General features: G+C 45.0%; 1 protein-coding gene and 1 long non-coding RNA gene across 2 annotated transcripts; both read left to right on the plus strand.

Moving 5' to 3' along the window:
* The first annotated feature begins 1218 nt into the window (after positions 1 to 1218).
* On the plus strand, positions 1219 to 3910 carry LOC131985200 (uncharacterized). Its single transcript, XR_009395620.1, has 3 exons — positions 1219 to 1239; positions 1340 to 1389; positions 3531 to 3910. It is a non-coding gene; the product is annotated as an uncharacterized LOC131985200 (long non-coding RNA).
* A 6687-nt stretch (positions 3911 to 10597) lies between these two features.
* On the plus strand, positions 10598 to 24930 carry si:ch211-80h18.1 (uncharacterized protein LOC555593 homolog). Its single transcript, XM_059349276.1, has 26 exons — positions 10598 to 10608; positions 12952 to 13016; positions 13088 to 13153; positions 13342 to 13377; positions 13582 to 13644; positions 13817 to 13846; positions 15104 to 15133; positions 15231 to 15284; positions 16046 to 16093; positions 16226 to 16270; positions 16366 to 16410; positions 16645 to 16680; positions 19610 to 19666; positions 19774 to 19893; positions 19993 to 20043; positions 20221 to 20247; positions 20343 to 20381; positions 21645 to 21662; positions 21798 to 21860; positions 21946 to 21972; positions 22165 to 22209; positions 23503 to 23562; positions 23637 to 23672; positions 23749 to 23784; positions 24374 to 24418; positions 24553 to 24930. The coding sequence occupies exons 1-26, from the start codon at positions 10598 to 10600 to the stop codon at positions 24585 to 24587; spliced, it is 1188 nt and encodes a 395-aa protein (XP_059205259.1). The 3' UTR covers positions 24588 to 24930.
* The last annotated feature ends 47159 nt before the right edge of the window (positions 24931 to 72089 follow it).

The following is a 72089-nucleotide window of genomic DNA, read 5'->3' on the forward strand; positions in this document are numbered from 1 at the left end:
GGTGATAGTAGTAGTGATCTATGGTGATAGGTGATAGTAGTAGTGATCCATGGTGATAGTAGTAGTGATCTATGGTGATAGGTGATAGTAGTAGTGATCCATGGGGATAGTAGTAGTGATCTATGGTGATAGTAGTAGTGATCTATGGTGATAGGTGATAGTAGTAGTGATCTATGGTGATGGTGATAGTAGTAGTAGTGATCTATGGTTATAGTAATAATTGTCTATGGTGATAGTAGTAGTGATCTATGGTGATAGTAGTAGTGATCTATGGTGATAGGTGGTAGTGATCTATGGTGATAGGTGATAGTAGTAGTGATCTATGGTGATGGTGATAGTAGTAGTGGTCTATGGTGATAGTAATAATTGTCTATGGTGATAGTAGTAGTGATCTATGGTGATAGTAGTAGTGATCTATGGTGATAGGTGATAGTAGTAGTGATCCATGGTGATAGTAGTAGTGATCTATGGTGATAGGTGATAGTAGTAGTGATCCATGGTGATAGTAGTAGTGATCTATGGTGATAGTAGTAGTGATCTATGGTGATAGGTGATAGTAGTAGTGATCTATGGTGATGGTGATAGTAGTAGTGGTCTATGGTTATAGTAATAATTGTCTATGGTGATAGTAGTAGTGATCTATGGTGATAGTAGTAGTGATCTATGGTGATAGGTGATAGTAGTAGTGATCTATGGTGATAGTAGTAGTGATCTATGGTGATAGGTGATAGTAGTACTGATCCATGGTGATAGGTGATTGCAGTATTGGGTGTCTTGCAGGACCACAGCTCGACACCCTGTGATTTATACAAATCTGTGAAAGAAGAGAACAGGGAAGCGCATAAGTATTAATGGAAGATGAATGTTTAACGATGAAGAGAGAGGGTATGAAGAGCTCAGTGCATCATGGGAAGTTCCTAGCAGCATCACTAGGGACTGGTCCAAGCCTCAGAGAGCACTTACTGTAGGTTTTATCAAAGAGGAAAATTTAAGTCTACTTTTAAATTTAACAAAGGTTAGGAAAATGAGTCAAGAAAATCATTTAAACTAACAGAATTAAAAATGACACACGATTAATTTATTTCTGAAATGCATTAGTTTTGAGGTTGACAAGTTCAGAAAGAATTCTCAGAAAAAGCTGAAACAAATAATTGATGTTGATATTCATGAATTGCCATCTTGTTTCTTGTTGCAGCTCCATCTGCTGACCAACAAGATGAACCTCCGCCACCACACAGGGTAACATCACAATATCTCACAGCCAATCTCATTTCAGATCCACTACAATTATCACTTCATGAACCTGACTAACAGATTTCAAACTGTTTTGGTCTTTTAGCCCCGATGTAGACGCTCAGCCTGTGAACTGTGGATGCTCGGCTGACACAGGTACCAGCAACAGTCCACTTCAAACTCACCACCTCCAACACTGCTTCAAAATGTGTGTTTTTAATTAATTTGACACAACCTGACACATCCTGATGCATCCTGACGCATCCTGGCGCAACCTGACGCAGCCTGGCGAGTCTTGACACAACTTGACGCATCCTGATGCATCTTGACGCAACCTGACGCAACCATGGCACAGCTTGACGCAACCTGACGCATTCTGACACAACCTGACGCAACCTGATGCAACCTGACGAGTCTTGACGCAACCTGACACATCCTGATGCATCTTGACGCAACCTGACGAGTCTTGACGCAACCTGACGCATCCTGATGCATCTTGACGCATCCTGATGCATCTTGACGCAACCTGACGCAACCTGACGCATTCCTGACGCAACCATGGCACAACTTGACGCAACCTGATGCATTCTGACACAACCTGACGCAACCTGATGCAACCTGACGAGTCTTGACGCAACCTGACACATCCTGATGCATCTTGACGCAACCTGACGCAACCTGACGAGTCTTGACGCAACCTGATGCATCCTGATGCATCTTGACGCAACCTGAAGCATTCCTGACGCAACCATGACACAACTTGACGCATCCTGGTGCATCCTGGCGCATCCTGTCGCACCGTGATGCAACATGATGCATCCTCACGCATCCTGACGCAATTTGACGCATCCTGACACAACCTGACGCATCCTAGCGCATCCTGATGCAACCTGACACAACCTGACGCATCCTGACGCATCTTGACGCATCCTGACGCATCCTGACGCATCCTGACGCATCCTGACACAACCTCACACATCTTGACGTAGCCTGACGCATCTTGATGCAACCTGACGCATCCTGACACAACATGACGCATACTGACGCAACCTGACGCATCCTGGCGAATCTTGACGCAACCTGATGCATCTTGACACAACCTGACGCATCCTGACGCAACCTGACGCATCCTGATGCATACTGACGCAACCTAACGAGTCTTGATACAACCTGACGCATACTGATGCATACTGATGCATCTTGACGCATTCCTGACGCAACCATGACACAACTTGATGCATCCTGACACAACCTGATACATACTGACGCAACCTGATGCAACCTGATGAGTCTTGACACAACCTGACGCATCCTGACGCAACCTGGCGCATCCTGATGCATCCTGACGCAACCTGGCGCATCCTGATGCATCTTGAAGCAACCTGATGCATTCCTGACGCAACCATGACACAAGCTGACGCATCCTGATGCATCCTGATGCATACTGACGCAACCTGACGCAACCTAACGAGTCTTGATACAACCTGACACATACTGATGCATACTGATGCATACTGATGCATCTTGACGCATTCCTGACGCAACCATGACACAACTTGACGCATCCTGACACAACCTGATGCATACTGACGCAACCTGATGCAACCTGATGCAACCTGATGAGTCTTGACACAACCTGACGCATCCTGACGCAACCTGATGCATCTTGACGCAACCAGATGCATTCCTGACGCAACCATGACACAACTTGACGCATCCTGACGCAACCTGACGCATCCTGATGCATCCTGATGCATACTGACGCAACCTGATGCAACCTGACGCAACCTGACGAGTCTTGATACAACCTGACGCATACTGACGCATACTGATGCATCTTGATGCATCTTGACGCATCCCGACGCAACCTGACGCATCCTGAGGCATCCTGACGCAACCTGACGCATCCTGACGCATCCTGACGCATCCTGAGGCATCCTGACGCAACCTGACGCATCCTGACGCAACCTGACGCAACCTGACGCATCCTGAGGCATCCTGACGCAACCTGAGGCATCCTGAGGCATCCTGAGGCATCCTGACGCAACCTGAGGCATCCTGAGGCATCCTGAGGCATCCTGACGCAACCTGACGCAACCTGAGGCATCCTGAGGCATCCTGAGGCATCCTGACGCAACCTGACGCAACCTGACGCATCCTGACGCAATTTGACGCATCCTGACACAACCTGACGCAATTGTGACACAACTTGACGCATCCTGATACATCCTGGTCAGTAAATAATGATCAATAAATATGACCAGACATAACAGCAGAGTGTTTTTTTCTCCCATCAGAGCCAAGCCCACAGTGGAATACGGTTGCTGCAACAACAACAAGAACAACAAGTTGACTGCAACTGAACTTCAACCTTCAGCTTCCTGTTTACTCCTCAGCTCGTTCCTCATTGGTTGTTTCCTCTGGCTTTGGTTTAACCCGTCCCACTCTCTGCCTGTCTGTCTGCTCTGTGTGTCTGTGTTCATTCATTCACTGTAAATAAAGTTACATTACAGAAGATTGTCCACAGAGGATGTGCTAATAAAGTTAACTGTCAAAACCTTGATCCAAAATCATGAACTGATTATTGATCGGAAATCAGGAACTGATAATTCATCTAAAATCATGAACTGATTATTGATCTGAAATCATACTGTACTTAAGTACAATTTTGAGGTACTTGTACTTTTCTTCAGTATTTCCACAGATGTAACTTTATACTTCTACATCAGGGCATTTTAGAGGTAAATATCGAACTTTACTCCTCTACATTTAATTACCAGCGTTATTTACTTTCAGGTCGAGATTTAATATGGAAACATGATCAATTAAAAGTGATTACATATGTTAATAAATAAAACCACATAAAAGTTTTTATTCTTGACAACAGTAATATGCTGCTTATATAAATGTATAAAAACTAATAACCCAATAATATATTCAGAATGTATAAAACAATCTGAGTGGGTCCATTCTGCATAAGGAGTACTTTTACTTTTGATACTTTAAGTACATTTTGATGCTGATACTTTTGTACTTTTACTTCAGTAAACTTTGAATGCAGGACTTTTACTGTAGTGGAGTCATTTCACAGTGTGTGTTAGTACTTTTACTGCAGTTAATAAAGGATCTGAATACTTTCTCAGATTCCTTTGCTGATCTGGATATTGATCTAATCCGTGAATCAAAACCGTGACATTGATCCGAACCTTTGACCCCAGATCATATTTTAATATCAAATGAAATATAATAATTTATTATCTGTAATCATTCACAGATTATTAACTGATTATAATCACAATCTGATAATAGATCTGTAATCACACCATCCTTATTGATCTGTAATCACTGCAACATGTTGATCATCTCAGCAACATGTTGGTCATCTCAGCAACATGTTGACCATCTCGGCAGCAGGCTCCAGGTTGCTGGGGGAGGAGTCAGGTTTCCTGCCGACTCCTCAGGTGGAACAGATTCTGTTTCTCTGAGACGATGATTGAAAACTGACCTCAGGTCATCAGAGGTTAACACACACACACACACACACACACACACACACCACACACACCAACGAAGAAGAAACAGAGAAGGAGGGGGACTTCCTGCCAGATAAAGGATTGGTTGATGGGGGTTGTGAGCCGATAGCAGGGGACGAATCAATGGAGCACATCTCACACACACACACACACACACACACACACACACACACTGTGTAAACAGAGAAGCAGCTCATAGGTGGATATCTGTGAGAACAGATTTACCTTTAGTACACGTGTACGTGTGCAGTAAGAATCTGTTTCTACTTTTCTTCAGTATTTCCACTTTCTTCCACTTTATTCTTCCACTTTACTACACTGTAAAAAATGTCTGTAGATTTTACAGTAAAAACTGCTAAACCATGACAGTAAAAGACGTAAAATGATAAATGAGTTAATTCAGTTTCAGTAACAATGAAACACCGTAAATGTTTTTATCAGCCAAAACAGGATTTTTTACAGTTTTTTTTGTTACTCCACTGTAAAATACTCTGGCACCATGTTTATAGCAAAAATATACTGTAATATATATATATACAAGCCATCACTGTCATTTTTGCATTTATTTTTTGTAAAAACATTTTTTCTCACTGTTAAATGTACTAAACACCATAACTCTAGCAGAAATATACTGTAATATTTAATGGTACAATCTTTAATTTATGCAGCATTTATAAAGTAACATGAAACATGAACATGAAATCAACAGTGTTGATATCATTTTATTGTAATATTAGAAAAAGTTGCACCGTATTTATTACAGTAAAGTTCTGGCAACCACAGCTGCACTTTTGAGTTGCAGAAAAGAGCTATTAGGGTAATAAATAATAAATGAAGTTGGATACCGTGATTACAAATCAGCTTTTTATAAGATCACACACATTCAAATTTTTGGACATTGTATTTTCAAAAACATTACAAATTGTGTTTCGAGTGGTAAACATGTCAATTCCTGTTCGTATTAAAAAATGTTTAAATTAAGGCAGGGGATTTATAACTTCAGGGGGTTGCTAATGTTTGGACTAATCTCAATTACAGATGTGTGTCAGTTTTGGGTGTAAAATTATGGAATGGACTAAATGATGAAATAAAGATGTGAAATTCTAGTTAGTTTTCAAGAAGACTTTAAAGTATTAAATTATCAAGGGTTACAATGAAATTTGATTGAATTTTATTTTTCAGTTTAAGCTGTTAAGATGTTTTTTTTAATGATGTGAATTATTCAGCCTTTTCCTTTTTCGGTTGCTGTCTGATGGATTCTTTTGTAAAAACATGATTTTATTATTTTGTTTTGTTAACCGAAATAAAGCATTCATTCATTCATTCATTCATTTAGTTATTAGTTAATTCCTTTTAAATTGATGATACAAAATGTTTAAATGACTCAACAGTTAGTATTTGAAGTCTCCACCTTTAATAACAGCATGATCACATGAATGGATCAGTGATTTTAATTCAGTCTCATTATTCTGTTGAACATGATGAGGACTTTTACTGTTGAAACTTCTCAGATCAGCCTATCCTCCAAATAATATTGATAATAATTATCATCATTATCATCATTATTATTATTCATTTAAAGGGCCTTGTAGCATAAATCGTATTAACCCTCTGGAGTGTCTAAAAGCTCCAAATAATGCAGACTTGTTGCCTCCATCCAGACTAGAAAACAAAGCAGCGTGGAGCCCTACTGTACATTTACCTCTAAAGTTCTGGCTGTAAACTCCATGAGGCCAGTTTCAGTTTGATGATGATATACCAAGTAAAACTGGAGACAAGCTCAAATAGATTTAGTATCAAATGATAGAACTGGATGGAACCCTCTTATATGTTAGATTTGACACCTTTGGTCACATTTGAAACATTTAAAAAAATGAAAAAAAGACACAAAATGACCAAAAAACAAACAAACACAAAATGACCAGAAAGACACAAAATGACCAAAAAAGACACAAAATGACAAAAAAGACACAAAATGACTTACAAAGACACAAAATTACTTACAAAGACACAAAATGATAAAAAATGTTGGGCTAAACACACCAGAGCCAAATCAAACAGAGTCCCACTAGAATAAAAACCAGAGTTGATGACAGGATCACACACAATCACAAGATCACATTTATGTTGGTTTTTCTTTGTTTCTTTTTGGTTCTAAATGTTGATCCAGTAAGTCAGAATAATAAATCAATTATTATTATCAGGTCATATAGGTGAAAAAATATACCAACATGGAATTTAAACATGTTTTAGTGGTGAATACAGGCAGGATGGAAGGAGTCAGACTCCATGGAGTTAACAGTTCAGAATGACGTAATAAATGTTTTAGAACTGAGTGTAGGAGGCAACAGTTTGAACCTTTTTCTCTTTGTTCTGTTTCATGAATGTTGGTCTGGAGTTATGGGATGTCTGTGGAGGTTCTGTGTCTCTGGTGTCTCGTCTGTCCCACAGCTCTTGGTTACAATTAGACATCAGGATCAAAGGTCCAGGTGAGCTGCAGTCATTCAGAACCAAGCTGGACCAGACTATACCTTAAAGTGCCCTTAATTCCTTCTCTGGACCTGATCCCAGAGTCCAACTCAGCTCCAGCTCGCTTCTGGTTTCAGGACGTCCGGCTGCAGACTCATGTTCTGCCCTGATTCCCACAGACAGCAGGAAACTCTCTTCAAAATAAAAGCACAGAAGGTCAGCGGGTTTGACTCCGTTTTCATTTTATAGTCCGAAGTAACGACCAACAAATGTCAACTCTGGTTCAAAAAGGATATGAATAAAAATGGTTAAGTATAAAAAAAATACACCTATGTGTGATGCATTCTGATGCAACCTGATGCACTCCAACGCATCCTGATGCAACCTGATGCACTCCAACGCATCCTGATGCAACCTGATGCACTCCAACGCATCCTGATGCAACCTGATGCACTCCAACGCATCCTGATGCAACCTGATGCAACCTGATGCACCCTGACGCACTCCAACGCATCCTGATGCAACCTGACGCACTCCAACGCATCCTGATGCAACCTGACGCACTCCAACGCATCCTGATGCAACCTGATGCAACCTGATGCACCCTGATGCACTCCAACGCATCCTGATGCAACCTGATGCAACCTGATGCACCCTGATGCAACCTGACACATTCTAACGTATCCTGGGGCATCCTGACACATCCTGACGCATTCTGACGCAACCTGACACACCAGACGCATTGTGATGCATTCTAACGCATCCTGACGCATTCTAACGCATCCTGACGCATTCTGATGCAACCTGACGCAACCTGACGCAACCTGACGCATTCTAACGCAACCTGACACACCCGACGCATTGTGACGCATTCTAACGTATCCTGGCGCATCCTGACACAACCTGACGCATTCTAACCCAACCTGACACATTCTAACGCATCCTGACGTATTCTGACGCAACCTGATGCACCCTGACACAACCTGTCGCATTCTAACGTATCCTGGCGCATCCTGACGCACACTGACGCAACCTGATGCACCCTGACACGCAACCTGACACATTCTAGCGTATCCTGCCGCATCCTGATGCATCCTGACGCATCCTGACGCATTCTAACCCAACCTGACACATTCTAACGCATCCTGGCGCATCCTGGCGCATCCTGAAGCAACCTGATGCAACCTGACGCAAACTGACGCAACCTGACGCATTCTAACGCATCCTGATGCATCCTGATGCACCCTGACACACAACCTGACACATTCTAGTGCATCCTGACGCAACCTGACGCATCCTGACACAACCTGACACATTCTAGCGCATCCTGGCGCATCCTGATGCATCCTGACGCAACCTGACGCAACCTGACGCATCTTGACACAACCTGACGCATTCTAGCGCATCCTGACGCAACCTGATGCATCCTGGCGCAACCGGACGCATTCGAGCGCATCCTGGCATATCCTGGCGCATCCTGATGCATCCTGATGCAACCTGACTCAACCTGACGCATCCTGGCGCATCCTGGCGCATCCTGACGCATCCTGACACAACCTGACGCATCCTGACCCAACCTGACGCATCCTGACGCAACCTGACGCATTCTAATGCATCCTGACGCATCCTGACACAATGTGACGCATTCTAACGCAACCTGACGCATTCTAGCGTACCCTGGCGCGACCTGATGCAACCTGACGCAATCTGACGCATTCTAACACCTCCTGGCGCATCCTGACGCAACCTGACGCATTCTAACGTACCCTGGCGCGACCTGATGCAACCTGACGCAATCTGACGCATTCTAACACATCCTGGCGCATCCTGACGCAACCTGACGCATTTTGACGCATCCTGACGCATTTTGACGCATCCTGACGCATTCTAGCGCAACCTGACGCATCCTGACACGACCTGATGCACCCTGACGCATCCTGACACATTTTGACGCATTCTAGCGCAACCTGACGCAACCTGACGCAACCTGACGCAACCTGAAGCATCCTGACGCAACCTGACGCAACCTGAAGCATCCTGACGCAACCTGACTCAACCTGACGCAACCTGACAACATCCTGATGACATCCCATCTCCTCCTCATCTCCTCCTCGTCTCCTCCTCGCCTCCTCCTTGTGTCCTCCTCGCCTCCTCCTCATCTCCTCCTCACCTCCTCCTTGTCTCCTTCTCATCTCCTCCTTGCCTCCTCCTTGTCTCCTCCTCGCCTCCTCCTCATCTCCTCCTCATCTCCTCCTCACCTCCTCCTTGTCTCCTTCTCATCTCCTCCTTGCCTCCTCCTTGTCTCCTCCACATCTCCTCCTTGTCTCCTCCTCGCCTCCTCCTCGCCTCCTCCTCATCTCCTCCTCACCTCCTCCTCATCTCCTCCTCACCTCCTCCTTGTCTCCTCCTTGTCTCCTCCTCATCTCCTCCTTGCCTCCTCCTCATCTCCTCCTCACCTCCTCCTTGTCTCCTTCTCATCTCCTCCTTGCCTCCTCCTTGTCTCCTCCACATCTCCTCCTTGTCTCCTCCTCGCCTCCTCCTCGCCTCCTCCTCATCTCCTCCTCGCCTCCTCATCTCCTCCTCACCTCCTCCTTGTCTCCTCCTCATCTCCTCCTCGCCTCCTCCTCATCTCCTCCTCACCTCCTCCTTGTCTCCTTCTCATCTCCTCCTTGCCACCTCCTTGTCTCCTCCACATCTCCTCCTTGCCTCCTCCTTGTCTCCTCCACATCTCCTCCTCGTCTCCTCCTCGCCTCCTCCTCTCCTCCTCCTCTCCTCCTCCTCTCCTCCTCACCTCCTCATCTCCTCCTCATCTCCTCCTCGTCTCCTCCTCATCTCCTCCTCGCCTCCTCCTCTCCTCCTCCTCTCCTCCTCCTCTCCTCCTCACCTCCTCATCTCCTCCTCATCTCCTCCTCGTCTCCTCCTCGCCTCCTCCTCTCCTCCTCCTCGCCTCCTCCTTGTCTTGTCTGTAAAAAGACTCATGGGGAAACCATGAACAGTGTTTTTAGAGATGAGAGGTTTTAAAGATGTTTTCCATATATGGTATGGGTTAGCCCCGCCCCTCAGCGTCTATAAATGAGAGAGATGAAGGAGGAGTCTCTTCACTTCAACACAAACCTTCATCCTGCTGCAGCATGCTGCCACCGTGAGTACTGCAATATTTATACTTATACTACTAGTACTACCATACTAATACAACTAGTACTGCAGCATGCTGCCACCGTGAGTACTGCTAAACTTATACTTATACTACTAGTACTACTATACTAATACGACTAGTACTGCAGCATGCTGCCACCGTGAGTACTGCTATACTTATACTTATACTACTAGTACTACTATACTAATACTACTAGTACTGCAGCATGCTGCCACCGTGAGTACTGCTATACTTATACTTATACTACTAGTACTACTATACTAATACTACTAGTACTGCAGCATGCTGCCACCGTGAGTACTGCTATACTTATACTAATAGTACTAGTACTGCTGCTGGTACTACTGTATTGTAGTACTACTGTGTATTCTATTAATGTTTATGTCCGCAGTAATATTAGTACTGTAATACTCTGTGATACTGCAGTAATATTAGTACTGTAATTCTCTGTAGTACTGCAGTAATATTAGTACTGTAGTACTATTTAATACTGCAGTAATATTAGTTATGTAATACTCTTTAATACTGCAGTAATATTAGGACTGTAATTCTCTGTAGTACTGCAGTAATATTAGTACCGTGGTAATCTGTAATACTGCAGTAGTATTAGTACTGTAATACTCAGTAGTACTGCAGTAATATTAGTACTGTAATACTCTGTAATACTGCAGTAATACTAGTACTGTAACACTCAGTAGTATTGCAGTAATATTAGTATTGTAATACTCTGTAGTACTGCAGTAGAATTAGTATTGTGATACTCAGTAGTATTGCAGTAATTATAGTACTATAAAACTCTGTAATACTGCAGAAACATTAGTACTGTAATACTCTGTAATACTGCAGTCATAATAGTACTGTAATACTCTGTAATACTGCAGTAATATTAGTACTGTAATACTCTGTAATACTGCAGAAACATTAATACTGTAATACTCTGTAATACTGCCATCATAATAGTACTGTAATACTCTGTAATACTGCAGAAATATTAGTACTGTAATACTCAGCAGTACTGCAGAAACATTAGTACTGTAATACTCTGTAATACTGCAGTCATAATAGTACTGTAATACTCTGTAATACTGCAGAAATATTAGTACTGTAATACTCAGCAGTACTGCAGTAATATTAGTACTGTAGTATTCTGTAATATTGCAGTAGTATTAGTACTGTAATACTCTGTAGTACTGCATTTAAATGTATACTGTAAAACTCATATATATATATAATTATAATTATATACATTTATGCATATATAAATATATACTGTATTTGTTCTGTAGTACTATGTAGTATCCGACAGGAAGTGGGCGTGGCTTATCGTGGCGTCACGTTAAATAGTTTTCCTGGAAACATCAGTAATTATAAATGTAATCATTATAAATAAATATAATCATAATAAATAAATATAATCATTAACTATAAATACAATCATTAATTATAATATAATCAGTAATTATAAATATAATCAGTAATTATAATATAATCAGTAATTATAAATACAATCATTAATTATAAATATAATCATTAATTATAAATACAATCATTAATTATAAATATAATCATTAATTATAATATAATCAGTAATTATAAATATAATCAGTAATTATAATATAATCAGTAATTATAAATATAATCATTAATTATAATATAATCAGTAATTATAAATATAATCAGTAATTATAATATAATCAGTAATTATAAATATAATCATTAATTATAATATAATCAGTAATTATAAATATAATCAGTAATTATAATATAATCATTAATTATAAATATAATCAGTAATTATAATATAATCAGTAATTATAATATAATCATTAATTATAAATATAATCATTAATTATAATATAGTCATTAATTATAATATAATCAGTAATTATAAATACAATCATTAATTATAAATATAATCAGTAATTATAATATAATTAGTAATTATAATATAATCAGTAATTATAAATATAATCAGTAATTATAATATAATCATTAATTATAAATACAATCATTAATTATAAATATAATCATTAATTATAATATAATCGTCATATTTAATGATTTTGATCGTTTCATGTCTTATGTCACGTTTTATTAGTTTTATTAATGGGGATTAACTGGAGCCAAAATTATTATTATTGATCAGTATGGAACATTATTGATCAGTATGGGTTATGATTGATCAGTATGGGTTATTATTGATCAGTATGGGTTTTTATTGATCAGTATGGGTTATGATTGATCAGTATGGATTATTATTCATCAGTATCGATCGTTATTGATCAGTATGGGTTATTATTGATCAGTTTGGACCATTATAGATCAGTATGGGTTATGATTGATCAGTATGGGTTTTTATTGATCATTATGGGTTATTATTGATCATTATTGATCAGTATTGGTTATTATTGATCAGTATGGGTTATTATTGATCATTATTGATCAGTATTGGTTATTATTGATCAGTATGGGTTATTATTGATCATTATTGATCAGTATGGGATATTATTGATCATTATGGGTCAGTGCTGTGTTAACCCGTGTGCTCTGTGCTGACAGGAAGCTGCTGTTCGTGTCCATGCTGGTCTTCCTGCTGACCGCGGTCTCTACGGCTCCTGTGGAGGGTAAAAGCTCAGACTTTGACTTTGCTGTGTTTCCTCTGAGTGGATCTGATGACTCTGTGTTGGTGTTGCAGAGAAGGAGCAGGAGGAGCTGGAGGCTGCCGAGGAGGGCGAGGGGGAGCTGTCTGAGGAGGAGGAGGGTAGGCTCATTAAAGTCAACCTTCTTACACTTAAAAAGTCTTTATAAAGAATAAAAGTGATTAACTGAAATGAGCTCGGACTCATGAATAAATGGCCGAAAGGACACAGGAAGCTTTGAATAACCTCATTAAAAACATCATTAAAATATCTTTAATTAGAGAAATAAATGTTGTTTTTTTCTTTCCAGATGATGATGACTCCAAGAGTCACGATAGGATTGAGGGTGAGACCTCCAACAAAAAGCTGCATGATAACCAAAAGATAAATAAAGATGTGGCTGTTTTAAACATGAAAACCTTCATTCATAAATCCTCTCAATGAGTCTTTGTTCCAGGACTCTGATCCTGTTTTTAATAAACTCTGCTCGTCTCATAGAAACACACGTTTGATTCATGCTGAACACCTGATACTCTCTCTCCTCTTACAGGGGCTGTTGGCGTGCAGCAGACCACCGCGGTGGCGGCGGTGCCGGTGGCAGCCGGAGGTTCAGGTGAGTCCACCTGATCAGGTTTTACCTCCTGAACAGTTTGTTTGTTCCTGTTTGGTCTCAGGTTTAATCCAGATTAACTGGCTGGTATTCAGGCTTCACGCCACACAGTTTCATACCTCTGAACAGACACATGATGATTATTAATAATCATTCAGGTGTGTTTTCTCTGCAGGTGTGTCGTCCATCATTCAGGATGTGAGTGGTGAGTCCACCTTAATCTTTCATGACAATAAAGTCATGTTCACACGTTTTCTTTTGATGTTTATTTCGGACATTTTTAAAATTCCAATTGTTTTCTGTGTTTGGGATCAATTCTGTTGAAATGATCAAACATAATCAATAAGTATTTGAATTTATTATCAGGTTCCAGCGTTCAGTCGGCAGGTGGAGGAACATCTGACGGAACAGCAGGAAGTTCTCCGGGTTCGTTCTGATCACTCACTGATCAATCACCATATACTTTTGTCTATAATTATTAAATAATCAATTATAAATATTTTTTCTTCACGTCTGTGTCAGGACACGCAGGTGATTCTTCTTCAGCAGGTAACTTTTACTTCTTGGTTCAGGAATTATTAATGTTCACAGATGGACGAAATAATAAACAATCACTTCTTCTTCTGTTGTTTTTCAGCAGCTGGAGGCCAGACAAGCTCAGCAGCTTCACAACCAGCAGGTAATAATCAATAATCAATATGTTCCAATAACTCCACAACCAGCAGATAATAATCAATAATCAATATTTTCCCATAACTCCACAACTAGCAGATAATAATCAATAATCAATATGTTACAATAACTCCATAACCAGAAGGTAATAATCAATAATCAATATGTTACAATAACTCCACAACCAGCAGCTAATTGTCAATAATCAATATGTTACAATAACTCCACAACCAGCAGCTAATCACCAAAAATCAATATGCTCCAATAACTCCATAACCAGCAGCTAATCACCAATAATCAATATGTTCCAATAACTCCATAACCAGAAGGAAATAATCAATAATCAATATGTTACAATAACTCCACAACCAGCAGCTAATCACCAAAAATCAATATGCTCCAATAATTCCATAACCAGCAGCTAATCACCAATAATCAATATGCCCCAATAATTCCATAACCAGCAGCTAATCACCAATAATCAATATGTTCCAATAAATCCACAACCAGCAAGTAATCACCAATCAATCGATCAATATGTTCCAACTAATCAATTACTAACATTTTGATGTTCTTCAGGTTCTTCAGCTGCAGAACTTTCTGTTGATCAGACTCAACCTGCAGGTAATCAATAAACCAGTCAGTCAATCAATACACCAGTCAGTCAATTAACCAGTCAGTCAATCAATAAATCAGTCAGTCAGTCAGTCAGTCAGTCAGTCAGTTAGTCAGTCAGTAAATCAATAAATCAATAAATCAGTCAATCAGTAACGTGTGTGTGTGTGTGCAGGTTCTGATGGGGTCGACTCGGAGTCCAACGGTAAATAAATCACAGCTGATCAATAACTGATTAATAACTGATGAATACAGTCACATTAAAATCAATAGATGTGATTATTGATTAGTGTGTGTTTCAGTTAACGGACAGAAGCTGCTGAACGGAGGAGGAGGAGGAGCTGGCAGTCAGACAGGTACCTGTCTGACTCTACCTGTCTGTCTCTACCGGTACCTGTCTGTCTCCTCCTGTACCTGTCTGTCTCCTCCTGTACCTGTCTGTCTCTCTACCTGTCTGTCTCTACCGGTACCTGTCTGTCTCTACTGGTACCTGTCTGTCTCCTCCTGTACCTGTCTGTCTGTCTACCTGTCTGTCTCTGTACCTGTCTGTCTCTCTACCTGTCTGTCTCTACCGGTACCTGTCTGTCTCCTCCTGTACCTGTCTGTCTCTCTACCTGTCTGTCTCTGTACCTGTCTGTCTCTACCGGTACCTGTCTGTCTCTACTGGTACCTGTCTGTCTCCTCCTGTACCTGTCTGTCTGTCTACCTGTCTGTCTCTGTACCTGTCTGTCTCTACCGGTACCTGTCTGTCTCCACCTGTACCTGTCTGTCTCTGTACCTGTCTGTCTCCACCTGTACCTGTCTGTTGCCGCCTGTACCTGTCTGTCTCTCTACCTGTCTGTCTCCTCCTGTACCTGTCTGTCTCCACCTGGACCTGTCTATCTCCAACTGTACCTGTCTGTCTCCACCTTTACTTGTCTGTCTCTCTACCTGTCTGTCTCTCTACCTGTCTGTTTCTCTACCTGTCTTTCTCCTCCTGTACCTATCTGTTGCCTCCTGTACCTGTCTGTCTCTCTACCTGTCTGTCTCTTCCTGTACCTGTCTTACTCCACCTGTACCAGTCTTACTCAACCTGTACCTGTCTGTCCTTACCTGTACCTGTCTGTCTCCCTCCCAGGTGTTTCTAGTTTGTTTGGGGGCGGAGCTTCTCCCTTGGATTATACAGGTGAGTGTCCAGGTGAGATCTGTGTAACATCATGTTTGTTTGTTATATTTAAAGGTTGAAGTGTTCGTTCCTGAGCAGGTGATCAGGAGGGTTGGGCGACAGGTGAGTCACCTATATCTCTCTCTCCTGCAGGAACCATCGACCCGGCCAGCCATGACTTCCTGCTCAGCCTGATGGGTGAGTCTTTGTTCTACCTGAGGCAGGTGAGGCAGGAAGAAGCTCACCTGTTACCTGAGCTGCAGTTTAATGTTTGTTGTGTTTGTTGTTTTCAGGTGGAGGTGATCCATTCAGACCAGGTGTTCACATCAACATCCCAGGTGAGATCATCACAGGTGTGATCAGTACAGGTGAGATCACTACAGGTGTGCTCAATACAGGTGTGATCAGTACAGGTGAGATCACTACAGATGTGATCAGTACAGGTGTGATCAGTACAGGTGAGATCAGTACAGGTGTGATCAGTACAGGTGAGATCAGTACAGGTGTGATCAGTACAGGTGAGATCAGTACAGGTGTGATCAGGTGATGAAGTTATTTTACTTCTTTTTCAGGTGATGTGACTCCGCCCACTCAGCTGGACTTCACAGGTGTGAATCTTTTCTTCTGTTATTGATCAAATGTTTTTGATCATCGTGTGTGTAATTAATCAGCTGTTATTGATCTGGTGTGTTACTGATCAGCTTTTATTGATCAGATGTTATTGATCAGATGTTTTCGATCAGATGTTACTGATTGTGTGTGTAATTGATCAGCTGTTATTGATCAGCTGTGTAATTGATCAGCTGTTATTGATCAGTTGTTATTAATCTGATGTGTTATTGATCAGCTTTTATTGATCAGCTGTTATTGATATGGTGTGTTATTGATCAGCTGTTATTGATCAGCTGTTATTGATCAGTTGTTATTAATTTGGTGTATTATTGATCAGCTTTTATTGATCAGATGTGTTATTGATCAGCTTTTATTGATCAGCTGTTATTGATCTGGTGTGTTACTGATCAGCTGTTATTGATCAGCTGTTATTAATCTGGTGTGTTACTGATCAGCTGTTATTGATCTGGTGTGTTATTGATCAGCTGTTATTAATCTGGTGTTACTGATCAGCTGTTATTGATCTGGTGTGTTATTGATCAGCTGTTATTGATCTGGTGTGTTACTGATCAGCTGTTATTGATCATCTTTTATCGATGAGCTGTTATTAATCTGGAGTGTTACTGATCAAATCAAATAGTCTTTATTGTCATTATATAGTTCACTATACAACGAAATTGAAAGTGCCACTGCATAAGGTGCATAGTTATGACAATCATAACCCAAAACAACATGAGTAAAAACATTTAAAAAAATACTGAGCTAAACAAGGACAAAAACAAGAACAAGGACATGTGATGTAATAAATAAGTATAAAAATAAATAAATGGCTACTTAAAATGCTATAATTTATAGATGAGGTAAATTGAGTGTTTTGCACATATCAATTGTATTGCACATGTCCGATTATTGCACCTTTTAATTAATTTATCCTGTGTGGATGTTGAGAGTCCTGACAGCCCAGGGAAAGAAGCTTGCACTTTACAACATCAGAAAAATCAGACCCTACCTAACTCAACATGCCACTCAACTCCTGACACAAGCTGTCGTCATCTCAAAACTTGACTACTGTAAACCTCCTGACAGCCTGCCAGCCTGCACAGTAAAACCACTTCAGATGATCCAGAACGCGGCGGCGCGCCTGGTCTACAACCAGCCAAACAGGTCACATGTCACATGTCACTCACCGAGGTCCCCGGGTGCTCCAGGTGGCTCAGAGCACAGTGGAGGGCTGTTGAGATGGCGTCGTCTGTGCTCCTGTTGGTCCTGAATACAAACTGGTGTGGGTCAAAGGCAGGGGGGAGGCAGTCCTTCATGTGTTGTGACACCAGTCTCTCAAAACATTTTGCAACTTCTGATGTCAGTGCAATTGGTCTGTAGTCATTGAGGTTTTTGACGGTTGAGTTTTTGGGGACAGGGATAATGGAGGCTGACTTGAGACAGGCTGGGATGGTGGCCTGTGACAGAGAGATTAAAGATCTTAGTGAAGACAGGCGAGAGTTGGCTAGCACAGGCTTTGAGTACTTCACCAGTAACTCCATCGGGACCAGCAGCTTTCCTCATCTTCACTGATCTGAACACTCTACTCACTTGGTGTTCCTGGACAGTGAGTGTGTGTGGGCTGTCAGTCTGTGGGGGCAGTGTGGCTGGGTGGGGGCTCATGGCCTCAAAGCGGGCAAAGAAATGGTTTAACTCCTCTGCCAGCGAGGCGTCACTGCCGATGGTAACTGAGGAGCTGCCTTTATAGTTAGTTATCTGTTTTAGTCCTTGCCACACCTGCCGGGGGTTGTTGTTGGACAGGTGTTCCTCTACCTTCTTCTTGTAGGCCACCTTGGCACTTTTAATCCCTCTCCTCAGGTCCGCTCTTGCAGCGCTGTACAAGTCCTAGTCACCCGTCCTGAAGGCGGAGTTACGAGCCCTCAGGAGTGACTGTACTTGGTCTGTCATCCAGGGCTTCCGGTTTGGAAAGACACGGATGTGCTTTTCCACTGTTACATTGTCCATTGAGAACTTGATGTAGGACAGTACAGAGTCAGTGAAGACCTGAAGATTCTGATGCTCAAACATACTCCAGTCAGTGGTGGCGAAGCAGTCCTCCAGCTGAGAGAGAGCACCCTCCGGCCAGGTTTTTACAGTTATTGTAACTGGCTTGGTTTTCCTCCTGAGGGGAGTATATGCAGGGATGAGCAGCAGGGAGAGATGGTCAGACAGGCCCAGATGTGGGAGGGGGACAGCTCAGCAGGCATGCTTAAGATTTGAATAAACCCGGTCCAGTGTGTTAGTCCCTCTGGTGGAACACTGTACATACTGTACAAATCTGGGAAGGACAGTCTTAAGGCATGCTTGGTTAAAGTCCCCAGCGATGATCTGGACTCCCTCAGGATGAGCCAGTTGCAGTCTGTTGACAGTGTCATGTAGGTGAGTGAGAGCGATGCTAACGTTAGCATCCGGTGGAATGTAAACAGCAGTGATGATCACTACTGTTAGCTCTCTAGGCAGGTAGAAGGGCCTACAGACAACTGTCATAGCTCCAATGTTGGGGGAGCAGTGTGTGTCTGTGATCTTGCTGTTATTGCACCAATCACTGTGGACATAAACACACAGTCCTCCTCCTCTGCTCTTACCCGAGTCTCCGTTCCTGTCGAAGCGGTGGGTGGTCTGACCCGCCAACAATCCAGGGAGCCCCCGGAGATCGTGCTATAGCCAGCGGGATGTTGTGAGTTTACTGGAAAACTCTCTAGACAACAGCCTTGTGACGTAGTCTGAGCCTCAGGAGCTCTATACGACTGTATATAGTTGTCGCATTACAACACGTACTGAACACACTGCATACACTACATCAGCTGTTATTGATCTTTTTTTTTTTTTTTTTTTTGTTGGAAAAAAAGCTGGTATTGATCAGTCTGCTTGTTGTTTGTGTTTCAGTGATGGCTTCAGGTGTGACAGCAGCTCCGTCTGGCTCCAGTCTGGACTCACCTTCAGGTATTGATCCTGCCCACAGGTGTCATGTGACCAAAAGGCTTCGTTCTTTCATCGTATTATTTACACATAAAAAATATTTTTGTCTCCTGGTCATCCTGGTGATGAAGATTCTGCTCACCACTCTGACATCAGCATCGACCAATCAGCATCAGACCACGCCCCTCTGAGCTCAGGGCCTGACCAATCACTGTCCAGCACTCATTCTGTCTCAGGCTCCTCCCACTCTGGTAAAGGAAGGACTGAATTCAGAAAGACTTTTACTCTGAAAATCTGCTCTGATATGAGTTAATAAAATAAACTTTGTATTTAATTTTTTTCTTCATCAGATGCAGTTTCATCATATTCATCACACAGTGAAGCTCACAGAGCTCAGACAGGTCACCTGTTCATACCTGTTGAACACGTTATGTCTTGTACCTGTATTTATGAGTATTTATGTATATTTATGAATATGTTGTGTATTTATGGATATTTCATGTGTATTTATGAATGATTTGTGTATTTATGAATAGTTTGTGTATTTATAAATATTTCATGTGTATTTATGTTTACAGATGGAAACGACTCTTCAGACTTTAATGGTAAAAAAGTTTTTTGCTGTTTTATTATAAAGTGATGATGTAATGATGAGTCAGACCTCATCGGAGGCTTTGATTGGCTGACTTGTGCTTTTCAGGTAACGGTCGACAGACTCTTCTGACAGACTCAAACACAGGTAATTATTAATCAATCACAGGTAATTATTAATCAATCTGATGTTACCTGATAACACATCTAAACTTCCTCTTAAAATATGGAGATAAACATTTCAGTCAATAACTGTATTAAACATCCTGAGCTGCCACACCTGTCAGGTAGACCGCCGGTTCAAAACGGAAACACAACACACACAAGTGTAATAAAATGTTGTGTTTAATTTTGGTTTAGTGTAATAAAAATGTTTGGATAATAATACATACATACATATATATATATATATAGATATGTATATATATATGTTTCCAGTTTCTGAAAGGGTTTCATATATAGTTTGGACCATATGTTCTGTTCATGGGCTCCACGGTGACATCATGGTCGGAGGGTCGCTGGTTTGACTCCGGCCTGTGGCTCTTCTATGTGGAGTTTGAGGATCTTCTATGTGGAGTTTGAGGATCTTCTATGTGGAGTTTGAGGATCTTCTATGTGGAATTTGAAGTTCTTCTATGTGGAGTTTGAGGATCTTCTATGTGGAGTTTGAGGATCTTCTATGTGGAGTTCTCATGTTCTCCGTGTCAGCATTGGTTCTCTGTGGTTCTCCGGCTTCAAAAAGAAACAACAAGAAATCATGCCCTTAGTGTTTAACTGGTGACTCTAAATGTACCGTAGGAGTGTATGAGAGCATGGTTGTCTGTCTCTATGTGTCCAGGTGAACCGCCTCTCTCATGTCAGCTGATCGGCTCCAGACCCCCGAGACCAGTTACGGAGAATTAATTAATGTTTGTACTGTTTACTGATAGATAGATAGATAGATAGATAGATAGATAGATAGATAGATAGATAGATAGATAGATAGATAGATAGATTGACACAGTGGAGCCCTCAATCAAAGCATCAAAGCATATTTTGTATGTATGTCCAAACTATATATGAAAGTCTTTCGGAAACTGGAACAATTGTATATGTATATATATATATATATATATATATATATATATATATATATACATATATATATATATGTTGTTGCATATATAATGTTTATTTTTGGTTTAGTGTAATTAACATGTTTCTATCATAATACATATATGTAAACACAACATTTTATATATATATATATATACATATATATATATATATATATGTATATATATATATATATATATATGGTACAGTAAAAACTATGTATATACATGTAAAGAAATATATCAGTCTATTATTCATTGAGTTAATGTTTTTAAATGAAGCTTCAATAATAAAATTTCCTTAATTTCATAATCAGCTGATCACACATCCACAGGTGAGTCATTTCTAATAATAATAATAATAATAATAATAATATAATAATAATAATAATAATAATAACCTAAAACTAGTACAGTCCAACCTCACCTCCACCTGTATCAGACCGAGTCTCTGTTGATGATGTAATCAGGTGTTACGATGATGTCAGCAGGGGGGGTGGAGCCAGTGACCGGATTTCACATTGACCTGACAGGTAAGAGGGCGGGACTTAAGGACGGATCAATAAATCAATAGACTGATTAATGATATTGACCACCGGCTGTTCTGATTGGTTCCAGCTTCAGGTATCGGCCATGATGTCACAGGTAAGACCTGTTGCTATGACAACACATCTCAACCACAAGCAAAGACAATAGAAAGCCCCGCCCCTTTAGGAGACAACACAAGCCCCGCCCCTTTAGAGGAAACACAAGCCCTAGCATTAGCATTAGCATTAGCACTAGCATCATCAAGTGTTTTTTGTTTGTTTGACTTCCTGTCACATGATCATGTTACAGAGTCGTCCCCTGTCGTCCTCCACACAGAGACAGACAGCTACACAGGTAAATGTCTGTCTGTCACCTGTCTGTCTGTCTGTTCACCTGTCTGTCTGTCTGGTCACCTGTCTGTCTGCTCACCCGTCTGTCTGTCTGTCTGTCTGTCTGTCTGTCTGTCTGTCTGCTCACCCGTGTGTCTGTCTGCCTGTTCACCTGTCTGTCTGCTCACCCGTGTGTCTGTCTGCCTGTTCACCTGTCTGTCTGCTCACCCGTCTGTCTGTCTGTCTGTCTGCTCACCCGTGTGTCTGTCTGCCTGTTCACCTGTCTGTCTGCTCATCCGTCTGTCTGTCTGTCTGTCTGTTCACCTGTCTGTCTGCCTGTTCACCTGTCTGTCTGCTCATCCGTCTGTCTGTCTGTCTGTCTGCTCACCCGTGTGTCTGTCTGCCTGTTCACCTGTCTGTCTGCTCATCCGTCTGTCTGTCTGTCTGTTCACCTGTCTGTCTGCCTGTTCACCTGTCTGTCTGCTCACCCGTCTGTCTGTCTGCTCACCCTTTGTGTCTGTCTGTCTGCTCACCTGTCTGTCTGCTCACACGTCTGTCTGTCTGTCTGCTCACCTGTCTGTCTGCTCACATGTCTGTCTGTTTGCTCACCTGTCTGTCTGCTCACATGTCTGTCTGCTCACCTGTGTGTCTGTCACCTGTCTGTCTGTTTGCTCACCTGTTTGCTCACCTGTCTGTCTTCTCACCTGTGTGTCTGTCACCTGTCTGTCTGCTCACCTGTCTGTCTGTCTGTCTGTCTGTCTGCTCACATGTCTGTCTGCTCACCTGTGTGTCTGTCACCTGTCTGTCTGTTTGCTCACCTGTTTGCTCACCTGTCTGTCTTCTCACCTGTGTGTCTGTCACCTGTCTGTCTGCTCACCTGTCTGTCTGTCTGTCTGTCTGTCTGCTCACATGTCTGTCTGCTCACCTGTGTGTCTGTCACCTGTCTGTCTGTTTGCTCACCTGTTTGCTCACCTGTCTGTCTTCTCACCTGTGTGTCTGTCACCTGTCTGTCTGCTCACCTGTCTGTCTGTCTGTCTGTCTGTCTGCTCACATGTCTGTCTGCTCACGTCTGTCTGCTCACCTGTGTGTCTGTCACCTGTCTGTCTGTTTGCTCACCTGTTTGCTCACCTGTCTCTCTGTCTGCTCACCTGTCTGTCTTCTCACCTGTGTGTCTGTCACCTGTCCGTCTGCTCACCTGTCTGTCTGTCTGTCTGTCTGCGCCCCTGTCTGTGAGTCACCTGTCTGTCTGTCTGTCTGTCTGTCTGCTCACCTGTCTGTCTGTCTGTCTGTCTGTCTGTTCACCTGTCTGTCTGCTCAGTTTCAGGTGGTTACTCCCACACAGACGGGGTTACCATGGCGACAGACTCCACAGGGCCAGGTAAGCCCCGCCTCCTGTGTGACTGACAGGTGAGGTCAAAGGTCGCGTTGAAGTTACAGCGTGTGTGTTTGTAGTTTCAGCCGATCCGACGGGAACGCCCCCTGACTCCAGTAAGTCTCATTTATTACCACAAAAGAAGAGTTCACCATTCTTCTTCTACTCTAATAATGTGTGTTCATGTTTCAGGTCATCCTGCGGTGACGGACAACACACACACGGCTGGTAAGTTTACTAATTCAACCAGCTTTAACTAGTCTGGTTAACTAGTCATATAACGGTTAACTAGTCTGGTTAACTAGTCATATAAAGGTTAACTAGTCTGGTATTAACTTGTCATATAACGGTTAACTAGTCTGGTTAACTAGTCATATAATGGTTAACTAGTCTGGTTAAATAGTCATATAACGGTCAACTAGTCTGGTTAACTAGTCATATAACGTTTAACTAGTCTGGTTAACTAGTCATATAACGGTTAACTAGTCTGGTATTAACTAGTCATATAACAGTTAACTAGTCTGGTTAACTAGTCATATAACTGTTAACTAGTCTGGTTAACTAGTCAAATAAAGGTTAACTAGTCTGGTATTAACTAGTCATATAACAGTTAACTAGTCTGGTATTAACTAGTCATATAACGGTTAACTAGTCTGGTTAACTAGTCATATAAAGGTTAACTAGTCTGGTGTTAACTAGTCATATAACAGTTAACTAGTCTGGTGTTAACTAGTCAAACACAGGTTAACCAGTCTTGATGGTTCAGGTGCTGAAGGTTTGTTCTTTCTCTTTTCTTGGTTCTTTTTGTTCTCTGCAGGTTCAGTCACTGAACAGTACAACCCATCTGGTCAGGGTCCTGAAGGTTAGTACCTCTCTGACCTCTGACCTCTGTGTGAACTCTAGTGACATCACTCTGACCTCTGACCTCTCTGATGTCATGGTTCCGGTTTCAGTTTGTTCTGGTTTCAGAAGTTTGACTTCATGTTTGTGTCTCAGGTGCAGAAAATGTGGAACTGGAGGATACCTGCTGACTTCCACATCAAGCCGCGAGTTCGATTCCTGCGATACCGATTCCAGTGTACTGACCAATCAGCATGGCCCCGGAGAGCAGACCCCTCCCACTAGCTGTAGGCCCCGCCCCCTGAGCGCCAGCGGCTTGATGTTTGTTTTTAAATATTTAATACGTTTTGTTTATAGACGTTTATTTTGTTGTAGAGAAATACGAATAAAGTTTCATCTGAGTCGCCTTGACTCGATGACATCATACAGGATGTGACATCATCGTCACCGTCACAACTGGTGGTTTTAAACTTCCACAATAAAAGAGTTTATATGTTTTAAACTTTCACAATAAAAGTGTTTGTCTGTTTGAACATCAAACTGAGAATTTGTCTTTTGTTACCAGTTTATAACGAATCAGTGCAGGTTAACGAGTCAGAGGAGGTTATCAAGACAGGACAAGTTAACGAGTCAGTGCAGGTTAACAAGTCAGGACAGGTTAATGAGTCAGAGGAGGTTATCAAGACAGGACAGGTTAACGAGTCAGAGGAGGTTATCAAGACAGGACAGGTTAACGAGTCAGAGGAGGTTATCAAGACAGGACAGGTTAACGAGTCAGTGCAGGTTAACGAGTTGCGACAGGTTAATGAGTCGGGACAGGTTAACGAGTCAGAGGAGGTTATCAAGACAGGACAGGTTAACGAGTTGCGACAGGTTAATGAGTTGGGACAAGATAACGAGTCCGGACAGGTTAACGAGTCAGGACAGGTTAACGAGTCCGGACAGGTTAACGAGTCAGTGCAGGTTAACAAGTCGGGACAGGTTAACGAGTCGGGACAAGTTAACGAGTCTGGACAGTTTAACAAGTCAGGACAGGTTAATGAGTCTGGACAGGTTAACGAGTCAGGACAGGTTAACGAGTCTGGACAGGTTAACGAGTCAGGACAGGTTAACGAGTCAGGACAGGTTAATGAGTCTGGACAGGTTAACGAGTCAGGACAGGTTAACGAGTCAGGACAGGTTAACGAGTCAGGACAGGTTAATGAGTCTGGACAGGTTAACGAGTCAGGACAGGTTAACGAGTCAGGACAGGTTAATGAGTCTGGACAGGTTAACGAGTCAGGACAGGTTAACGAGTCAGGACAGGTTAATGAGTCAGGGCAGGTTAACAGCAAGAACAAAATGGATTAAAAAACTTTTGCACACTTTTCTTAAATTATACATGTTTATCTTTCTAATAAAGGGTTCACTCCAAAACAAAGGTTGCATGAATTAAACAACAGATTGACTGAAATAGGTACATAAATTCATGCCTCGTCACATTGTGAGAACAAAGGTCTAAACCAGACTGGAACATAAAAAAAACAAGTCTAAACTTTCAGCTCGGACATGACAAAAGTGACGCGCGAACAGAAACGTGTTGGAACTGACTTTTGGGGTTTTGTTTCTGCCCGTCGGGAATTATTTGACACACAGCTAAAGTTAGCTCAACAGTTAGCAGGCTAGTTCAGTGGTATCAGTTACCATGGTTACTGAGCGGTATCAGTTACCATGGCTACTGAGCGGGGAGTCACATAACCCACTTTGATGGAACGCATCTCTCACTTAAATTAGCAAGGTTTATCATTTTAAGCCAGGCTTCTCCTTAATCCACGTTGATGAACAGCCCTCTGAGGTAATCTTTGACTTGTTTGTTTGCACCATAAACAACATAAACTGCACAACGCATGAACACATCCCTCACCCCACTACACACTGTAATTGAGCCTGAAAACAACTCTTGATAGGGTTAACACTGAGGACCAACGAGAGGAACCTGTTGACCCTGACTTATTTATTTATTTATGTTTCCCCAGCCACAATGACGGAAAGGGAAAGAGCTGGAAACACAGACCATGATGGGCTTTAAAGAGAGCCAGAGGGTGAACAGATCTGCAGCAGCCATGTGCAGGATGAGCACAATATCAACCCAAAATACTAGAATAAACCTGGAATAAAGTATAAAAGGTTCCCTTTAAGCTTCTAATTGTAAATCATCCAGTTCACGATGATAAAGGCAGATTTTACACCTGAAGGGTTAATTTGAACCGGTTTTTATTACCATGCCATCTCCTTGGCTCTCTCAAAGTTTGTATTTATTATATTTTATTTCCTTTATATAATTGTATTAATCATTGTATTTGATATGGCATTTGTGACATATTTCTTTTTATATAATTATTTTATTTATTTTATTGAGTTTAAAGATTGCAATGCCCTTTAAGAGGTGAATTGTGCCCTCTGCTGGTCAAAGTCTGTATTTCAGCACCATTATTCCACAGACAGAGTTAGAAGTGATTTCCACCTTTAATGCTTCTCAGAGAGATTTTACTGAGTGAATTCTGCTCCCTTCTGGTTTAGTTTATATTCAGAGTTCAGTCCCCTCGAGTTTTTAGTGTTAGATTATTCATTTATGGTACAAATGTGGTTTTAAATAATTTATTCAAGGTGAAAGCAGATTTTAGTGCATTTTTTGTCAGCCAACTTCAGACACATTTACCATATTTCAATAATGAATTAATGTATTTATACATGTATATTTACCTTTTCCAGAAACATGATTTTACATTGTATTGCTGAATTTAATTTATAAATTTGTACTTAGCTTTTATAGACAAAGTTTCTTAAATTTTATTCATGAATAGAAATTATTTTTATATTAATATATTTATTTTGACCCTTTACAGAGACCTTACATTGTTACATTGTATTACTGAATTGCATTTACTCTTCCTGTTTACTCAGATTAAATCTGATGTTGACACCGTTACCTGGCCCAGTAACCCTGAAGGAAGGATGGACTCAGTGTGTCTCTGTGTTTCAAACACTACAAAACCTTTCTTAACTGCTATTTCCTTCTTTTTCATTCCAGATGGGCGGATTGATTTCAATGTACTTCACAGCACTTCACTAACAGATTTTATTAAAAAAGAGGTAGATAATGGGAAGTTCTGTGGTATGGTGATGTTGGACCTACAGAAGGCATTTGACACAGTTGACCACTGTGTTTTACTGTATAAATTGAAAGCTATGGGTTTTAGTGAATTAGCAGTGAAATGGTTGGGCTCCTATTTGGGGAATAGAATGCAAGTGGTGGACATTGGGGGTACAATGTCTCAACCTCTTGGCATTGAATGTGGTGTTCCTCAAGGGAGTGTTTTAGGGCCACTTCTCTTTCTTTTATATATTAATGATTTAAAGGCGGTCTGTTCATCTAATCTTTTTTTATATGCAGATGATTCTGCGCTCGTAGTTTCTCATGAGGATAAAAATATCATTGAACAATTACTTAGCGCAGAACTTCTAAATGTCAGCAGATGGATGACTGACAACAGGTTATCACTCCATGTAGGAAAAACAGAATCCATTCTTTTTGGGTCAAAGATTAGATTGAAAAAAGCCTCCAGTTTTAAAGTCGTAGTTGGAGATCTTGAAATTACAGCCAATGAATCAGTTAGTTACCTTGGATGTGTGTTAGACTGCAACTTAAGTGGCATAGGTCAGGCACAGAAGGCAATCACCAAAATAAACAATAGGGTCCGTTTTCTGGCCAGAATTTCAAAATTTCTGGATAGAAAAACAATGGTCATTTTGGCAGGAGCCTTAATTCAGCCGTATTTTGATTATGCATGTGGCTCATGGTATAATGACGTCACAATGAATTTGAAGCATAGGCTACAGACCTCACAAAACAAGTTAATCAGACTTGTTTTGGATGTCCCCATGAGAACCCACCTCGAATCATCCCACTTTGATAAGGTGGGATGGTTGAAGGTGGAGGATCGTGTATCTCAGATGCAGTTATGTATGGTACACAGGTGTGCTTATGGGGATGTACCCAATTATTTTAAAAATTATTTAAATAGAGTAAAAGAAGTTCACCGCTATTCCACTAGGGGAAGCTTAACAGATTTTGTACCACCTAGAGTTAAGACAAACATGGGTAAAAAGTCCTTTCTTTATGCTGGAACAATTCTTTGGAACAGGTTACCTGGCCCACTTAAATCAATCAGAAGCATATGCAGTTTTAAACAAAACTTGAAAAAATGGTTTAAACACCAATCTTAGAATGTTGGCAATCTGTATCTGTCGCGTGTATTTGAAACTGTAATTTATGTTTTTATGTGACTTATGAATGATTGATGCATGTATGTATGTATGTATGTATGTAAAAATGGTACTTGTTTGATTTATGTAAGATATGCTGCTACTTGCCCCTGTCTCCTGCCTTATAGGGACCACAATGGAAATAAGCCTTAGGGCTTTATTGTGTCATCCCTGACTATTTTTTTATCTATTTATATCATGTATGACACAGGTTGCTGTTTCATATTTTTTGTATCAAAAATGGTCAAATAAAATCAATCAATCAATCAATCACTCCAAACGGTAAGATTTGTTTTGGTTATTTTATCTTTCTTCTTTCTTCTTGACTCTTTTCTTGTTCTTCCTTCCAAATGGGAGGATTGGGACACACACACACACACACACACACACACACACACACACACACATAAAGACACAGACACATTGAAATAATGCAATATGTTTTTATTTATCTATTTTTTTGACAAATAATCACTTCTGTAACATTTAAAAGAAAGACACTTCTTTTACATTTAGAAATGAATCATATCACATTTGTACTAATAAACAAATGTTCATTTTTTAACAAGTCATCACATCTGTAACAGTTATTAAACAATATTTGAGTTTAAATTTCCATGTCATTTCACTAAAACAAATCTCTTTTCTTTAAACTGGTTACAGTGTTGTTGAAGTTGTTGCTGTGTGTTTTAACTTGTTGCAGTGTGGTTTTAAATTGTTGCAGTGTTGTTGAAGTTGTTGCTGTGTGTTTTAACTAACCCTAACCCTCCACCTGTTACATAAATACATTTTTGATTCATATTCAACTATGTTTATTTTTATGCATAGAAAAGGGAAAAAAAAGTATTTCACAATGTCAGCTCTTGGTGGGTGTGACCGGCTGCTGTTTAACCTGTCTAACCCTTACCTGTGCTGCTTTTAGACCAGAGCAGGTGCCCAAAGAACCCAAAGAAACGGCTCCAGCCTAAAAATAAAGGTTTTGAAGCAGCATGAATTCTCTTTGACGACCGGACGGCACAGCTTGCCGGCCGGTGCTCAAAAAGAGTTCATGCTGCTTCAAAACTTTAACCTTAACCTTAACCCTAGCCCTAACCCTAACCCGATCCCTAACCTAACCCTAACCCTAGCTGAACCTAACCCTAACCCTAACCCAAGCTGAACCTAACCCTAGCTGAACCTAACCCTAACCCTAAATCTAACCTAACCCTAACCCTAACCCCTCCAGGAGGCGCTATAGCTCCCTGCGCTCCAGAACCAACAGGTTCAGGAACAGCTTTTTGCCCTCAGACGTCACCCTCTTGAACTCTACACAGAGGTGACCCACCTACTGTTCTGTAATCTGCCCACATTCATGACTATTTTTGACTATTTATTACCATCCCTTCATCTACCTGCACTGTTGATTTACTGTACATTCTTTACTGTATATATTTCTACAACATATTCATTCACTGTATATATCCTATAGTATATTCAATTCATACCTGCACTATATTTATACACTGGATATATACACTTAGGGTTAGGGTTAAAAAAATTTTTTTCGCAGCAGTATGAACTGTCTTTGACCACCGAAGGTGGTCAAAGACACTGCTGCGAAAAATTTTTTTTTAACCCTAACCCTAACTGAACCCTAACCCTAACCCTAACCCTAACCCTAACTGAACCCTAACCCTAACCCTAACTGAACCCTAACCCTAACCCTAACTGAACCCTAACCCTAACCCTAACCCTAACTGAACCCTAACCCTAACCCTAACTGAACCCTAACCCTAACCCTAACCCTAACCCTAACTGAACCCTAACCCTAACCCTAACTGAACCCTAACCCTAACCCTAACCCTAACTGAACCCTAACCCTAACCCTAACTGAACCCTAACCCTAACCCTAACTGAACCCTAACCCTAACCCTAACCCTAACTGAACCCTAACCCTAACCCTAACTGAACCCTAACCCTAACCCTAACCCTAACCCTAACTGAACCCTAACCCTAACCCTAACTGAACCCTAACCCTAACCCTAACTGAACCCTAACCCTAACCCTAACCCTAACTGAACCCTAACCCTAACCCTAACTGAACCCTAACCCTAACCCTAACCCTAACCCTAACTGAACCCTAACTGAACCCTAACCCTAACCCTAACCCTAACTGAACCCTAACCCTAACCCTAACTGAACCCTAACCCTAACCCTAACTGAACCCTAACCCTAACCCTAACCCTAACTGAACCCTAACCCTAACCCTAACTGAACCCTAACCCTAATTATGAACTGCTAGCGCTGGGTTATGGGCAGAGCGCGGGAACATTCCACGTTCGGGACGGGCCTTTTATGGAAGTTTTTCAACGGCCTACAACCGCCAGACAAAACGTGTAAAATGTTTGAAAGTGGTCTAAATGCATCTCCCGGGCTGCAGGGGAAAATACTGGAATGTTTATGTGACCATATTTCATTTTTGAAACGAATAAAAGCCTTTTTTCAAAAACGACACTGTTGCAGTTCCGTTCTTTGCCACTGGATGGCAGTACGAGACCACGTAATAATTTACAGGCCAAAAATGACATTTTGCATGTCCACACACACAGAAGTTGGAATTCCAAAGTACAATTGTGCGGTGCTTGACCCACGGAGGCAACTTTTCCGGAACATCAACCTACCGCCCATGCACTCCTTACCTTGGCCCTCTGTCAGGCTACTGTACTGGGGGGACGCATCTGTGGTTGGTACCCCGTGGAGGTCCATTTCCTGGAACGTGTACCTAACCCACCTTTCACTGGTAACCGTGATCCCCTCAGTCAAGCCACTCTTCTGGGCATGTGTCTTAGGTAGGTACCCCATGGAGGTCCACTTCCTGGAACTCAACCTCCAAGAGACCACGACCACTGTCCGAACCTGCTCACCCACCCTTAGGCACCCCTTCTAGTGTTGCACACCAGGCCACGGTCTCCTGGAGGGCTCAAGGTACCTTGGCCACCTTGGACCCACACTTGATCACCCCTTCCCGGGCTACACACAGGCATCCGGGGTAGGTACACCATGGAGGTCAAATTCCTGGAACATGAACCCTCCCTCCACCCATGTACTGCCAACCTTTGCCCTCTTTCAGTCACTGTCTGGGGCATGTGTCTTAGGTAGGTACCCCATGGAGGTCCACTTACTGGAACTCAACCTCCAAGAGACAACGACCACTGTCCGAACCTGCTCACCCACCCTTAGGCACCCCTTCTAGTGTTGCACACCAGGCCACGGTCTCCTGGAGGGCTCAAGGTACCTTGGCCACCTTGGACCCACACTTGAGCACCCCTTCCCGGGCTACACACAGGCATCCGGGGTAGGTACACCATGGAGGTCAAATTCCTGGAAAATGAACTCACCCACCCACCCTTCACCAATGAGCCTTCCCTGAAGTCAAGCACCTGTCCTGGGCATGTGTCTGAGGTAGGTACCCCATGGAGGTCCACTTCCTGGAACTCAACCTCCAAGAGACCACGACCACTGTCCGAACCTGCTCACCCACCCTTAGGCACCCCTTCTAGTGTTGCACACCAGGCCCCGGTCTCCTGGAGGGCTCAAGGAACCTTGGCCACCTTGGACCCACACTTGAGCACCCCTTCCCGGGCTACACACAGGCATCCGGGGTAGGTACACCATGGAGGTCAAATTCCTGGAAAATGAACTCACCCACCCACCCTTCACCAATGAGCCTTCCCTGAAGTCAAGCACTTGTCCTGGGCATGTGTCTGAGGTAGGTACACCATGGAGGTCCATTTCCTGGAACTCAACCTCCAAGAGACCACGACCACTGACCGAGCCTGCTCACCCACCCTTTGGCACCCCTTCTAGTGTTGCACACCAGGCCACGGTCTCCTGGAGGGCTCAAGGAACCTTGCCCACCTTGGACCCACACTTGAGCACCCCTTCCCGGGTTGCACACCAGGCCATGGTCTGGTGGAGGGCTCCAGGAACCTTGCCCACCTTGGACCCACACTTGAGCACCCCTTCCCGGGCTACACACAGGCATCCGGGGTAGGTACACCATGGAGGTCAAATTCCTGGAAAATGAACTCACCCACCCACCCTTCACCAATGAGCCTTCCCTGAAGTCAAGCACTTGTCCTGGGCATGTGTCTGAGGTAGGTACACCATGGAGGTCCATTTCCTGGAACTCAACCTCCAAGAGACCACGACCACTGACCGAGCCTGCTCACCCACCCTTTGGCACCCCTTCTAGTGTTGCACACCAGGCCACGGTCTCCTGGAGGGCTCAAGGAACCTTGGCCACCTTGGACCCACACTTGAGCACCCCTTCCCGGGTTGCACACCAGGCCATGGTCTGGTGGAGGGCTCCAGGAGACCTTGCCCACCATCCGAACCTGTTCACCCACACTTAAGCACCCCTCCCCGGGTTAATAAGCATTATCCCGCCCTCCTGGAAGTTCGTGCCCCTGGTACGCCGCCTGGAAGTTCGTGCCCCTGGTACGCCGCCTGGAAGTTCGTGCCCCTGGTACGCCGCCTGGACTTTCGTGCCCCTGGTACGCCGCCTGGACTTTCGTGCCCCTGGTACCCCTGTGGACTTAGGCTCTGGCATGTGACTGAGGTAGGTACTCCATGGAGGTCCACTTCCTGGAACATGAACTTACCCACTGTTGACCCATAAACTTCCCCCTCAGTCAAGCACCTGTCCTGGGCATGTGTCTGAGGTAGGTACCCCATGGAGGTCCACTTCCTGGAACTCAACCTCCAAGAGACCACGACCACTGTCCGAACCTGCTCACCCACCCTTAGGCACCCCTTCTAGTGTTGCACACCAGGCCACGGTCTCCTGGAGGGCTCAAGGAACCTTGGCCACCTTGGACCCACACTTGAGCACCCCTTCCCGGGCTACAAACAGGCATCCGGGGTAGGTACACCATGGAGGTCAAATTCCTGGAGGTAGGTACCCCATGGAGGTCCACTTCCTGGAACTCAACCTCCTGGAGACCTTGCTCACCATCCGAACCTGTTCATCCTTCTTTTTCATCCTGCCCCCCCCACCCCCCCCGCCCCCACCCCCCAAATTGGAAAAATGAGAATAAAAGTCGTTCCACCAGACCTAGGAAGCTGATTTTTTTATATGTTGTTAATGGGATCGGGACACGTCTTTTCTGTGAATTCGGCTGAATTCGGCCGGGTAGTTTTTTCCGGGTCGGATCCGGAAACTCGGCATATTTTCAAACAACTGTAAAAATCGTTTCACTTCACCTAAAATTATGATTTTTTTATATGTTGTTCCTGGGACGGGGACAAGTATTTTCTGTGAATTCGGCTGAATTCGGCCCAGTAGTTTTTTCCGGGTCGGTTCCAGAATTCGGCATACTTTTAAACAACTGTAAAAATCTTTTCACTGGTGGTGGTCTATAGCGTAGTGGGTTACGCAGACGCCCCATGTGTAGAGGCTACAGTCCTCGCTGCAGCTGGCCCCGGTTCGAGTCCCGCATCGGACGGCCCTTTACTGCATGTCATTCCCCCCTCTCTGCCCCGTGTTTCCTGTCTCTCTTCAACTATCCTATCCATTAAAGGCATGGAAAAAGCCCACAAAAATATATTTTAAAACAAAAAAATCATTTCACTTGTCCTAAAATTATGATTTTTTTATATGTTGTCCCTGGGACGGGGACACGTCTGTGATGTGAATTCGGCAGAATTCGGCCGGGTAGTTTTGGCGGGGCGGACCCCGGAATATTATCATTGGTGCTGGTCCGAAATTGCCCTTGAACAGGCTGTCTGTGTGTAAGGACCTGAGACCTCCTTGAGAGATTGGACACATGGGAGTAAAAATCTTTCTACAGGACCTAGGAAGCTGATTTTTTTATATGTTGTTCCTTGGTCCGAGATATGTCTGTGATGTGAGTTTGGTTCCGATCGGCCCAGTAGTTTTCCAAGGGTGGCCCCAGAAATGTATCATATTTTCAACATAATTAAGGCCCGCCACGTCCACAAAAGTTGTGCAAATTACATGAAAATTTGTTTCTGGGCCTATCTCAGGGACACAATCAATAAACATGAATTTCATTTTAATTCAAATTTCTGTGTCTTTTTTTCATAATTAACTCATCAACGCTTTGAGCTATAAGTCTGAAACTTTAATATGTTCATCAGAGTGTCAGGGGCAATGAGTGTGCCAAGTTTCAGACCTGTGGGACCTTCAGAGGGGTCATGACTCACTGTTAAATGTGAAAAGTGAGCTTCTAGGGCATATTATCCTGAATAAAACACCAAAAACATTGACCTAGGAAGCTGAAACTGTAATATGATCATCAGGGCATCAGGGACATTGACTATGCCAAGTTTCAGATCTCTGGGACCTTCAGAAGTGACAAAAATGACCTTGAATCATTGCTAAATCGAGTCAGGCTTCAAACGCGGCCTTCTGATTTCAAGCCTTTTTTTCCATAACTCATCAACGCTTTGAGCTATAAGTCTGAAACTTTAATATGTTTATCAGAGTGTCAGGGGCAATGAGTGTGCCAAGTTTCAGACCTGTGGGACCTTCAGAGGGGTCATGACTCACTGTTAAATGTGAAAAGTGAGCTTCTAGGGCATATTATCCTGAATAAAACACCAAAAACATTGACCTAGGAAGCTGAAACTGTAATATGATCATCAGGGCATCAGGGACATTGACTATGCCAAGTTTCAGATCTGTGGGACCTTCAGAAGTGACAAAAATGACCTTGAATCATTGCTAAATCGAGTCAGGCTTCGAACGCGGCCTTCTGATTTCAAGCCTTTTTTTCCATAACTCATCAACGCTTTGAGCTATAAGTCTGAAACTGTAATATGTTTATCAGAGTGTCAGGGGCAATTAGTGTACCAAGTTTCAGACCTGTGGGACCTTCAGAAGTGATAAAAATGACCTTGAATCATTGCCTCCTCCAGGCTGACTGAGGGGGCAAAGTCCAGGAAGTGACCGTGGGGAAAGATAACTTCCGGGAATTGGACCACCATGGGCCACCCACCGGAGAGTCATGCCCAGGACACCAGCTGACTCCCTACTGGGGCTGGACCTCCAGGAGACCTTGCCCACCATCCAAACCTGTTCTCCCTACTGGGGCTGGACCTCCAGGAGACCTTGCCCACCATCCGAACCTGTTCACCCACCCTTAGGCACCCCTTCTAGTGTTGCACACCAGGCCACGGTCTCCTGGAGGACTCAAGGAACCTTGGCCACCTTGGACCCACACTTGAGCACCCCTTCCCGGGCTACACACAGGCATCCGGTGTAGGTACACCATGGACGTCAAATTCCTGGAACATGAACTCACCCACCCACCCTTCACCAATGAGCCTTCCCTGAAGTCAAGCACCTGTCCTGGGCATGTGTCTGAGGTAGGTACCCCATGGAAGTCCACTTCCTGGAACTCAACCTCCAAGAGACCACGACCACTGTCCGAACCTGCTCACCCACCCTTAGGCACCCCTTCTAGTGTTGCACACCAGGCCCCGGTCTCCTGGAGGGCTCAAGGAACCTTGGCCACCTTGGACCCACACTTGAGCACCCCTTCCCGGGCTACACACAGGCATCCGGGGTAGGTACACCTTGGAGGTCAAATTCCTGGAACATGAACCCTCCCTCCACCCATGTACTGCCAACCTTTGCCCTCTTTCAGTCACTGTCTGGGGCATGTGTCTTAGGTAGGTACCCCATGGAGGTCTACTTCCTGGAACTCAACCTCCAAGAGACCACGACCACTGTCCGAACCTGCTTACCCACCCTTAGGCACCCCTTCTAGTGTTGCACACCAGGCCACGGTCTCCTGGAGGGCTCAAGGAACCTTGGCCACCTTGGACCCACACTTGAGCACCCCTTCCCGGGTTGCACACCAGGCCATGGTCTGGTGGAGGGCTCCAGGAACCTTGCCCACCTTGGACCCACACTTAAGCACCCCTTCCCGGGCTACACACAGGCATCCGGGGTAGATACACCATGGAGGTCAAATTCCTGGAACATGAACCCTCCCTCCACCCATGTACTGCCAACCTTTGCCCTCTTTCAGTCACTGTCTGGGGCATGTGTCTGAGGTAGGTACCCCATGGAGGTCCACTTCCTGGAACTCAACCTCCAAGAGACCACGACCACTGACCGAACCTGCTCACCCACCCTTTGGCACCCCTTCTAGTGTTGCACACCAGGCCACGGTCTCCTGGAGGGCTCAAGGAACCTTGGCCACCTTGGACCCATACTTGAGCACCCCTTCCCGGGCTACACACAGGCATCCGGGGTAGGTACACCATGGAGGTCAAATTCCTGGAACATGAACCCTCCCTCCACCCATGTACTGCCAACCTTTGCCCTCTTTCAGTCACTGTCTGGGGCATGTGTCTGAGGTAGGTACCCCATGGAGGTCCACTTACTGGAACTCAACCTCCAAGAGACCACGACCACTGACCGAACCTGCTCACCCACCCTTTGGCACCCCTTCTAGTGTTGCACACCAGGCCACGGTCTCCTGGAGGGCTCAAGGAACCTTGGCCACCTTGGACCCATACTTGAGCACCCCTTCCCGGGCTACACACAGGCATCCGGGGTAGGTACACCATGGAGGTCAAATTCCTGGAACATGAACCCTCCCTCCACCCATGTACTGCCAACCTTTGCCCTCTTTCAGTCACTGTCTGGGGCATGTGTCTGAGGTAGGTACCCCATGGAGGTCTACTTCCTGGAACTCAACCTCCAAGAGACCACGACCACTGTCCGAACCTGCTTACCCACCCTTAGGCACCCCTTCTAGTGTTGCACACCAGGCCACGGTCTCCTGGAGGGCTCAAGGAACCTTGGCCACCTTGGACCCACACTTGAGCACCCCTTCCCGGGTTGCACACCAGGCCATGGTCTGGTGGAGGGCTCCAGGATACCTTGCCCACCATCCGAACCTGTTCACCCACACTTAAGCACCCCTTCCTGGGTTGCACACCAGGCCATGGTCTGGTGGAGGGCTCCAGGAGACCTTGCCCACCATCCGAACCTGTTCACCCACACTTAAGCACCCCTCCCCAGGTTAATAAGCATTATCCCGCCCTCCTGGAAGTTCGTGCCCCTGGTACGCCGCCTGGAAGTTCGTGCCCCTGGTACGCCGCCTGGAAGTTCGTGCCCCTGGTACGCCGCCTGGACTTTCGTGCCCCTGGTACGCCGCCTGGACTTTCGTGCCCCTGGTACGCCGCCTGGACTTTCGTGCCCCTGGTACGCTGCCTGGACTTTCGTGCCCCTGGTACGCCGCCTGGAAGTTCGTGCCCCTGGTACGCCGCCTGGACTTTCGTGCCCCTGGTACCCCTGTGGACTTAGGCTCTGGCATGTGACTGAGGTAGGTACTCCATGGAGGTCCACTTCCTGGAACATGAACTTACCCACTGTTGACCCATAAACTTCCCCCTCAGTCAAGCACCTGTCCTGGGCATGTGTCTGAGGTAGGTACCCCATGGAGGTCCACTTACTGGAACTCAACCTTCAAGAGACCACGACCACTGTCCGAACCTGCTCACCCACCCTTAGGCACCCCTTCTAGTGTTGCACACCAGGTCACGGTCTCCTGGAGGGCTCAAGGAACTTTGGCCACCTTGGACCCACACTTGAGCACCCCTTCCCGGGCTACACACAGGCATCCGTGGTAGGTACACCATGGAGGTCAAATTCCTGGAACATGAACTCACCCACCCACCCTTCACCAATGAGCCTTCCCTGAAGTCAAGCACCTGTCCTGGGCATGTGTCTGAGGTAGGTACTCCATGGAGGTCCACTTCCTGGAACATGAACTTACCCACTGTTGACCCATAAACTTCCCCCTCAGTCAAGCACCTGTACTGGGCATGTGTCTGAGGTAGGTACTTAGGTAATTCCCGAGTCATTTTCCTGGTTGTCTACATGGAATTCCACAATTTCAACTCAGTCAAACCGAGCATTTCTATTGGCTCGGCGTGGTGGGCATCTTTTCGACAGACATGTCTAGGCTTGTCCTCCAACTTGTGACGACGGCGATAATAGCAAACGGAGTGGAAATAAAGAGCACCGACAGCAGACATTCCAGAGAACTGCTTTCTAAAGACAGTTGTGTAAAGTGTGAGTGATAAAAATGTGCAAACATGAATAAATATGGTGATAAAAACATGAAAAGTGTCTGGGGCGTGTATTTGTGGTAGGTACCCCACGGAGGTCAAATTCCTGGAACATGAACCCTCCCTCCACCCATGTACTGCCAACCTTTGCCCTCTTTCAGTCACTGTCTGGGGCATGTGTCTGAGGTAGGTACCCCATGGAGGTCCACTCACTGGAACTCAACCTCCAAGAGACAACGACCACTGTCCGAACCTGCTCACCCACCCTTAGGCACCCCTTCTAGTGTTGCACACCAGGCCACGGTCTCCTGGAGGGCTCAAGGAACCTTGGCCACCTTGGACCCACACTTGAGCACCCCTTCCCGGGCTACACACAGGCATCCGGGGTAGGTACACCATGGAGGTCAAATTCCTGGAACATGAACCCTCCCTCCACCCATGTACTGCCAACATTTGCCCTCTTTCAGTCACTGTCTGGGGCATGTGTCTGAGGTAGGTACCCCATGGAGGTCCACTTACTGGAACTCAACCTCCAACAGACCACGACTACTGACCGAGCCTGCTCACCCACCCTTTGGCACCCCTTCTAGTGTTGCACACCAGGCCACGGTCTCCTGGAGGGCTCAAGGAACCTTGGCCACCTTGGACCCACACTTGAGCACCCCTTCCCGGGCTACACACAGGCATCCGGGGTAGGTACACCATGGAGGTCAAATTCCTGGAACATGAACCCTCCCTCCACCCATGTACTGCCAACCTTTGCCCTCTTTCAGTCACTGTCTGGGGCATGTGTCTGAGGTAGGTACCCCATGGAGGTCCACTTCCTGGAACTCAACCTCCAAGAGACCACGACCACTGACCGAACCTGCTCACCCACCCTTTGGCACCCCTTCTAGTGTTGCACACCAGGCCATGGTCTCCTGGAGGGCTCAAGGAAGCTTGGCCACCTTGGACCCACACTTGAGCACCCCTTCCCGGGCTACACACAGGCATCCGGGGTAGGTACACCATGGAGGTCAAATTCCTGGAACATGAACTCACCCACCCACCCTTCACCAATGAGCCTTCCCTGAAGTCAAGCACCTGTCCTGGGTATGTGTCTGAGGTAGGTACACCATGGAGGTCCATTTCCTGGAACTCAACCTCCAACAGACCACGACCACTGACCGAACCTGCTCACCCACCCTTTGGCACCCCTTCTAGTGTTGCACACCAGGCAACGGTCTCCTGGAGGTCTCAATGAACCTCGGCCACCTTGGACCCATACTTGAGCACCCCTTCCCGGGCTACACACAGGCATCCGGGGTAGGTACACCATGGAGGTCAAATTCCTGGAACATGAACCCTCCCTCCACCCATGTACTGCCAACATTTGCCCTCTTTCAGTCACTGTCTGGGGCATGTGTCTGAGGTAGGTACCCCATGGAGGTCCACTTACTGGAACTCAACCTCCAACAGACCACGACCACTGACCGAGCCTGCTCACCCACCCTTTGGCACCCCTTCTAGTGTTGCACACCAGGCCACGGTCTCCTGGAGGGCTCAAGGAACCTTGGCCACCTTGGACCCACACTTGAGCACCCCTTCCCGGGCTACACACAGGCATCCGGGGTAGGTACACCATGGAGGTCAAATTCCTGGAACATGAACTCACCCATGGAAGTCCCATACCTGGAATTCTACAATAGAGGAACTATGCCCTCTGGTGGCCGTTTTTGTGTTTTGCATCAACATTTTTTCAGAGCTCATAAAAAATTGGAAAAACGTGTCTTTTTGTTAAAAATCACATTTTCCAGATCCACTAATTTAGAAGCACCCGTCATATTTTTCCCGTTTTAATATTTTGACTTTTTCGCAGAAATTTGGAATGCCAAATCGCCGCGCGAGATTTAGTAACTTTCCATCCAAATGAATGGGAATGCGCTAACTCGCATTCGCTAACCGCCGAAAGCGTGCTGACGCTCCATAGACTTACATGTAAACCCCTTCCCGTAACGCTACATAAATTCCGCTAATCGCGCGCCGGGCTCATAACCCTAACCCTAACCCTAACCCTAACCCTAACTGAACCCTAACCCTAACCCTAACTGAACCCTAACCCTAACCCTAACCCTAACTGAACCCTAACCCTAACCCTAACTGAACCCTAACCCTAACCCTAACTGAACCCTAACCCTAACCCTAACCCTAACTGAACCCTAACCCTAACCCTAACTGAACCCTAACCCTAACTGAACCCTAACCCTAACCCTAACCCTAACTGAACCCTAACCCTAACCCTAACTGAACCCTAACCCTAACCCTAACCCTAACCCTAACTGAACCCTAACCCTAACCCTAACTGAACCCTAACCCTAACTGAACCCTAACCCTAACCCTAACTGAACCCTAACCCTAACCCTAACTGAACCCTAACCCTAACCCTAACCCTAACTGAACCCTAACCCTAACCCTAACTGAACCCTAACCCTAACCCTAACTGAACCCTAACCCTAACCCTAACTGAACCCTAACCCTAACCCTAACTGAACCCTAACCCTAACCCTAACCCTAACTGAACTCTAACCCTAACCCTAACTGAACCCTAACCCTAACCCTAACTGAACCCTAACCCTAACCCTAACCCTAACCCTAACTGAACCCTAACCCTAACCCTAACTGAACCCTAACCCTAACCCTAACTGAACCCTAACCCTAACCCTAACCCTAACTGAACCCTAACCCTAACCCTAACTGAACCCTAACCCTAACCCTAACTGAACCCTAACCCTAACCCTAACCCTAACTGAACCCTAACCCTAACCCTAACTGAACCCTAACCCTAACCCTAACCCTAACCTAACGGAAATCAGGGGTAATCTCCAGGGGGCGGGGGAGCATCATGACGTGCTGAGAGAGTGCCGCATGATCTCCGCCTTTCGAAAAAACAAAAATCTTAAAGACCTGCTAGTCCACACTAATTTAAATAGGGACGCAGGCAAGAAGGAAGCGCTTCGAGGCTCAGAAATTGGGTTTATCCGTCTCCCCTACATTTTTAACAAACATTCCAGGAATGGCCTCAAACTGTGGCAGGCCCCCAAACCTGATACACAAAATGTAATATATGCTATAAGATGCAGGGCCTGCCACAAACTCTATGTGGGGGAGACTGGGAACGAACTCATTTTAAGAATAAAACAGCACATTTATTTGATGAACAGTGGTAATGGCACTAATGTTTTATACACACATTTTAAACAGCATGGCCCACACAACTTACAAAGTGTGGGCCTCGAGAGCAACAGGAACTGGACGGTGACGCAGAGACGGGCGGCGGAAAGGAGGTGGATCCATTCACTAAAGACCATTGATCCTCTCGGACTAAATGAAAAATATTGAATGGATCCGCCTCCCCTTGGGGGAGTGAGCAATGGGCTGCTCCTACACAATCTTTCTCCCTCCCCCCTTCTTCCTTCTCTCCCCCCGTCTCTTCCTCCCCTCTCTTTTTTCCCCCCTCTCTCTCCTCCTCTACCTCACCCCTCCCTGAATTTTCTCCATTTCCCCATCCCGACTCTAACTCCAACCCTAACCCTAACCCTAACCCTAACCCTACCCCTAACCCTAACCCTACCGCCCCCTACCCTAACCAGGGTCTGTATCCTTTCCTCCCCCCCTCCCCAACCCTCCCCATACCTAACCCTAACCCTAACCCTAACCCTACCCCTAACCCTAACCCTACCTCCACCTCCCCCTACCCTAACCAGGGTCTGTATCCTTCCCTCCCCCCCTACCCATACCCAACCCTAACCCTAACCCTAACCTAACCCTAACCCTAACCCTAACCCTAACCTAACCCTAACCCTAACCCTACCCCTAACCCTAACCCTACCTCCCCTACCCTAACCAGGGTCTGTATCCTTTCCTCCCCCCCTCCCTAACCCAACCCTAACCCTAACCCTAACCCTAACCCTACCCCTAACCCTAACCCTACCTCCCCTACCCTAACCAGGGTCTGTATCCTTTCCTCCCCCCCTCCCTAACCCAACCCTAACCCTAACCCTAACCCTACCCCTAACCCTAACCCTAACCCTACCTCCCCCTACCCTAACCAGGGTCTGTATCCTTTCCTCCCCCCCTCCCCATACCTACCCCTAACCCTAACCCTAACCCTAACCCCTCAACCCTAACCCTAACCCTAACCCTAACCCTCCCTCTTCCTTCACTTCCCCCCCCCCCCCCTTTCACCCCCCCCCCCCCCCCCCCACACACACACACACACTCTCTCTCTCTCTCTCCCCCTCTCCCCTTTTTTTTCCCCCCCCTTTCCCTGCAACTCTCTCTTTTTTCCTCGGAGGTTTTTATCAAAAGGGTTTCCCAAAACTTTCGGGGGACGGGCACCCTTCAATCAAGAGTGGCTCCCCCCTTTAGAGACTGGGAAAACATTTTAATGACAAATGTGTTTTTATATGCATGCTTATAAATATTTATACTGCAATACTAACATGGTTTTATTCACTTTATATCCGCTTGCTTTGCACATAACCTTTATACTTTGTACTTTATCATTCATATTTTGTATTTTATTATTTATATTTTATATTTTATATTCTATATTTTATATAATTTATATTGTATATATTTTATATAATTTATATTTTATATGTTGTGTTTTATATTGTATGTTTATATTCTTGTACATATTTATAATGGTTTTTACATGCATGCTTTTAATCCTTCCCAGTCTCTCACGTTCATTATAACTTACGTTATGAGGGGGAGCCTAAGACGATACCAATGTAAGGAGTGTCCGTCCCCCAAACATGTCTTAGTAACTCATATAGAAGTGAGAGTACCTTCAGGATTTTAAGAACCTTCAATTTATTTATTTGTTTCTATTTTTATTTTTTATTTTATTTTATGGGATTTTAATAAATTTCATGCATTTTCCCAGACTTAATTTTGGATTTAATTTATTAATATAATTTTCAGGGAGGGGTTACAATTAAAAGGAAATTTTATTATAAAAGTGTGTTTTTCATTGTATTGCATGGATTTTACCTTCTTTTATAGCACTTACCTTTTCTTACCTTTTAAAGCACTTATATTTATTCTGCATGTTTTATACACCCCTCATCGTTATATATTTATATTTTAAATCCATTAGCACTTACTCTGGGACTGCATGTTTCAAATTATTTATATATGATTTTTATACTTATTTATTAGAGATCTATTTTATTTCTTTTTTATACTTATTCATTTAATTAATTAATTATTGGTTTGCCTATTTATTAATTTTATTCCCCCCTTTTTTTATATAAACATTTTTTCATATATTATTATGGTTCTTTAATTGTGATTTTACTCCGCTTTTATATACATATACCTTTTAGATCTCCTCCGAGGAAATAATCGGAGCAGCCCTCAATAAACTCCACTTTTATTTATTTTATTCATTTATTTTAAAATTGTTTTTCCTTCATTTATTTTACTCACGGAGTTTTTAATCGCTCCCTCAACCCCCGTCCGGACCTCCAGCCTCCAGCTTTTAAATCAATTATTTTAAACCATTCTTATGGCATACATATAAAAAAATATATTTTTTATCAGCTTTTATTAAAGCAAAACTATAAAAGGGAAATAAAAAGATTTTTATCTGCCTGATCCCCTGCGCCCGTGCCCCCCGTAGCACTCTCCAAGAGTGCTGCGTTTTAACAAAAACCTAACTGAACCCTAACCCTAACCCTAACTGAACCCTAACCCTAACCCTAACTGAACCCTAACCCTAACTGAACCCTAACCCTAACCCTAACTGAACCCTAACCCTAACCCTAACTGAACCCTAACCCTAACCCTAACTGAACCCTAACCCTAACCCTAACTGAACCCTAACCCTAACCCTAACCCTAACTGAACCCTAACCCTAACCCTAACTGAACCCTAACCCTAACCCTAACCCTAACTGAACCCTAACCCTAACCCTAACTGAACCCTAACCCTAACCCTAACTGAACCCTAACCCTAACCCTAACTGAACCCTAACCCTAACCCTAACCCTAACTGAACCCTAACCCTAACCCTAACCCTAACTGAACCCTAACCCTAACCCTAACTGAACCCTAACCCTAACCCTAACTGAACCCTAACCCTAACCCTAACCCTAACTGAACCCTAACCCTAACCCTAACTGAACCCTAACCCTAACCCTAACCCTAACTGAACCCTAACCCTAACCCTAACTGAACCCTAACCCTAACCCTAACCCTTTTTTTTAACTTAGGGTTAGGGTTAGGGTTAGGGGTTGGGTTAGGGAACTGTCCACGAACCTGTCCTCCAGCCTGGAAGACAGGTGGTGCACGGGCCCTCCCCCTCCCATCCCAGCCCCTGTTTGACCACCGTTGGTCCTGTGCAGGTCCCTGGTAACGGGGGCGACCTCGTCCTCCCGTACCACACCTGCGTCCATCCGTCTCCGTAGCCAGTCATGCTGGCTATGTTACTCCGTATACGGAAACTATTTATTTTTCAGGTTTCCGTACCAGGTAAGTATTTATTTTTTTCTCTCTTTTTTCAGGGTTCCGTATACGGTAAGTATTTCTTTTTTTCTTTTTTACAGGTTTCCGTATACGGTAAGTCCCCAGGTAAGTATAAAACTAAACAAAATATATTTCTTTTCCTTTTTCAGGTATTTTCAGGTTCAGGTAAGTAAACAAACTAAATAAAATTCCCTTTTTCAGGTGTCCGGTAAGTATACCCCGGTAAAAATAAAATCAAAGAAATAAATAAAATGGTCCTTTTTCAGGTTCTGGGTAAATAAACAAAATAAAACTTCCCTTTTTCAGGTGTCCGGTATGTCCCGGTAAGTATAACAAATAAATAAAAAGTCCTTTTTCAGGTACTGTGAAAAAAATAAACTGCACTTCCTCTGCTGTAATAATAAAGCTCCTTGTATATCTACAATGCAGCCTTTGTTATTTATATATAATAAAAAATAAAACTTGAAAAGAAATGGTGTCTTTTTTTAAGATCAAACCCAAAAAAAACAAAACAAAAAAACTCCCCAAATGAAATGTGTGTGTGCCTTAGCAACGTTTCGACCCCTATGGGTCTTCTTCAGGCATGGCACATGAAAAAAACTGTTAAAAAACAAACTTTCCAGACCTCAAGAGAGAGATGTTACCTCTTCAAGAGCCAGAGTCAGAATGAGCCTCCTATTCCCCTCGTGCTGAGTCTAGGCTCCTCCCACTTTTTTTCAAAAGATTTAAGCAAAAGAAAGACAACTGGCTTTTCCACAATGTTAACCCTATAAATGCCAAACGTTTTTAACCACCCATATTAAATTATATTATTTTAAGTATCCCATCCCAATTTTAACCCCATAAATGCCACATATTAATCAATCCCTACCTACAAATCTTTATATTATACCCCAAATCCATTTTTCTATATAAATTTATCTTTAACCCAATCCTTTTGTAAAATCATAAATTTTTAACCCCTTAAATACCCCCTAATTTTCCTATTTTTGAAAAATAATGATAATAAAATTGCAATTAAGCAATCGAAGCCTGGAATTAGGGTTAGAGTCTTAAGGTTAGGGTTAAAGTGTTAGGGTTAGGGTTAGGGTCTTAGGGTTAGGGTTTTAGGGTTAGGGTTAGGGTTAGGGTTAGGTTATAGGGTTAGGGTTAGGGTTAGGGGTTAGGTTATAGGGTTAGGGTTAGGGTTAGGGTTAGGGGAACTGAGTAGGGTCCCCCTCCGACTAGGAGGGGGCACGTGCACTGTCCATCCATCCATTGGACCTTCCACCCCCCTGACCCCAAAAGGGTTGGCGGTTGCCGCCGGCCTCTTCTGCCATAGGGCACAACCGTCCAACCATCCATAGTGTGGTTTTTCAATTACCAACTGTTTTTGGTCTTTGTTGTTTTATGATTTTTTTTGTTGTTTTCTGTATTTTTAGAATAGTAAATAAAATAAAATATGAATTGTTTTTAAATAATCAATGAAATAAAATATGAATTGTTTTTAAATAATCAACAAAAGAAGGAGTGCCACATGAAATCAAAATGAAAACGACGACGTTTCGGCCTCTTCGGGCCTTCTTCAGGTCTGGCACACAAGAAAACTGGAAAGCAGCAAGCTGGCTGTCAATGGTCTGGCTGGCAGAGATGTTGCCCCTTCGCTGGCCAGGCTCAGAATGAGCTCTGTGAATTGACCACCCTTATTTATAGGTTCTGACGAACATAAAAAAAGAGAAAAAAAGATATGTGGTAATGGCCTTAACTTATTTTCATCCATTTAAATCATTTTAATTTTGTTATAGTAAAAATTATTTATTCAAATCCTCGCGGATAACTCGCGGTATTGTAAATTTTAGTTTTTAATTATTTTTAATAAATATTGTGACTAAACCGTATTCGCGGTAAATATAAATTTTGGTTTTTAACAGTTTTTAACTCAATTTTAATTCCATTTTTAACCCCCTGGTTGCCAAATTAACCCATATCCCATGAATTTTAACCTCTTTTTTATATATATATATCTACACAATTTTAACCCTTACCCCACTATATGAGAATTTTAATGTAGTTTATTTATATATGTTAGTAATTTATTATATCAACACTTTTAACCCTTCCAATGCCAATACTATAATTATTCCCCTCAATTTTAAAGCATTTTTAACCCTTTTTAAACAATTATCATGAATTTTTAATGAATCAACCATGAACGATGAATTCCTCTCGTAAATAATTTTAACCCTTACATGCCCAATAGAATCAAATTTAGGTTTTGGATGGGGATAGGTTTAAGGGAAGAAAGTTAGGGTTAGGGTAAAACATCCGAGTTAGGGTTAAGACAGACTAGGGTTAGGTTTAGGGTTAGGGTTAGGGTGAGGATTAGGGTTAGGTTTATGACTAGGGTTAGGTTTAGGATTAGGGTTAGGGTTAGGATTAGGTTTAGGGTTAGGGTTAGGGTTAGGGGAACTGAGTAGGGTCCCCCTCCGATAGGAGGGGGCACGTGCACTGTCCATCCATCCATTGGACCTTCCACCCCCCCTGACCCCAAAAGGGTTGGCGGTTGCGCCGGCCTCTTCTGCCATAGGGCACAACCGTCCAACCATCCATAGTGTGGTTTTTCAATTACCAACTGTTTTTGGTCTTTGTTGTTTTATGATTTTTTTGTTGTTTTCTGTATTTTTAGAATAGTAAATAAAATAAAATATGAATTGTTTTTAAATAATCAATGAAATAAAATATGAATTGTTTTTAAATAATCAACAAAAGAAGGAGTGCCACATGAAATCAAAATGAAAACGACGACGTTTCGGCCTCTTCGGGCCTTCTTCAGGTCTGGCACACAAGAAAACTAGAAAGCAGCAAGCTGGCTGTCAATGGTCTGGCTGGCAGAGATGTTGCCCCTTCGCTGGCCTGGCTCAGAATGAGCTCTGTGAATTGACCACCCTTATTTATAGGTTCTGACGAACATAAAAAAAGATATGTGGTAATGGCCTTAACTTATTTTCATCCATTTAAATCATTTTAAGTTTGTTTTAGTAAAAATTATTTATTCAAATCCTCGCGGATAACTCGCGGTATTGTAAATTTTAGTTTTTAATTATTTTTAATAAACATTGTGACTAAACCGTATTCGCGGTAAATATAAATTTTGGTTTTTAACAGTTTTTAACTCAAGTATAATTCAATTTTAACCCCCTGGTTGCCAAATTAACCCATATCCCATGAATTTTAACCTCTTTTTATATATGTATATACACAATCTTAACCCTTACCCCACTATATGAGAATTTTAATGCAGTTATTTATATATATGTTAGTAATTTATTTTAACCCTTCCAATGCCAATACTATAATTAGTCCCATCAATTTTAAAGCATTTTTAACCCTTTTTAAACAATTAACATGAATTTTTAATGAATCAACCATGAACAATGAATTCCCCTCGTAAATAATTTTAACCCTTACATGCCCAATAAAATCAAATTTAGGTTTTGGATGGGGATAGGTTTAAGGGAAGAAAGTTAGGGTTAGGGTAAAACATCCGAGTTAGGGTTAAGACAGACTAGGGTTAGGTTTAGGGTTAGGGTTAGGGTTAGGGTGAGGATTAGGGTTAGGTTTATGACTAGGGTTAGGGTTAGGGTTAGGATTAGGTTTAGGGTTAGGTTTAGGATTAGGGTTAGGGTTAGGGTTAGGGGTAGGGTTAGGGTTAGGGGTTGGGGTTAGGGTTAGGGTTAGGGTTAGGGTTAGGGTTAGGGTTGGGTTAGGGTTAGGGTTAGGGTTAGGGTTAGGTTATAGGGATAAATACGTCCTTTGAGGGGCCCCTCAAGAATGTTTTTGCCAATAACTCCGGATAGGAATGTCCTATCATCATGGAACCAAGTTCCTTGGATTCCTTGGCCCCAGACCTTTCCAATGGTGTGTCGTTTGACCCCGTGGAACCTTGGGAAAGGGTTAGGGTTAGGGTTAGGTATGAGGGATTTTGGGATGGCAGAGCGCCGTCAGGCGCGATGCCATCCAGGTGCACGCTCCGTGCCATCCTCCCCAAGGGGAGACGACCCCGTGACCCCCGTCAGAGACCCAAAATGAGGTTAAAGAATAAATTAAATTAAATTATATACATTTTATTTACATTTATAGAACACAAACACACAAATGGGACTGAAAATCCATAAACTATGTTCAACATGAACTCCATTAAAAACACCAAAATTAAGTTATGAAAAATGATTATGTACAGTTTATTTACAATTTAAGAATTAAAAATAAAAAATTAAAATTAAATTTAAATCCCCATAGTCCTCTATATTTTTTTGAGGGGGAAGAGGGTGGGGTCAAAGGTCTGGTTTAGTCTTCGTCTGAGTCTGGAATTAGCTTAAAGCCCCTGGGTCATTTGGGTTGAGGGGTAGAGGTCAAGATTAGGGTTAGTGAGGGGTTAAGGTTAGGGTTAGAAGTCCTGTGTCCTTAGGGTTAGAGTAGGGGTTAGGGTTAGGGTTAGTGGAGGTCAAAGGTCAGGTTAGGGTTAGTGAGGGGTTAGGGTTAGGGTTAGAAGTCCTGTGTCCTTAGGGTTAGAGTAGGGGTTAGGGTTAGGTTTAGTGGAGGTCAAAGGTCAGGTTAGGGTTAGGGTTAGGGTTAGGGTTAGGGTTAGGGGTTAGGGTTAGGGTTAGGGTTAGGGTTAGGGGTAGGGTTAGGGTTAGGGTTAGGGTTAGGGGTTAGGGTTAGGGTTAGGGTTAGAGTTAGAGTTAGAGTTAGAGGGTTAGGGTTAGGGTTAGGGTTAGGGTTAGGGTTAGGGTTAGGGTTTAGGGTTAGGGTTAGGGTTAGGGTTAGGGTTAGGGTTAGGTTATAGGGATAAATACGTCCTTTGAGGGGCCCCTCAAGAATGTTTTTGCCAATAACTCCGGATAGGAATGTCCTATCATCATGGAACCAAGTTCCTTGGATTCCTTGGCCCCAGACCTTTCCAATGGTGTGTCGTTTGACCCCGTGGAACCTTGGGAAAGGGTTAGGGTTAGGGTTAGGTATGAGGGATTTTGGGATGGCAGAGCGCCGTCAGGCGCGATGCCATCCAGGTGCACGCTCCGTGCCATCCTCCCCAAGGGGAGACGACCCCGTGACCCCCGTCAGAGACCCAAAATGAGGTTAAAGAATAAATTAAATTAAATTATATACATTTTATTTACATTTATAGAACACAAACACACAAATGGGACTGAAAATCCATAAACTATGTTCAACATGAACTCCATTAAAAACACCAAAATTAAGTTATGAAAAATGATTATGTACAGTTTATTTACAATTTAAGAATTAAAAATAAAAAATTAAAATTAAATTTAAATCCCCATAGTCCTCTATATTTTTTTGAGGGGGAAGAGGGTGGGGTCAAAGGTCTGGTTTAGTCTTCGTCTGAGTCTGGAATTAGCTTAAAGCCCCTGGGTCATTTGGGTTGAGGGGTAGAGGTCAAGATTAGGGTTAGTGAGGGGTTAAGGTTAGGGTTAGAAGTCCTGTGTCCTTAGGGTTAGAGTAGGGGTTAGGGTTAGGGTTAGTGGAGGTCAAAGGTCAGGTTAGGGTTAGTGAGGGGTTAGGGTTAGGGTTAGAAGTCCTGTGTCCTTAGGGTTAGAGTAGGGGTTAGGGTTAGGTTTAGTGGAGGTCAAAGGTCAGGTTAGGGTTAGGGTTAGGGTTAGGGTTAGGGTTAGGGGTTAGGGTTAGGGTTAGGGTTAGGGTTAGGGTTAGGGTTAGGTTATAGGGATAAATACGTCCTTTGAGGGGCCCCTCAAGAATGTTTTTGCCAATAACTCCGGATAGGAATGTCCTATCATCATGGAACCAAGTTCCTTGGATTCCTTGGCCCCAGACCTTTCCAATGGTGTGTCGTTTGACCCCGTGGAACCTTGGGAAAGGGTTAGGGTTAGGGTTAGGTATGAGGGATTTTGGGATGGCAGAGCGCCGTCAGGCGCGATGCCATCCAGGTGCACGCTCCGTGCCATCCTCCCCAAGGGGAGACGACCCCGTGACCCCCGTCAGAGACCCAAAATGAGGTTAAAGAATAAATTAAATTAAATTATATACATTTTATTTACATTTATAGAACACAAACACACAAATGGGACTGAAAATCCATAAACTATGTTCAACATGAACTCCATTAAAAACACCAAAATTAAGTTATGAAAAATGATTATGTACAGTTTATTTACAATTTAAGAATTAAAAATAAAAAATTAAAATTAAATTTAAATCCCCATAGTCCTCTATATTTTTTTGAGGGGGAAGAGGGTGGGGTCAAAGGTCTGGTTTAGTCTTCGTCTGAGTCTGGAATTAGCTTAAAGCCCCTGGGTCATTTGGGTTGAGGGGTAGAGGTCAAGATTAGGGTTAGTGAGGGGTTAAGGTTAGGGTTAGAAGTCCTGTGTCCTTAGGGTTAGAGTAGGGGTTAGGGTTAGGGTTAGTGGAGGTCAAAGGTCAGGTTAGGGTTAGTGAGGGGTTAGGGTTAGGGTTAGAAGTCCTGTGTCCTTAGGGTTAGAGTAGGGGTTAGGGTTAGGTTTAGTGGAGGTCAAAGGTCAGGTTAGGGTTAGGGTTAGGGTTAGGGTTAGGGTTAGGGGTTAGGGTTAGGGTTAGGGTTAGGGTTAGGGTTAGGGTTAGGGTTAGGTTAGGGTTAGGGTTAGGGTTAGGGTTAGGGTTAGGGTTAGGGTTAGGGAGGGTTAGGGTTAGGGTTAGGGTTAGGGTTAGGGTTAGGGTTAGGGTTAGGGTTAGGGTTAGGTTATAGGGATAAATACGTCCTTTGAGGGGCCCCTCAAGAATGTTTTTGCCAATAACTCCGGATAGGAATGTCCTATCATCATGGAACCAAGTTCCTTGGATTCCTTGGCCCCAGACCTTTCCAATGGTGTGTCGTTTGACCCCGTGGAACCTTGGGAAAGGGTTAGGGTTAGGGTTAGGTATGAGGGATTTTGGGATGGCAGAGCGCCGTCAGGCGCGATGCCATCCAGGTGCACGCTCCGTGCCATCCTCCCCAAGGGGAGACGACCCCGTGACCCCCGTCAGAGACCCAAAATGAGGTTAAAGAATAAATTAAATTAAATTATATACATTTTATTTACATTTATAGAACACAAACACACAAATGGGACTGAAAATCCATAAACTATGTTCAACATGAACTCCATTAAAAACACCAAAATTAAGTTATGAAAAATGATTATGTACAGTTTATTTACAATTTAAGAATTAAAAATAAAAAATTAAAATTAAATTTAAATCCCCATAGTCCTCTATATTTTTTTGAGGGGGAAGAGGGTGGGGTCAAAGGTCTGGTTTAGTCTTCGTCTGAGTCTGGAATTAGCTTAAAGCCCCTGGGTCATTTGGGTTGAGGGGTAGAGGTCAAGATTAGGGTTAGTGAGGGGTTAAGGTTAGGGTTAGAAGTCCTGTGTCCTTAGGGTTAGAGTAGGGGTTAGGGTTAGGGTTAGTGGAGGTCAAAGGTCAGGTTAGGGTTAGTGAGGGGTTAGGGTTAGGGTTAGAAGTCCTGTGTCCTTAGGGTTAGAGTAGGGGTTAGGGTTAGGTTTAGTGGAGGTCAAAGGTCAGGTTAGGGTTAGGGTTAGGGTTAGGGTTAGGGTTAGGGGTTAGGGTTAGGGTTAGGGTTAGGGTTAGGGTTAGGGTTAGGGTTAGGTTATAGGGATAAATACGTCCTTTGAGGGGCCCCTCAAGAATGTTTTTGCCAATAACTCCGGATAGGAATGTCCTATCATCATGGAACCAAGTTCCTTGGATTCCTTGGCCCCAGACCTTTCCAATGGTGTGTCGTTTGACCCCGTGGAACCTTGGGAAAGGGTTAGGGTTAGGGTTAGGTATGAGGGATTTTGGGATGGCAGAGCGCCGTCAGGCGCGATGCCATCCAGGTGCACGCTCCGTGCCATCCTCCCCAAGGGGAGACGACCCCGTGACCCCCGTCAGAGACCCAAAATGAGGTTAAAGAATAAATTAAATTAAATTATATACATTTTATTTACATTTATAGAACACAAACACACAAATGGGACTGAAAATCCATAAACTATGTTCAACATGAACTCCATTAAAAACACCAAAATTAAGTTATGAAAAATGATTATGTACAGTTTATTTACAATTTAAGAATTAAAAATAAAAAATTAAAATTAAATTTAAATCCCCATAGTCCTCTATATTTTTTTGAGGGGGAAGAGGGTGGGGTCAAAGGTCTGGTTTAGTCTTCGTCTGAGTCTGGAATTAGCTTAAAGCCCCTGGGTCATTTGGGTTGAGGGGTAGAGGTCAAGATTAGGGTTAGTGAGGGGTTAAGGTTAGGGTTAGAAGTCCTGTGTCCTTAGGGTTAGAGTAGGGGTTAGGGTTAGGGTTAGTGGAGGTCAAAGGTCAGGTTAGGGTTAGTGAGGGGTTAGGGTTAGGGTTAGAAGTCCTGTGTCCTTAGGGTTAGAGTAGGGGTTAGGGTTAGGTTTAGTGGAGGTCAAAGGTCAGGTTAGGGTTAGGGTTAGGGTTAGGGTTAGGGTTAGGGGTTAGGGTTAGGGTTAGGGTTAGGGTTAGGGTTAGGGTTAGGGTTAGGGTTAGGTTAGGGTTAGGGTTAGGGTTAGGGTTAGGGTTAGGGTTAGGGTTAGGGAGGGTTAGGGTTAGGGTTAGGGTTAGGGTTAGGGTTAGGGTTAGGGTTAGGGTTAGGTTATAGGGATAAATACGTCCTTTGAGGGGCCCCTCAAGAATGTTTTTGCCAATAACTCCGGATAGGAATGTCCTATCATCATGGAACCAAGTTCCTTGGATTCCTTGGCCCCAGACCTTTCCAATGGTGTGTCGTTTGACCCCGTGGAACCTTGGGAAAGGGTTAGGGTTAGGGTTAGGTATGAGGGATTTTGGGATGGCAGAGCGCCGTCAGGCGCGATGCCATCCAGGTGCACGCTCCGTGCCATCCTCCCCAAGGGGAGACGACCCCGTGACCCCCGTCAGAGACCCAAAATGAGGTTAAAGAATAAATTAAATTAAATTATATACATTTTATTTACATTTATAGAACACAAACACACAAATGGGACTGAAAATCCATAAACTATGTTCAACATGAACTCCATTAAAAACACCAAAATTAAGTTATGAAAAATGATTATGTACAGTTTATTTACAATTTAAGAATTAAAAATAAAAAATTAAAATTAAATTTAAATCCCCATAGTCCTCTATATTTTTTTGAGGGGGAAGAGGGTGGGGTCAAAGGTCTGGTTTAGTCTTCGTCTGAGTCTGGAATTAGCTTAAAGCCCCTGGGTCATTTGGGTTGAGGGGTAGAGGTCAAGATTAGGGTTAGTGAGGGGTTAAGGTTAGGGTTAGAAGTCCTGTGTCCTTAGGGTTAGAGTAGGGGTTAGGGTTAGGGTTAGTGGAGGTCAAAGGTCAGGTTAGGGTTAGTGAGGGGTTAGGGTTAGGGTTAGAAGTCCTGTGTCCTTAGGGTTAGAGTAGGGGTTAGGGTTAGGTTTAGTGGAGGTCAAAGGTCAGGTTAGGGTTAGGGTTAGGGTTAGGGTTAGGGTTAGGGGTTAGGGTTAGGGTTAGGGTTAGGGTTAGGGTTAGGGTTAGGGTTAGGTTAGGGTTAGGGTTAGGGTTAGGGTTAGGGTTAGGGTTAGGGTTAGGGAGGGTTAGGGTTAGGGTTAGGGTTAGGGTTAGGGTTAGGGTTAGGGTTAGGGTTAGGTTATAGGGATAAATACGTCCTTTGAGGGGCCCCTCAAGAATGTTTTTGCCAATAACTCCGGATAGGAATGTCCTATCATCATGGAACCAAGTTCCTTGGATTCCTTGGCCCCAGACCTTTCCAATGGTGTGTCGTTTGACCCCGTGGAACCTTGGGAAAGGGTTAGGGTTAGGGTTAGGTATGAGGGATTTTGGGATGGCAGAGCGCCGTCAGGCGCGATGCCATCCAGGTGCACGCTCCGTGCCATCCTCCCCAAGGGGAGACGACCCCGTGACCCCCGTCAGAGACCCAAAATGAGGTTAAAGAATAAATTAAATTAAATTATATACATTTTATTTACATTTATAGAACACAAACACACAAATGGGACTGAAAATCCATAAACTATGTTCAACATGAACTCCATTAAAAACACCAAAATTAAGTTATGAAAAATGATTATGTACAGTTTATTTACAATTTAAGAATTAAAAATAAAAAATTAAAATTAAATTTAAATCCCCATAGTCCTCTATATTTTTTTGAGGGGGAAGAGGGTGGGGTCAAAGGTCTGGTTTAGTCTTCGTCTGAGTCTGGAATTAGCTTAAAGCCCCTGGGTCATTTGGGTTGAGGGGTAGAGGTCAAGATTAGGGTTAGTGAGGGGTTAAGGTTAGGGTTAGAAGTCCTGTGTCCTTAGGGTTAGAGTAGGGGTTAGGGTTAGGGTTAGTGGAGGTCAAAGGTCAGGTTAGGGTTAGTGAGGGGTTAGGGTTAGGGTTAGAAGTCCTGTGTCCTTAGGGTTAGAGTAGGGGTTAGGGTTAGGTTTAGTGGAGGTCAAAGGTCAGGTTAGGGTTAGGGTTAGGGTTAGGGTTAGGGTTAGGGGTTAGGGTTAGGGTTAGGGTTAGGGTTAGGGTTAGGGTTAGGGTTAGGTTATAGGGATAAATACGTCCTTTGAGGGGCCCCTCAAGAATGTTTTTGCCAATAACTCCGGATAGGAATGTCCTATCATCATGGAACCAAGTTCCTTGGATTCCTTGGCCCCAGACCTTTCCAATGGTGTGTCGTTTGACCCCGTGGAACCTTGGGAAAGGGTTAGGGTTAGGGTTAGGTATGAGGGATTTTGGGATGGCAGAGCGCCGTCAGGCGCGATGCCATCCAGGTGCACGCTCCGTGCCATCCTCCCCAAGGGGAGACGACCCCGTGACCCCCGTCAGAGACCCAAAATGAGGTTAAAGAATAAATTAAATTAAATTATATACATTTTATTTACATTTATAGAACACAAACACACAAATGGGACTGAAAATCCATAAACTATGTTCAACATGAACTCCATTAAAAACACCAAAATTAAGTTATGAAAAATGATTATGTACAGTTTATTTACAATTTAAGAATTAAAAATAAAAAATTAAAATTAAATTTAAATCCCCATAGTCCTCTATATTTTTTTGAGGGGGAAGAGGGTGGGGTCAAAGGTCTGGTTTAGTCTTCGTCTGAGTCTGGAATTAGCTTAAAGCCCCTGGGTCATTTGGGTTGAGGGGTAGAGGTCAAGATTAGGGTTAGTGAGGGGTTAAGGTTAGGGTTAGAAGTCCTGTGTCCTTAGGGTTAGAGTAGGGGTTAGGGTTAGGGTTAGTGGAGGTCAAAGGTCAGGTTAGGGTTAGTGAGGGGTTAGGGTTAGGGTTAGAAGTCCTGTGTCCTTAGGGTTAGAGTAGGGGTTAGGGTTAGGTTTAGTGGAGGTCAAAGGTCAGGTTAGGGTTAGGGTTAGGGTTAGGGTTAGGGTTAGGGGTTAGGGTTAGGGTTAGGGTTAGGGTTAGGGTTAGGGTTAGGGTTAGGGTTAGGTTATAGGGATAAATACGTCCTTTGAGGGGCCCCTCAAGAATGTTTTTGCCAATAACTCCGGATAGGAATGTCCTATCATCATGGAACCAAGTTCCTTGGATTCCTTGGCCCCAGACCTTTCCAATGGTGTGTCGTTTGACCCCGTGGAACCTTGGGAAAGGGTTAGGGTTAGGGTTAGGTATGAGGGATTTTGGGATGGCAGAGCGCCGTCAGGCGCGATGCCATCCAGGTGCACGCTCCGTGCCATCCTCCCCAAGGGGAGACGACCCCGTGACCCCCGTCAGAGACCCAAAATGAGGTTAAAGAATAAATTAAATTAAATTATATACATTTTATTTACATTTATAGAACACAAACACACAAATGGGACTGAAAATCCATAAACTATGTTCAACATGAACTCCATTAAAAACACCAAAATTAAGTTATGAAAAATGATTATGTACAGTTTATTTACAATTTAAGAATTAAAAATAAAAAATTAAAATTAAATTTAAATCCCCATAGTCCTCTATATTTTTTTGAGGGGGAAGAGGGTGGGGTCAAAGGTCTGGTTTAGTCTTCGTCTGAGTCTGGAATTAGCTTAAAGCCCCTGGGTCATTTGGGTTGAGGGGTAGAGGTCAAGATTAGGGTTAGTGAGGGGTTAAGGTTAGGGTTAGAAGTCCTGTGTCCTTAGGGTTAGAGTAGGGGTTAGGGTTAGGGTTAGTGGAGGTCAAAGGTCAGGTTAGGGTTAGTGAGGGGTTAGGGTTAGGGTTAGAAGTCCTGTGTCCTTAGGGTTAGAGTAGGGGTTAGGGTTAGGTTTAGTGGAGGTCAAAGGTCAGGTTAGGGTTAGGGTTAGGGTTAGGGTTAGGGTTAGGGGTTAGGGTTAGGGTTAGGGTTAGGGTTAGGGTTAGGGTTAGGGTTAGGGTTAGGGTTAGGGTTAGGGTTAGGTTAGGGTTAGGGTTAGGGTTAGGGTTAGGGTTAGGGTTAGGGAGGGTTAGGGTTAGGGTTAGGGTTAGGGTTAGGGTTAGGGTTAGGGTTAGGGTTAGGGTTAGGGTTAGGTTATAGGGATAAATACGTCCTTTGAGGGGCCCCTCAAGAATGTTTTTGCCAATAACTCCGGATAGGAATGTCCTATCATCATGGAACCAAGTTCCTTGGATTCCTTGGCCCCAGACCTTTCCAATGGTGTGTCGTTTGACCCCGTGGAACCTTGGGAAAGGGTTAGGGTTAGGGTTAGGTATGAGGGATTTTGGGATGGCAGAGCGCCGTCAGGCGCGATGCCATCCAGGTGCACGCTCCGTGCCATCCTCCCCAAGGGGAGACGACCCCGTGACCCCCGTCAGAGACCCAAAATGAGGTTAAAGAATAAATTAAATTAAATTATATACATTTTATTTACATTTATAGAACACAAACACACAAATGGGACTGAAAATCCATAAACTATGTTCAACATGAACTCCATTAAAAACACCAAAATTAAGTTATGAAAAATGATTATGTACAGTTTATTTACAATTTAAGAATTAAAAATAAAAAATTAAAATTAAATTTAAATCCCCATAGTCCTCTATATTTTTTTGAGGGGGAAGAGGGTGGGGTCAAAGGTCTGGTTTAGTCTTCGTCTGAGTCTGGAATTAGCTTAAAGCCCCTGGGTCATTTGGGTTGAGGGGTAGAGGTCAAGATTAGGGTTAGTGAGGGGTTAAGGTTAGGGTTAGAAGTCCTGTGTCCTTAGGGTTAGAGTAGGGGTTAGGGTTAGGGTTAGTGGAGGTCAAAGGTCAGGTTAGGGTTAGTGAGGGGTTAGGGTTAGGGTTAGAAGTCCTGTGTCCTTAGGGTTAGAGTAGGGGTTAGGGTTAGGTTTAGTGGAGGTCAAAGGTCAGGTTAGGGTTAGGGTTAGGGTTAGGGTTAGGGTTAGGGGTTAGGGTTAGGGTTAGGGTTAGGGTTAGGGTTAGGGTTAGGGTTAGGTTATAGGGATAAATACGTCCTTTGAGGGGCCCCTCAAGAATGTTTTTGCCAATAACTCCGGATAGGAATGTCCTATCATCATGGAACCAAGTTCCTTGGATTCCTTGGCCCCAGACCTTTCCAATGGTGTGTCGTTTGACCCCGTGGAACCTTGGGAAAGGGTTAGGGTTAGGGTTAGGTATGAGGGATTTTGGGATGGCAGAGCGCCGTCAGGCGCGATGCCATCCAGGTGCACGCTCCGTGCCATCCTCCCCAAGGGGAGACGACCCCGTGACCCCCGTCAGAGACCCAAAATGAGGTTAAAGAATAAATTAAATTAAATTATATACATTTTATTTACATTTATAGAACACAAACACACAAATGGGACTGAAAATCCATAAACTATGTTCAACATGAACTCCATTAAAAACACCAAAATTAAGTTATGAAAAATGATTATGTACAGTTTATTTACAATTTAAGAATTAAAAATAAAAAATTAAAATTAAATTTAAATCCCCATAGTCCTCTATATTTTTTTGAGGGGGAAGAGGGTGGGGTCAAAGGTCTGGTTTAGTCTTCGTCTGAGTCTGGAATTAGCTTAAAGCCCCTGGGTCATTTGGGTTGAGGGGTAGAGGTCAAGATTAGGGTTAGTGAGGGGTTAAGGTTAGGGTTAGAAGTCCTGTGTCCTTAGGGTTAGAGTAGGGGTTAGGGTTAGGGTTAGTGGAGGTCAAAGGTCAGGTTAGGGTTAGTGAGGGGTTAGGGTTAGGGTTAGAAGTCCTGTGTCCTTAGGGTTAGAGTAGGGGTTAGGGTTAGGTTTAGTGGAGGTCAAAGGTCAGGTTAGGGTTAGGGTTAGGGTTAGGGTTAGGGTTAGGGTTAGGGTTAGGGTTAGGGTTAGGGTTAGGGAAGGGTTAGGGTTAGGGTTAGGGTTAGGGTTAGGGTTAGGGTTAGGGTTAGGGTTAGGTTAGGTTAGGGTTAGGGTTAGGGTTAGGGTTAGGGTTAGGGTTAGGGTTAGGGTTAGGTTATAGGGATAAATACGTCCTTTGAGGGGCCCCTCAAGAATGTTTTTGCCAATAACTCCGGATAGGAATGTCCTATCATCATGGAACCAAGTTCCTTGGATTCCTTGGCCCCAGACCTTTCCAATGGTGTGTCGTTTGACCCCGTGGAACCTTGGGAAAGGGTTAGGGTTAGGGTTAGGTATGAGGGATTTTGGGATGGCAGAGCGCCGTCAGGCGCGATGCCATCCAGGTGCACGCTCCGTGCCATCCTCCCCAAGGGGAGACGACCCCGTGACCCCCGTCAGAGACCCAAAATGAGGTTAAAGAATAAATTAAATTAAATTATATACATTTTATTTACATTTATAGAACACAAACACACAAATGGGACTGAAAATCCATAAACTATGTTCAACATGAACTCCATTAAAAACACCAAAATTAAGTTATGAAAAATGATTATGTACAGTTTATTTACAATTTAAGAATTAAAAATAAAAAATTAAAATTAAATTTAAATCCCCATAGTCCTCTATATTTTTTTGAGGGGGAAGAGGGTGGGGTCAAAGGTCTGGTTTAGTCTTCGTCTGAGTCTGGAATTAGCTTAAAGCCCCTGGGTCATTTGGGTTGAGGGGTAGAGGTCAAGATTAGGGTTAGTGAGGGGTTAAGGTTAGGGTTAGAAGTCCTGTGTCCTTAGGGTTAGAGTAGGGGTTAGGGTTAGGGTTAGTGGAGGTCAAAGGTCAGGTTAGGGTTAGTGAGGGGTTAGGGTTAGGGTTAGAAGTCCTGTGTCCTTAGGGTTAGAGTAGGGGTTAGGGTTAGGTTTAGTGGAGGTCAAAGGTCAGGTTAGGGTTAGGGTTAGGGTTAGGGTTAGGGTTAGGGGTTAGGGTTAGGGTTAGGGTTAGGGTTAGGGGTAGGGTTAGGGTTAGGGTTAGGGTTAGGGGTTAGGGTTAGGGTTAGGGTTAGAGTTAGAGTTAGAGTTAGAGGGTTAGGGTTAGGGTTAGGGTTAGGGTTAGGGTTAGGGTTAGGGTTTAGGGTTAGGGTTAGGGTTAGGGTTAGGGTTAGGGTTAGGTTATAGGGATAAATACGTCCTTTGAGGGGCCCCTCAAGAATGTTTTTGCCAATAACTCCGGATAGGAATGTCCTATCATCATGGAACCAAGTTCCTTGGATTCCTTGGCCCCAGACCTTTCCAATGGTGTGTCGTTTGACCCCGTGGAACCTTGGGAAAGGGTTAGGGTTAGGGTTAGGTATGAGGGATTTTGGGATGGCAGAGCGCCGTCAGGCGCGATGCCATCCAGGTGCACGCTCCGTGCCATCCTCCCCAAGGGGAGACGACCCCGTGACCCCCGTCAGAGACCCAAAATGAGGTTAAAGAATAAATTAAATTAAATTATATACATTTTATTTACATTTATAGAACACAAACACACAAATGGGACTGAAAATCCATAAACTATGTTCAACATGAACTCCATTAAAAACACCAAAATTAAGTTATGAAAAATGATTATGTACAGTTTATTTACAATTTAAGAATTAAAAATAAAAAATTAAAATTAAATTTAAATCCCCATAGTCCTCTATATTTTTTTGAGGGGGAAGAGGGTGGGGTCAAAGGTCTGGTTTAGTCTTCGTCTGAGTCTGGAATTAGCTTAAAGCCCCTGGGTCATTTGGGTTGAGGGGTAGAGGTCAAGATTAGGGTTAGTGAGGGGTTAAGGTTAGGGTTAGAAGTCCTGTGTCCTTAGGGTTAGAGTAGGGGTTAGGGTTAGGGTTAGTGGAGGTCAAAGGTCAGGTTAGGGTTAGTGAGGGGTTAGGGTTAGGGTTAGAAGTCCTGTGTCCTTAGGGTTAGAGTAGGGGTTAGGGTTAGGTTTAGTGGAGGTCAAAGGTCAGGTTAGGGTTAGGGTTAGGGTTAGGGTTAGGGTTAGGGGTTAGGGTTAGGGTTAGGGTTATGAGCCCGGCGCGCGATTAGCGGAATTTATGTAGCGTTACGGGAAGGGGTTTACATGTAAGTCTATGGAGCGTCAGCACGCTTTCGGCGGTTAGCGAATGCGAGTTAGCGCATTCCCATTCATTTGGATGGAAAGTTACTAAATCTCGCGCGGCGATTTGGCATTCCAAATTTCTGCGAAAAAGTCAAAATATTAAAACGGGAAAAATATGACGGGTGCTTCTAAATTAGTGGATCTGGAAAATGTGATTTTTAACAAAAAGACACGTTTTTCCAATTTTTTATGAGCTCTGAAAAAATGTTGATGCAAAACACAAAAACGGCCACCAGAGGGCATAGTTCCTCTATTGTAGAATTCCAGGTATGGGACTTCCATGGGTGAGTTCATGTTCCAGGAATTTGACCTCCATGGTGTACCTACCCCGGATGCCTGTGTGTAGCCCGGGAAGGGGTGCTCAAGTGTGGGTCCAAGGTGGCCAAGGTTCCTTGAGCCCTCCAGGAGACCGTGGCCTGGTGTGCAACACTAGAAGGGGTGCCAAAGGGTGGGTGAGCAGGCTCGGTCAGTGGTCGTGGTCTGTTGGAGGTTGAGTTCCAGTAAGTGGACCTCCATGGGGTACCTACCTCAGACACATGCCCCAGACAGTGACTGAAAGAGGCCAAATGTTGGCAGTACATGGGTGGAGGGAGGGTTCATGTTCCAGGAATTTGACCTCCATGGTGTACCTACCCCGGATGCCTGTGTGTAGCCCGGGAAGGGGTGCTCAAGTGTGGGTCCAAGGTGGCCAAGGTTCATTGAGCCCTCCAGGAGACCGTGGCCTGGTGTGCAACACTAGAAGGGGTGCCAAAGGGTGGGTGAGCAGGTTCGGTCAGTGGTCGTGGTCTGTTGGAGGTTGAGTTCCAGGAAATGGACCTCCATGGTGTACCTACCTCAGACACATGCCCAGGACAGGTGCTTGACTTCAGGGAAGGCTCATTGGTGAAGGGTGGGTGGGTGAGTTCATGTTCCAGGAATTTGACCTCCATGGTGTACCTATCCCGGATGCCTGTGTGTAGCCCGGGAAGGGGTGCTCAAGTTTGGGTCCAAGGTGGCCAAGGTTCCTTGAGCCCTCCAGGAGACCGTGGCCTGGTGTGCAACACTAGAAGGGGTGCCAAAGGGTGGGTGAGCAGGTTCGGACAGTGGTCGTGGTCTCTTGGAGGTTGAGTTCCAGGAAGTGGACCTCCATGGGGTACCTACCTCAGACACATGCCCCAGACAGTGACTGAAAGAGGGCAAAGGTTGGCAGTACATGGGTGGAGGGAGGGTTCATGTTCCAGGAATTTGACCTCCATGGTGTACCTACCCCGGATGCCTGTGTGTAGCCCGGGAAGGGGTGCTCAAGTGTGGGTCCAAGGTGGCCAAGCTTCCTTGAGCCCTCCAGGAGACCGTGGCCTGGTGTGCAACACTAGAAGGGGTGCCAAAGGGTGGGTGAGCAGGTTCGGTCAGTGGTCGTGGTCTCTTGGAGGTCGAGTTCCAGGAAGTGGACCTCCATGGGGTACCTACCTCAGACACATGCCCCAGACAGTGACTGAAAGAGGGCAAAGGTTGGCAGTACATGGGTGGAGGGAGGGTTCATGTTCCAGGAATTTGACCTCCATGGTGTACCTACCCCGGATGCCTGTGTGTAGCCCGGGAAGGGGTGCTCAAGTGTGGGTCCAAGGTGGCCAAGGTTCCTTGAGCCCTCCAGGAGACCGTGGCCTGGTGTGCAACACTAGAAGGGGTGCCTAAGGGTGGGTGAGCAGGTTCGGACAGTGGTCGTTGTCTCTTGGAGGTTGAGTTCCAGTGAGTGGACCTCCATGGGGTACCAACCTCAGACACATGCCCCAGACAGTGACTGAAAGAGGGCAAAGGTTGGCAGTACATGGGTGGAGGGAGGGTTCATGTTCCAGGAATTTGACCTCCGTGGGGTACCTACCACAAATACACGCCCCAGACACTTTTCATGTTTTTATCACCATATTTATTCATGTTTGCACAATTTTATCACTCACACTTTACACAACTGTCTTTAGAAAGCAGTTCTCTGGAATGTCTGCTGTCGGTGCTCTTTATTTCCACTCCGTTTGCTATTATCGCCGTCGTCACAAGTTGGAGGACAAGCCTAGACATGTCTGTCGAAAAGATGCCCACCACGCCGAGCCAATAGAAATGCTCGGTTTGACTGAGTTGAAATTGTGGAATTCCATGTAGACAACCAGGAAAATGACTCGGGAATTACCTAAGTACCTACCTCAGACACATGCCCAGTACAGGTGCTTGACTGAGGGGGAAGTTTATGGGTCAACAGTGGGTAAGTTCATGTTCCAGGAAGTGGACCTCCATGGAGTACCTACCTCAGACACATGCCCAGGACAGGTGCTTGACTTCAGGGAAGGCTCATTGGTGAAGGGTGGGTGGGTGAGTTCATGTTCCAGGAATTTGACCTCCATGGTGTACCTACCACGGATGCCTGTGTGTAGCCCGGGAAGGGGTGCTCAAGTGTGGGTCCAAGGTGGCCAAAGTTCCTTGAGCCCTCCAGGAGACCGTGACCTGGTGTGCAACACTAGAAGGGGTGCCTAAGGGTGGGTGAGCAGGTTCGGACAGTGGTCGTGGTCTCTTGGAGGTTGAGTTCCAGTAAGTGGACCTCCATGGGGTACCTACCTCAGACACATGCCCAGGACAGGTGCTTGACTGAGGGGGAAGTTTATGGGTCAACAGTGGGTAAGTTCATGTTCCAGGAAGTGGACCTCCATGGAGTACCTACCTCAGTCACATGCCAGAGCCTAAGTCCACAGGGGTACCAGGGGCACGAAAGTCCAGGCGGCGTACCAGGGGCACGAACTTCCAGGCGGCGTACCAGGGGCACGAAAGTCCAGGCAGCGTACCAGGGGCACGAAAGTCCAGGCGGCGTACCAGGGGCACGAAAGTCCAGGCGGCGTACCAGGGGCACGAAAGTCCAGGCGGCGTACCAGGGGCACGAACTTCCAGGCGGCGTACCAGGGGCACGAACTTCCAGGCGGCGTACCAGGGGCACGAACTTCCAGGAGGGCGGGATAATGCTTATTAACCCGGGGAGGGGTGCTTAAGTGTGGGTGAACAGGTTCGGATGGTGGGCAAGGTCTCCTGGAGCCCTCCACCAGACCATGGCCTGGTGTGCAACCCAGGAAGGGGTGCTTAAGTGTGGGTGAACAGGTTCGGATGGTGGGCAAGGTCTCCTGGAGCCCTCCACCAGACCATGGCCTGGTGTGCAACCCGGGAAGGGGTGCTCAAGTGTGGGTCCAAGGTGGCCAAGGTTCCTTGAGCCCTCCAGGAGACCGTGGCCTGGTGTGCAACACTAGAAGGGGTGCCTAAGGGTGGGTAAGCAGGTTCGGACAGTGGTCGTGGTCTCTTGGAGGTTGAGTTCCAGGAAGTAGACCTCCATGGGGTACCTACCTCAGACACATGCCCCAGACAGTGACTGAAAGAGGGCAAAGGTTGGCAGTACATGGGTGGAGGGAGGGTTCATGTTCCAGGAATTTGACCTCCATGGTGTACCTACCCCGGATGCCTGTGTGTAGCCCGGGAAGGGGTGCTCAAGTGTGGGTCCAAGGTGGGCAAGGTTCCTGGAGCCCTCCACCAGACCATGGCCTGGTGTGCAACCCGGGAAGGTGTGCTCAAGTGTGGGTCCAAGGTGGGCAAGGTTCCTGGAGCCCTCCACCAGACCATGGCCTGGTGTGCAACCCGGGAAGGGGTGCTCAAGTGTGGGTCCAAGGTGGGCAAGGTTCCTTGAGCCCTCCAGGAGACTGTGGCCTGGTGTGCAACACTAGAAGGGGTGCCAAAGGGTGGGTGAGCAGGCTCGGTCAGTGGTCGTGGTCTCTTGGAGGTTGAGTTCCAGGAAATGGACCTCCATGGTGTACCTACCTCAGACACATGCCCAGGACAAGTGCTTGACTTCAGGGAAGGCTCATTGGTGAAGGGTGGGTGGGTGAGTTCATTTTCCAGGAATTTGACCTCCATGGTGTACCTACCCCGGATGCCTGTGTGTAGCCCGGGAAGGGGTGCTCAAGTGTGGGTCCAAGGTGGCCAAGGTTCCTTGAGCCCTCCAGGAGACCGGGGCCTGGTGTGCAACACTAGAAGGGGTGCCTAAGGGTGGGTGAGCAGGTTCGGACAGTGGTCGTGGTCTCTTGGAGGTTGAGTTCCAGGAAGTGGACCTCCATGGGGTACCTACCTCAGACACATGCCCAGGACAGGTGCTTGACTTCAGGGAAGGCTCATTGGTGAAGTGTGGGTGGGTGAGTTCATTTTCCAGGAATTTGACCTCCATGGTGTACCTACCCCGGATGCCTGTGTGTAGCCCGGGAAGGGGTGCTCAAGTGTGGGTCCAAGGTGGCCAAGGTTCCTTGAGCCCTCCAGGAGACCGGGGCCTGGTGTGCAACACTAGAAGGGGTGCCTAAGGGTGGGTGAGCAGGTTCGGACAGTGGTCGTGGTCTCTTGGAGGTTGAGTTCCAGGAAGTGGACCTCCATGGGGTACCTACCTCAGACACATGCCCAGGACAGGTGCTTGACTTCAGGGAAGGCTCATTGGTGAAGTGTGGGTGGGTGAGTTCATTTTCCAGGAATTTGACCTCCATGGTGTACCTACCCCGGATGCCTGTGTGTAGCCCGGGAAGGGGTGCTCAAGTGTGGGTCCAAGGTGGCCAAGGTTCCTTGAGCCCTCCAGGAGACCGTGGCCTGGTGTGCAACACAAGAAGGGGTGCCTAAGGGTGGGTGAGCAGGTTCGGACAGTGGTCGTGGTCTCTTGGAGGTTGAGTTCCAGGAAGTGGACTTCCATGGGGTACCTACCTCAGACACATGCCCAGGACAGGTGCTTGACTTCAGGGAAGGCTCATTGGTGAAGGGTGGGTGGGTGAGTTCATGTTCCAGGAATTTGACGTCCATGGTGTACCTACACCGGATGCCTGTGTGTAGCCCGGGAAGGGGTGCTCAAGTGTGGGTCCAAGGTGGCCAAGGTTCCTTGAGTCCTCCAGGAGACCGTGGCCTGGTGTGCAACACTAGAAGGGGTGCCTAAGGGTGGGTGAACAGGTTCGGATGGTGGGCAAGGTCTCCTGGAGGTCCAGCCCCAGTAGGGAGAACAGGTTTGGATGGTGGGCAAGGTCTCCTGGAGGTCCAGCCCCAGTAGGGAGTCAGCTGGTGTCCTGGGCATGACTCTCCGGTGGGTGGCCCATGGTGGTCCAATTCCCGAAAGTTATCTTTCCCCACGGTCACTTCCTGGACTTTGCCCCCTCAGTCAGCCTGGAGGAGGCAATGATTCAAGGTCATTTTTATCACTTCTGAAGGTCCCACAGGTCTGAAACTTGGTACGCTAATTGCCCCTGACACTCTGATAAACATATTACAGTTTCAGACTTATAGCTCAAAGCGTTGATGAGTTATGGAAAAAAAGGCTTGAAATCAGAAGGCCGCGTTCGAAGCCTGACTCGATTTAGCAATGATTCAAGGTCATTTTTGTCACTTCTGAAGGTCCCAGAGATCTGAAACTTGGTATAGTCAATGTCCCTGATGCCCTGATGATCATATTACAGTTTCAGCTTCCTAGGTCAATGTTTTTGGTGTTTTATTCAGGATAATATGCCCTAGAAGCTCACTTTTCACATTTAACAGTGAGTCATGACCCCTCTGAAGGTCCCACAGGTCTGAAACTTGGCACACTCATTGCCCCTGACACTCTGATAAACATATTAAAGTTTCAGACTTATAGCTCAAAGCGTTGATGAGTTATGGAAAAAAAGGCTTGAAATCAGAAGGCCGCGTTTGAAGCCTGACTCGATTTAGCAATGATTCAAGGTCATTTTTGTCACTTCTGAAGGTCCCAGAGATCTGAAACTTGGTATAGTCAATGTCCCTGATGCCCTGATGATCATATTACAGTTTCAGCTTCCTAGGTCAATGTTTTTGGTGTTTTATTCAGGATAATATGCCCTAGAAGCTCACTTTTCACATTTAACAGTGAGTCATGACCCCTCTGAAGGTCCCACAGGTCTGAAACTTGGCACACTCATTGCCCCTGACACTCTGATGAACATATTAAAGTTTCAGACTTATAGCTCAAAGCGTTGATGAGTTAATTATGAAAAAAAGACACAGAAATTTGAATTAAAATGAAATTCATGTTTATTGATTGTGTCCCTGAGATAGGCCCAGAAACAAATTTTCATGTAATTTGCACAACTTTTGTGGACGTGGCGGGCCTTAATTATGTTGAAAATATGATACATTTCTGGGGCCACCCTTGGAAAACTACTGGGCCGATCGGAACCAAACTCACATCACAGACATATCTCGGACCAAGGAACAACATATAAAAAAATCAGCTTCCTAGGTCCTGTAGAAAGATTTTTACTCCCATGTGTCCAATCTCTCAAGGAGGTCTCAGGTCCTTACACACAGACAGCCTGTTCAAGGGCAATTTCGGACCAGCACCAATGATAATATTCCGGGGTCCGCCCCGCCAAAACTACCCGGCCGAATTCTGCCGAATTCACATCACAGACGTGTCCCCGTCCCAGGGACAACATATAAAAAAATCATAATTTTAGGACAAGTGAAATGATTTTTTTGTTTTAAAATATATTTTTGTGGGCTTTTTCCATGCCTTTAATGGATAGGATAGTTGAAGAGAGACAGGAAACACGGGGCAGAGAGGGGGGAATGACATGCAGTAAAGGGCCGTCCGATGCGGGACTCGAACCGGGGCCAGCTGCAGCGAGGACTGTAGCCTCTACACATGGGGCGTCTGCGTAACCCACTACGCTATAGACCACCACCAGTGAAAAGATTTTTACAGTTGTTTAAAAGTATGCCGAATTCTGGAACCGACCCGGAAAAAACTACTGGGCCGAATTCAGCCGAATTCACAGAAAATACTTGTCCCCGTCCCAGGAACAACATATAAAAAAATCATAATTTTAGGTGAAGTGAAACGATTTTTACAGTTGTTTGAAAATATGCCGAGTTTCCGGATCCGACCCGGAAAAAACTACCCGGCCGAATTCAGCCGAATTCACAGAAAAGACGTGTCCCGATCCCATTAACAACATATAAAAAAATCAGCTTCCTAGGTCTGGTGGAACGACTTTTATTCTCATTTTTCCAATTTGGGGGGTGGGGGCGGGGGGGGTGGGGGGGGCAGGATGAAAAAGAAGGATGAACAGGTTCGGATGGTGAGCAAGGTCTCCAGGAGGTTGAGTTCCAGGAAGTGGACCTCCATGGGGTACCTACCTCCAGGAATTTGACCTCCATGGTGTACCTACCCCGGATGCCTGTTTGTAGCCCGGGAAGGGGTGCTCAAGTGTGGGTCCAAGGTGGCCAAGGTTCCTTGAGCCCTCCAGGAGACCGTGGCCTGGTGTGCAACACTAGAAGGGGTGCCTAAGGGTGGGTGAGCAGGTTCGGACAGTGGTCGTGGTCTCTTGGAGGTTGAGTTCCAGGAAGTGGACCTCCATGGGGTACCTACCTCAGACACATGCCCAGGACAGGTGCTTGACTGAGGGGGAAGTTTATGGGTCAAAAGTGGGTAAGTTCATGTTCCAGGAAGTGGACCTCCATGGAGTACCTACCTCAGTCACATGCCAGAGCCTAAGTCCACAGGGGTACCAGGGGCACGAAAGTCCAGGCGGCGTACCAGGGGCACGAACTTCCAGGCGGCGTACCAGGGGCACGAAAGTCCAGGCGGCGTACCAGGGGCACGAAAGTCCAGGCGGCGTACCAGGGGCACGAAAGTCCAGGCGGCGTACCAGGGGCACGAACTTCCAGGAGGGCGGGATAATGCTTATTAACCCGGGGAGGGGTGCTTAAGTGTGGGTGAACAGGTTCGGATGGTGGGCAAGGTCTCCTGGAGCCCTCCACCAGACCATGGCCTGGTGTGCAACCCGGGAAGGGGTGCTCAAGTGTGGGTCCAAGGTGGGCAAGGTTCCTTGAGCCCTCCAGGAGACCGTGGCCTGGTGTGCAACACTAGAAGGGGTGCCAAAGGGTGGGTGAGCAGGCTCGGTCAGTGGTCGTGGTCTCTTGGAGGTTGAGTTCCAGGAAATGGACCTCCATGGTGTACCTACCTCAGACACATGCCCAGGACAAGTGCTTGACTTCAGGGAAGGCTCATTGGTGAAGGGTGAGTGGGTGAGTTCATTTTCCAGGAATTTGACCTCCATGGTGTACCTACCCCGGATGCCTGTGTGTAGCCCGGGAAGGGGTGCTCAAGTGTGGGTCCAAGGTGGGCAAGGTTCCTTGAGCCCTCCAGGAGACCGGGGCCTGGTGTGCAACACTAGAAGGGGTGCCTAAGGGTGGGTGAGCAGGTTCGGACAGTGGTCGTGGTCTCTTGGAGGTTGAGTTCCAGGAAGTGGACCTCCATGGGGTACCTACCTCAGACACTTGCCCAGGACAGGTGCTTGACTTCAGGGAAGGCTCATTGGTGAAGGGTGGGTGGGTGAGTTCATTTTCCAGGAATTTGACCTCCATGGTGTACCTACCCCGGATGCCTGTGTGTAGCCCGGGAAGGGGTGCTCAAGTGTGGGTCCAAGGTGGCCAAGGTACCTTGAGCCCTCCAGGAGACCGTGGCCTGGTGTGCAACACTAGAAGGGGTGCCTAAGGGTGGGTGAGCAGGTTCGGACAGTGGTCGTTGTCTCTTGGAGGTTGAGTTCCAGTAAGTGGACCTCCATGGGGTACCTACCTAAGACACATGCCCCAGACAGTGACTGAAAGAGGGCAAAGGTTGGCAGTACATGGGTGGAGGGAGGGTTCATGTTCCAGGAATTTGACCTCCATGGTGTACCTACCCCGGATGCCTGTGTGTAGCCCGGGAAGGGGTGCTCAAGTGTGGGTCCAAGGTGGCCAAGGTACCTTGAGCCCTCCAGGAGACCGTGGCCTGGTGTGCAACACTAGAAGGGGTGCCTAAGGGTGGGTGAGCAGGTTCGGACAGTGGTCGTTGTCTCTTGGAGGTTGAGTTCCAGTAAGTGGACCTCCATGGGGTACCTACCTAAGACACATGCCCCAGACAGTGACTGAAAGAGGGCAAAGGTTGGCAGTACATGGGTGGAGGGAGGGTTCATGTTCCAGGAATTTGACCTCCATGGTGTACCTACCCCGGATGCCTGTGTGTAGCCCGGGAAGGGGTGCTCAAGTGTGGGTCCAAGGTGGCCAAGGTACCTTGAGCCCTCCAGGAGACCGTGGCCTGGTGTGCAACACTAGAAGGGGTGCCTAAGGGTGGGTGAGCAGGTTCGGACAGTGGTCGTGGTCTCTTGGAGGTTGAGTTCCAGGAAGTGGACCTCCATGGGGTACCTACCTAAGACACATGCCCAGAAGAGTGGCTTGACTGAGGGGATCACGGTTACCAGTGAAAGGTGGGTTAGGTACACGTTCCAGGAAATGGACCTCCACGGGGTACCAACCACAGATGCGTCCCCCCAGTACAGTAGCCTGACAGAGGGCCAAGGTAAGGAGTGCATGGGCGGTAGGTTGATGTTCCGGAAAAGTTGCCTCCGTGGGTCAAGCACCGCACAATTGTACTTTGGAATTCCAACTTCTGTGTGTGTGGACATGCAAAATGTCATTTTTGGCCTGTAAATTATTACGTGGTCTCGTACTGCCATCCAGTGGCAAAGAACGGAACTGCAACAGTGTCGTTTTTGAAAAAAGGCTTTTATTCGTTTCAAAAATGAAATATGGTCAAATAAACATTCAAGTATTTTTCCCTGCGGCCCGGGAGATGCATTTAGACCACTTTCAAACATTTTACACGTTTTGTCTGGCGGTTGTAGGCCGTTGAAAAACTTCCATAAAAGGCCCGTCCCGAACGTGGAATGTTCCCGCGCTCTGCCCATAACCCAGCGCTAGCAGTTCATAATTAGGGTTAGGGTTAGGGTTAGGGTTAGGGTTAGGTTATAGGGATAAATACGTCCTTTGAGGGGCCCCTCAAGAATGTTTTTGCCAATAACTCCGGATAGGAATGTCCTATCATCATGGAACCAAGTTCCTTGGATTCCTTGGCCCCAGACCTTTCCAATGGTGTGTCGTTTGACCCCGTGGAACCTTGGGAAAGGGTTAGGGTTAGGGTTAGGTATGAGGGATTTTGGGATGGCAGAGCGCCGTCAGGCGCGATGCCATCCAGGTGCACGCTCCGTGCCATCCTCCCCAAGGGGAGACGACCCCGTGACCCCCGTCAGAGACCCAAAATGAGGTTAAAGAATAAATTAAATTAAATTATATACATTTTATTTACATTTATAGAACACAAACACACAAATGGGACTGAAAATCCATAAACTATGTTCAACATGAACTCCATTAAAAACACCAAAATTAAGTTATGAAAAATGATTATGTACAGTTTATTTACAATTTAAGAATTAAAAATAAAAAATTAAAATTAAATTTA

The sequence above is a fragment of the Centropristis striata genome, chromosome 14 (assembly GCF_030273125.1).
Source record: "Centropristis striata isolate RG_2023a ecotype Rhode Island chromosome 14, C.striata_1.0, whole genome shotgun sequence".
Classification (NCBI taxonomy): Eukaryota; Metazoa; Chordata; class Actinopteri; order Perciformes; family Serranidae; genus Centropristis; species Centropristis striata.

Bases quoted from the DNA above. Each gene is read 5' to 3' on its own strand.
- si:ch211-80h18.1 (XM_059349276.1), top strand. The intron at 13,847-15,103 runs GTGAGTCCACCT...GTGTGTGTGCAG, and splicing joins CATCATTCAGGATGTGAGTG to GTTCTGATGGGGTCGACTCG. The intron at 16,411-16,644 runs GTGAGATCATCA...CTTCTTTTTCAG, and splicing joins TGTTCACATCAACATCCCAG to GTGATGTGACTCCGCCCACT.